General features: G+C 53.5%; 3 protein-coding genes and 1 long non-coding RNA gene across 4 annotated transcripts; 1 reads left to right on the forward strand and 3 right to left on the reverse strand.

The window, feature by feature from the left end:
- Nucleotides 1–8,729: 8,729 nt before the first annotated feature.
- Nucleotides 8,730–12,016, forward strand: LOC135288096 (Fc receptor-like protein 5). Its single transcript, XM_064401376.1, has 9 exons — nt 8,730–8,816; nt 9,326–9,346; nt 9,453–9,683; nt 9,945–10,199; nt 10,808–11,095; nt 11,179–11,262; nt 11,631–11,652; nt 11,741–11,820; nt 11,907–12,016. The coding sequence occupies exons 1-9, from the start codon at nt 8,768–8,770 to the stop codon at nt 12,014–12,016; spliced, it is 1,140 nt and encodes a 379-aa protein (XP_064257446.1). The 5' UTR covers nt 8,730–8,767.
- A 9,916-nt stretch (nt 12,017–21,932) lies between these two features.
- Nucleotides 21,933–25,135, reverse strand: LOC135288365 (uncharacterized). Its single transcript, XR_010351515.1, has 4 exons — nt 25,049–25,135; nt 24,882–24,968; nt 24,296–24,317; nt 21,933–22,716 (listed from the first exon to the last, which is right to left on the reverse strand). It is a non-coding gene; the product is annotated as an uncharacterized LOC135288365 (long non-coding RNA).
- A 13,687-nt stretch (nt 25,136–38,822) lies between these two features.
- On the reverse strand, nt 38,823–43,365 carry LOC135288038 (cilia- and flagella-associated protein 45-like). Its single transcript, XM_064401324.1, has 10 exons — nt 42,740–43,365; nt 42,447–42,574; nt 41,998–42,139; nt 41,469–41,639; nt 41,164–41,342; nt 40,902–41,031; nt 40,521–40,667; nt 40,300–40,413; nt 39,891–40,084; nt 38,823–39,737 (listed from the first exon to the last, which is right to left on the reverse strand). Exons 1-10 carry the CDS (start codon nt 43,007–43,009, stop codon nt 39,362–39,364), a joined length of 1,851 nt encoding a protein of 616 aa, XP_064257394.1. The 5' UTR covers nt 43,010–43,365; the 3' UTR covers nt 38,823–39,361.
- Nucleotides 43,366–49,452: 6,087 nt separating this feature from the next.
- LOC135288039 (translocon-associated protein subunit beta) lies at nt 49,453–54,181 on the reverse strand. Its single transcript, XM_064401325.1, has 6 exons — nt 54,107–54,181; nt 52,183–52,337; nt 51,172–51,270; nt 50,693–50,801; nt 50,459–50,536; nt 49,453–49,785 (listed from the first exon to the last, which is right to left on the reverse strand). Exons 2-6 carry the CDS (start codon nt 52,335–52,337, stop codon nt 49,675–49,677), a joined length of 552 nt encoding a protein of 183 aa, XP_064257395.1. The 5' UTR covers nt 54,107–54,181; the 3' UTR covers nt 49,453–49,674.
- Nucleotides 54,182–68,989: the final 14,808 nt, after the last annotated feature.

Consider the following 68,989-nt stretch of genomic DNA (forward strand, 5'->3'; position numbering starts at 1 on the left):
GGCCAGTCTGAGGCACACTCCACCGTTCCCCGGGCTGACATTGTCTTTTATACTGTAAACTACGTATTTGATATTTACAGTTATATTCCAATACCTATTACCTATGTTAGAGAGTGACTTTCTATGCTACACTAATCCCAAAGTGCCACCATCACCAAGAAGATGGAGGCTAGGAAGAAGAAGGAAGAAGGACAGGACAATTCCCAAATCCCTCCATCTTGTCCCTAGACCCCCATAGTAAAATTCTTCAAAATTCCACCTTTCAACCTGTTACAACTACTATTCTGCTACTTAAACTTTTGTGACTTGTAATTCTTCATATAGAATTGGTAATTTGCTCCATAAGTTGAGATCAAATTCCCAGGTGTCTTTGGCTTCCTGCCATTGTGTGAGAGTCCCTGCCAGGATTTTGAGCCATCCAGGGCATCCAGAAGGATGTCCTGGTTTCTGACACCATCAGTGCCCCCAGACCTCCTGGTGTCCTCGACCCTCTGAGCCACAGAACCCCAAGCCTGTGAGGGAGGGCCAGGCACCCAAATGCTCCCAGGTCCCCAGAAAGATCCCCAAACATCTCTGCATGGAACCTCCAAGAGCTCCCCAAAGCTCCAAGAGCTCCCCAAACCCTCCAGGAGCTCCCAGTGCCACCACAATGTTCCTCAAAACCCACCTGGATATGGCCCTGGAGCCCAACCAAGACCCTCCAAATTCCCCCCACGTCCCCCAGCACCCCCACACAAGGCCACTTTGGGCTCAATTTCCCCCATCTCAGGGGCCCTGGATGCTGCCGATCTCTGACCCCACTCTGGGGCTTCTCCTCACTCCAGGACCCCCATCCCCCATATTGTCACCCACCCCAGGGTGCCACCAGTTGCAGCTCCCCATGACAGCCAGGAGCAGGAGCAGGAACAGGAAGGTCATCCTGACATTCACAGCCACTGCTGGAAACAGAGGGGGACACACCAGGGTCACCCTGTGTAGCAGGCCTAGGGCCTGCGAGGCCTTGGCGGTCAGAGGCCTAAAAGCTAGGAAATGCCAAGTCAGCATGACTGGACCCTAGCAGCCCCTCTCTTCCTCCTTCGGACCCTGCTTATCTCTCTGTAAGCCCATAGGTCACTTTCCCCTGGCCCTTACTATTGGACAGTTTTCAAAACCCCTGTAGGGTATAAAAACCCCTGATTCTGCCTGGTTCGGCAGAAGAGCTGTTACTGGGAACACCCGAAGAATAAAGAATCCTGCGGAACCTCACATGGCCTTCTCCTCTCTCTCCCTGCGTCTGCTGCTGCGGCACCTAGCAAGCTAGAGAGCTGAAATCACTGAGCTGATAATCACTAAGAGCTGAAAATCACTATAGCTTGCTTAGGTGGCCTGAGCTCCCGCTGAGTTATCCTGGCTCTGGCTGGGCATCAGCCCGGTAGGGACACTGCCGTGACAGCCCGGTAGGGACACTGCCATGACAACCCTGAACCCCGGGGGTCCTGACCATCCCAGTGACCCCATGTGACCCCACCTGTGACCCAGGTGTCACCTCCAGGGCCAGCTCTGGCTGAGTGCCCAGAAAACATGGTGCCCGTCCAGCTGGTTGGTGGCCACACACTGGTAAGTGCCTGAAAGTCCCACATCAATATCCCCAAGCTCCAAGAGGGGACCCTGGGACACCTCCCAGCCATCACGCAGCCAGGTGAAGGTGATAGGTGCTGAGCCCACCTGCACTGAGTAGCACAGGGTCATGGGGTCACCTGCAAGCACCTGGTGTGACAGGGGACCGGGGGTGAAGGTGGCATTGGCCACAGGCACTGCGGGGACACAGATGGGATGGTACCTAACGAGGTGGGATGGGGGATGCCATGGGTGAGGTCACCCCTAGCCCAAGGGTTCTGCTGTCTCAGCACATTGACATTCAGGGGGACACTCTCAGCCACACTCTCCCTGTTGCTGAGCCAGCACCGGTAGTGGCCTCTGCCCTTGTCCCCAATGTGGTGCAGCTCCAGGCGGGGGCTGGTGCCTAGCAGTGCCCCTGAGCCCTCCAGTGCCAGAAGAAGTACAGAGGACCTGTCCCTGCTACCACCGTGCATCTCAGCACCAGGCGGTCCCCGAGTGCCACCTGTCCCCTGGGGGGCTGTGCCCACAGGGACACCCCCAAGGGTGGGACCTTTTCAAGAAGGGGGGAACACCAGGTGAATGTTTGGGACATGGGGTGGTTGGACAGGAGCAGAAGGACTCCAGTGAGGGAGAGGGCACGCAGACACTTGGGAGGGGGAGTTGGAAAGGAACCCCAAGGAATGATGTGGGTTTAGAGAGGGGATGTGAAGATATGGAGATGGGGGACCACAGGTAGGGTATGGGGACCCAGGGAGGGGATGGTGAGACTTGGGGACCATGGGGGCACCTCACAGAGGGATGAGGGGACTCAGGGAGAGGTTACAGTACCCAGTGAGGGATAAGGGGACCCTGGCAGTAACGAAAGTACCCAGGCAGGGGACCCAAGGAGGCTGTGGGGATCCCTGCGTCCATCCCCGCACTCACTGCACACAGTGACATGGAGCCGCTGCTCTTCCACACAGACCCCCCATCAGACCGCACCTCACAGCTGTAATTCACCAAGTGGGAGACCTCCACAGCAGGCAACAGCAGATGCGGGGCCCCCCACCAACTGCCTGTCCCGGTAGAACACGTGCAGGAGGGGGGCTCGGGGCCGCAGGGGGCTGGGGGTGCTGAGGCAGCTGAGATTCAAAGGGGACCCCTCAGTGGGCTCAGGGGGACCCTCCAGCACCAGCACCATAAAGAGCTCAGGGAAGGAGAGTGGAGGAGGATTTGTGACTCTGTGTCCCTGGGGAGGGGCTGTGGTGGTGTTGGGGTGGTGGCTGTAGGGTGCTCACCATGCACTGTAACTGTCACAAACTCTGCCCATCCTCAGTATTCCACCCGGCCCTTGCAGCGGTAATGGCCGCTGTGGTGTATTGTAAAAGCAGGCAACCCCTCAACAAAGGGAAGAATGATGTGCATCTGACTCCATGGTATCAGAAGGCGAATTAATTACTTTATTATACTATAAAATATTAAAGAGATACATACTATGCTATATCATACTTACTTTTAATTTCTAACTAACTGCTTCTTGCTACATGTGACTATCAGCTGACAGTCCTGACACACACATGTGGATGCAATTGGTCACCTGGGATAAACAATCTCCAGAATACACTCTCCATGCACACAAACACAGGAGCAGCAAATGAGATAAGAATTGTTTTTTCTTTCTCTGAGGTTCCTCTCTGCAATTCCCAGAAAATATCCTTGGGAAATTGTGCCTTGCTTTTCTCTGTGAAGAGAAATGCAGCCACAGTGTTGCAGCTGCAGATGGGACAAGAACAACTCAGTCCTATCACAGAGCCACCCCAGTGTCTTCTCCTAACGGTAGAAGGACACTGAGGTGACCATGTTATTCCGCCAGCCCTGTCAGCACAGTGTCACTGTGTCTCCCTCCAGCAGCACCTGTGCTGGCACCTGCAGCACCAGCCCGTCTTGGGGGGACAGGGGGGTGCCGTCACATCACGCAGGGGAGGGGGGGTCTGGAGGGTCCCAATGGCACTGGGACCCCCCCACTGGGTCACACCTAGGGCACCAGGGTTCCCCATTCCAGCACGGGGGTCTCCCCCCCCCACTCTGGGATGTCTCAGAGCTGGGGACGAGCTCTGCTCACATCAGGAGGTAACCCATGGAGTGGAGCCCACCTAGAGCCCTCAGGGTCCCCACAGGTGCCAGGCTGGGGACACACAAAACTCCAGCACCATTTAAGATGATCATGGGGGAGCTGAGCCCACTGCTGGGACTGTCACACTCGTAGGTGCCACTCCTGGTGACAGTGAAGTGGTTGTGTACCTGCTGCCACCAGAGCTGCCCACCCCTGTACCAGGTGGTGGCACCAGTGGTCCCCGAGCCCTGGCGGGTCAGTGTCACCCGGTCCCACAACACTGCTGACATCCAGGGGGGCTTCATGAGGAGCTGGGTGGTCTGGGCACCTGCAGGTGACAGGGGACACAACCTTGGCAATGCCATCGGGTGGCTGGGGACATCAAGATAGGGACATGGCATCCCCCGAGGACTCGCCAGCAAGGCCGAGGGTCTGGGCTGAAAGGGAGGAGGGACAGGGCTGAGTGGGGGTGGCCCTGCAGGGGCAGCACCACCTGGGGGATGAGGTGTAGCGGCTGTCCCCAAACTGCCCCCATGGGAACACTGGTGGAGCAAAGAGGTCTTGACACTTTGGTCACACTGGGTTGAGACAGGACATGGGGACACTGTGGACACCCCATGTTTACACAGCTTACCTCCACCAGCCCTATAGCACCTGTGTCCACAGCCTCATCCCCATGGCCCTTTGCCCATGATCCCATTCCAATGGCACCTGTCCCCATGGCTCATCCCCATGGTACGTGACCCTTGCCCCTGTCCCTGCATCCCTGATCCCCTGTCCCTGTCCCCACAGCTACCCAAGCCCCAAGGTTCCTTCTGCCACATCCTTGTCCCCACATCCCTATTCCCCTGTTCCTGTCCCCACAGCTACCCAAGTCCCAAGGTTCCTTCTGCCACATCCTTGTCCCCACATCCCTATTCCCCTGTTCCTGTCCCCACAGCTACTCAAGCCCCAAGGTTCCTTCTGCCACATCCTTGTCCCCACATCTCTGTCACCCTGTTCCTGTCCCCATATCCCAGTTCCCCTGTTCCTGTCTCCCTCTTCCTGCCCCCAAAGCCACCCCACAACTCTGTCACACTGGGCTCCATGCTCATGCACTGGTTCCTCTGGCACTGAGGACCTGAGGGGACCCCACAGCCCCCCTGTGCCCCCTCCACACCGGTGTCTGCCCCACTGGGGCCCATTCCCGGGGTGCCAGGCCCGTGTCCACAGGAGCAGCACCACCTTCCCAGCCATCCTAGTGTCCCCAGCCATGTGGACTGGCTGTCACTGTGGCCACTTGTGCCCAGAGTGGCAGCTCATCAGATGAAGGAGAAGGAAGAGAGGTCACGTCTAACCCTCATGCGTACGTGGCCCTTGGTGGAGGTAGGGTGGGGGAAGGAGACACAGTAGGGGACAGGCTGGCGACATGATGGGATAGTCTGGGGACATGGTGGGGGATGCTGTTGCCAGGAGTGAGGGGCTCAGGGGATTTGGGGAACCAAGGATGGGTGTCCAGGAGAATGGGGTTCCAGAGGAATTCGGGGCTTCATGCCTGGGGGGATTCAGGGATGGGTGTCCTGTAGGAACATGGTCCCCAGAGATTTGGAGTCATGGCATGTGGGTGCCATGCCTCGGGGTGCAGGGGGGAAAAAGGGAACCCTTGGGAATAGGGATTGCGGGGGAAGAAGCAGCCCATGGGATGGGATCAAGGCAATGGTGGTCCTGGGCAATGGCCATCCTAGGATGGGGGTCCCTATGGAGGAGAGACCAAGGCAATGGGGGTCCCATGGTTGGGTTCCCAGCAGAGTGGGGGTGCCAGGGATGGGCAGTGGCTGTGTGGGCATGGGGGTTACAGCTCCTTCCCTGGTGCCTCAGATTTTGGGTTGCTTCAGAGCCCAGCACTGCCCCACCCTGGGGCACCCCAGGGGTGACGTGGGAGTCTCTGGGTCTCTGCCCCACACACCTCTGGGCTTTTTCCAGTCCCTCCCAGTTTCCTGGCTCAGCCATCTCAGGGAAGACCTGAGCAGGTGACAGCTGGGGAGATCCCAGGAAAGGGAAGAAGGGACGTGGGGAATGCAGGCACTCGTTGGGGGCCTGTGGGGGATGAGTCTTTCTGACTGTGACCCCCCCAACACTTTCTCTTTTCTGCAGCAGAAGGCAGAGGCCATTTGTGCTGAAATATGGATGTGGATTCTGTCCTGGGAAAGCACATCCAGAGGGGTCCTGCACTGTGGGAAAAGGGCTCCTCTGCTGTGGTGACACCTGGGTCTTGTAAGAGGCTCTTGTACCAGAGGGTCCTCCTCATTCTGGGGATGCCATGTCCTTGGGGATTCCTGTCCCTAAGAAGGACGTCTGTCCTGGGGGCCCCTGAGCATTCCCTCTGTCCCCAGTGGGGCCCTGTGACCTCTGGGGTGCCCAAATATAAGGGGTGCCTGTTACGACCTTGCCCTGATGATGGTAAATCCCAGGATCAAATTGGTTGAATTCCCTGATGCCCAATTGTTTGCGACAATTTTTAGGTCAGATTTTGGCCTCAGATTCTGGAGTGGCTCAGAACCCAGCACAGCCCCCACCCTGGGACACTGCAGGGCTGTCCTGGGAGTCTCTGGGTCCCTGCCCCACACACCCCAGGCTTTTTCCTGTCACCCCCCTTTCCTGGCTCAGCCATGCCAGGGAATACCTGGTGCCCAGTTGGCTGAGACAAAATGATAAATCTGTAGAATAAAGGCAAAAATATTTTCCCATTATTTTCCCAATAAAAAACAAACTCATCAAAAATCAAACTGACAATGTATAAAATGCTCTGGTTTATAGAATCATTTAAATCATTGCTTCCCCCACAAGTCGCTCACAATAAAACCACAAACACATCACTAAGCAATCAGACTTTTTGCTTCCCTTTAGGATCCATTGGTGCATCCCACAGCAGCATTTGCTGGTGGATAACACACAGTGTGGAATCTCCCTGAGTGTCCAACAGCTCTATGAGATTCTTGCCTGCCTGCTAGGCAGCAACCCAGCCCATAAGGAAGACTTTTCTTGGGCCGTGTTTAGGAACTCTCTCCATTTTTCTCATTCCCACCCTGAAACTAGATTGACTTGCCATGGATTCTCCTCCCAAAAGGGGAGAAGCTCTTTCCATCATTGGAACAGTGCACAGGAATCTGTGGAAATGCCCGTGTGTGCCTCAGGGTCTGATTCCTGGGTAAATCCACCCCAGTCTGCCCTGAATTCCCCTGCCTGGGCACTCTCTGCTACTGCTGTGACACCCCTGTTCCCCAGACCCATGCATGCAGCCCCTGCTCAATATTTCCACACTTTTCCCTCTCTTCTGGTGCACACATCCAGAGCCCAAACATTCTTTCTGGGACATTCCAAAAGGCTGCAGGTTTTGTTCAAGAAGGAGGATCCAGGCAGGTGGCTGAGCACATTGTTGTGGGATTTGCAGTATTTTGTGGTTTCTCCGTCCCTTGGTGAGATGGACAAAATGATCAATTGCTGCATTTCCGGACTGGTTCCCTCACAGCTGCCTCTGCAGAGGGGGTTTCCAGCCAGGTCTGCTCTGAAAACCATCAAAGGCCCTCATAGAGCTACTGCTTCAGCTCACTTTGGGTTTTGTGCTTTGTGCAGGTCTAAGGAAACCACAGGCAGGCCTTTTTCCCCCACAGAATTCTCACCTCTGCAGCAGCTCTATAACTGCCAGAATCAAAGTCAAGGGGGCAGAGGGACCCTCAGGTCGTGGCTGCCACCTGGAGCTGGCCAGTGCAAGGTTGGCCAATGGCCATCCCTGTGCAGTGGGGCTGGGCCATGGTTGGGCCCACCCTTGGATTGACAGGGGTCCCCATGATGTGCCACCCTGGGACAGGAACCCGGCCAGGACTGTACAAGGACATTTCTGGAACTGCCACCACCTGGGACTGGATCCCCCATGCCAGGATGTGTCACACCCTGGACTGGTTTGCTCCAGGTGAACTCCAGAACAGGGACCTCAGAGTGCAGAACCCCCATAGATGTGCTCCCGCCCCACGACAGAGACTGTCCCCCTTTCCCATCTGACTGTCAGCACAAACAGCCTCTTCCTTCTTGTCCAGGAAAAGGAAAGCGAAAGTGTTCAGAGTACACAGCCCAACACCCCAATCCCCAAAAGCCTCACCACACTTCCCTGCACTCCTCTCTCTATTTTCCCACTCCCTAGGGTCCCCCAATCTGTTCCCTACTCAGGTGCACCCCAGAATTGCTGATCTGGGAACCAGAGGTGAGGGAATATGGCAAAAAGTCAGGAAAATAAGGAAAAAAAGAGAAATAAAGAGAGAAAAAAGTCAAGGGCAGGGGAGGGCACAGTGGCAGAGCTACCCAGGACCCCCATGTGATGCCTGCTCAGGAAACGAGCACCTCAGGGAGGCTGCGCTAGGCCCTGGGTCACTCCCAAATCTGAGGCAACCAGGGAAGGAACTGTGACCCATGGGCCCACCCAGCCAGTGCCCATCCCTGGCACCCCCATTCCTCTGGGACTCCAACCATGGGACCCCATTTCCTTCTGTCTCCCCTTCCCTGGGATCCCCATCCCTGGGCTGCAATTCCCCTAGAACCCCATTCCCAAGGAACCCCATCCTGGTAATTCCAGTCCCTGGGGCTCCCCTTCCCTTGGGGACCTTGATTCCCCCAGGACCCCCATTCTCACAGGGCCCCCCTTTCCCCTGGAACTCCTATGCCTTGGCCCCCATCCCATGATCCCAAATTCCTGGAGGCCACGTTGTTCTGGGACCCTCAACCCCAAGTCTGAGCCCATCCAATCCTTGGGACTCCCATTTCCATGGGACTCCATCCCTGGGCATCCCCTTCCCCTGGACACCCATCCCTGGTGACTACACCGCCTTAGCCTTAAAATTCTGGTAGCACCATGTCCCCACCATGTCCCACCATCACCACCATGTCCCACCAGGTCCCCACCCTGCCCCCATCCTGTCCCCACCCTCCCCCAGCAAGGGCCACCTACACGTGGGGACGAGATGTGACCTCGCTTCCTTCCCCTTCATCCGAAGAGCCGCCAGCCAGGGGAACGGTGGACATAGCAGCGAGTGACAGCCACTCCACATGGCTGGGGACACCAGGATGGCCAGGAAGGTGGTGCTGCTCTTGTGGGGTGAGTGCACTGCGCACGGGCCTGACACCCCCAGGGATAGGCCCTGGTGAGGCAGAGACTGGTGGGGAGGGGTCACAGGGGAGCTGTGGGGTCCACTGGCTGCAATGGCTGCAGAGCCATTGCATGAGCACGGAGCCCAGTGTGACAGAGTTGTGGGGTGGCTTTGGAGGCAGGAAGAGGGAGACAGGAACAGGGGAGCTGGGATGTGGGGACAGGAACAGGGTGACAGAGATGTGGGGACAAGGATGTGGCAGAAGGAACCTTGGGGCTTGAGTAGCTGTGGGGACAGGGACAGGGGATCAGGGATGCAGGAACAGAGATAAGGGCCATGTACCATGCGGATGGGCCATGGGGACAAGTACCATTGGAATGGGATCATTGTTACCGGGCCATGGGGACTTGGCCATAGGGGCGGGTGCTGTAGGGCTGGTGGACGTGGCCGGCACAAACATGGGGTGTCCACAGTGTCCCTATGACCCTCAGCCAGCCCTGTCCCTTCTCTCTTCCAGCCCAGACCCTTGGCCTCGCTGGTGAGTCCTCAGGGGATGTCATGTCCCCATCCCGCTGGCTCCAGAGCCGTGGTGGCCCTGGCAGGCTGGTGTCCCCTGGCAGGCTGGTGTCCCCTGTCACCCGCAGGTGCCCAGACCACCCAGCTCCTGGTGGATCCTCCCTGGACACCAGCGGTGCTGTGGGACCAGGTGACACTGACCTGCCAGGGCTCTGGGACCACTGGTGCCACCACCTGGTATAAGGATGGGCAGTACTGGGGGCAGGAGGGACGCGACAACATCACTGTCATGGAAAGTGGCACCTACATGTGTGACAGACCGGGCAGTGGGTGTAGCCCTTCCGTGAACGTTTCAGAAGGTGAGGGTGTTTTGTGTCCCCAGCCTGGCACCCACAGGGACCCTGAGGACTCTGGGTGGGCTCCACTCCATGAATCACCTCCTGGTGTGACCAGAGCCGGTCCCCTACACACAGGGACATACCAGAGTATCCCAGTGTGGGGGCACTCCCGTGTTGAAACTGGGGAAGCCTGGTGCGCTGGCTGTGACCCAATATGGGGTTCCCAGTGACATCAGGACCCTCCAGACCCCTGTGATGTGACGGCACCCCTCTGCCCCACAGACAAGCTGGTGCTGCAGGTGCCGGCACGGGCACTGCTCCAGGGGGAAACGATGACACTGCGCTGCCGGTACAGGCAGGACATATCTGTCCATTCGGTGTTCTTCTACCGTGAGGAGACAGAACTGCGGGAGCTCCACAATGGGACCCAGTTTTCCCTGACCCCTCTGCAGCTAAACCACACCGGCCGCTACCACTGCAGGGCCTGGGTATCACAGGGATGGGAGAAGTCAGCACTGGTGACAGTGACAGTGAACGGTGAGCACCTCACAGCTGCCACCCCGACACCCCCACAGCCCTTCCCCAGGGACTCGGGGTCACGGTGCCCACAGTCCCCCATCTTTTGCCCTGAGCTCATCCAGGTGCCGGTGCTGGAGGGTCCCCCCAAGCCCACTGTGGGGTCCCTCCTGAATCTCAGATGCCTCAGCACTCCCAGCCCCCTGCAGCCCTGAGCCCCCCTCCTGCACATGTTCTACCAGGACGAGTAGGTGGTGGGAGGCCCACAGGGGTCCCCAGAGCTGCTATTGCCCGCCTTGAGGGTCTTCCACTCAGGGAATTACAGCTGTGAGGTGCACTCTGAGGGTGGGTCGTGCGGAAGAGCAGTGCCTGGCTCTGCGTCACGGTGTGCAGTGAGTGCAGGGATGGGTACGGGGAGCTCCCACAGCCTCCTCAGATCCCCTGCCTGGGTACCTCCGTGTCCTTCAGACACCTTTCTTGGGTGCCCCTGCCTCTGCCCTGTGTCCTCTCACCCCTCTGTCGTGTGACCGAATCTATGATATCCCCCATTACACCCATCCCCTCCGGTCCCTATCCCCATACCGGCTGCCAGCCTCTTCCTCCAGCCTCTGCCCTGTGTGTCTCCCCAGTGCCCGTGGCCAATGCCACCATCACCCTCAGTCCCCTGGCACACCAGCTGCGTCCAGGTGACCCCGTGACCCTGCACTGCTCGGTGCAGGTGGGCTCAGCACCTGTCACTTTCACTTGGCTGCACAACGGGCAGGAGGTGGCCCAGGGTCCCCTCCTGGAGCTTGGGGACGTCGATGTGGGACACTCAGGCACCTACCAGTGCGTGGCCACCAACCAGCTGGGTGGGCACCAGGCATTCAGCCCAGAGCTGGCACTGAAGGTGACACCGTGGGGACACAGAGACACAGGTGGGGTTACACAGGGTCACCTGGGGGTGCAGAACTCCTGGGGTGATGGATGATTCTGATGTGCCCCTCTCTGTTTCTTGCAGTGGCCACAGGTGTCGGTTGGGCCCTTTTCTTCCTGGTCCTGCTTGTGGATGTCATTGTGGTCTGGCACTGGTGGCACCGTGTGGGTGGGTGACAGGGAGCTGTACAGGCCCCCAGAGTTGGGGAGCGATAGGTTGGCACTCACATCCCCAGAACTGTGACTTTGGCTGGGGGTGCTCTTGGGTTTGGGGAGGTGCTGGAGGGTCCTGCAGGGATGCTGGGGGTTCTTTCAGGGACCCTGTGGGCTTTTGGGGGATCTCTGTCCCTGCTGGGCTTTGGGTTCTTGAAGCTGATTTGGTCTTGGCCACTTAGGAGGCTCATGAATTCTGGAAGGCTTCAGGGATGCTTGGGGGTCCTGAGGGAAATTGAGGGTCCCATGTGGGGGTTCAGGAATCCTGAGAGGGGTCAGGGCTCTGGGGACCCCACAGTCAACTGTCCCTTCTTTCCTTTGCAGCTGCCAGGAAGAACCAGGAAAGGTGAGTGTGGGTCTTCAACCATGATTCCCCTTTTTCCCCCATGCCACAACTCTCCATCCCCTCCCACACATCCTCTTTATCCCCATAGGGGCCCCCCGGAGTCCCTAGCCCCCCTAGAGGAGGGGGAGGTTCTGTACACCCACGTTGTGAGCACCAAACAGGCACAATGTGAGTACTGTGGATGGGGGGGACAGTGACACATCACCCACTCGTGTCACCCCCACCTTAGTCCCTGCAACTGGTGTCACTTGCAGGGCCTCCTCCTGTCAGCCTCCCTCAGGAACCTCGAGTGACCTACATGCAGCTGCCAGGACCCCACAGGCGACCACGGGAGCCCAGTGACATCAGTGAGGTTGTGCTGTGACACTGGGGGGAACTGGGGGTCCCCACCCATGGGCACCCACATGTGTGTGTGTTGCCACTAAAAGCTCCCCCTCCCCGTGGAGGCACAAAGATCCCAAAGGGCTGAGAGAAGAACAATTTCCTGAAATAGCAACAAGACAGAATAAAACCAACAGCAACAGCAACAAGCTTCAGAATCCAAAGGGTCACAGAAGGAACGATTTCCAGTGAAAGCCACAACAAGGAACAAACCCTAGACACTCTCCCCTGCATGTTTCCTCCACCAGAGGAACCTTTCAGGGCCCTGGACCTTCATTGCTCAGATGGCCAAAGTGGCCTTCAGGAGGCTTTGGATTCTCTTGTCCCTTGTCTCAAACCCCTCCTCTGCCGTGTTCCCCACACAACGATGTCACAAAGGCCCTGTAGGGGTGCCAGAGCCTCCCCCTTTTCCAGAGCAGTTGGGATCAGGCCATGGCACAGGGTGGGGTGTCAGAGACAGGAAAAGTTTGATGTCTCAAGAAATTTTGGAACACCTGTGTGCGGCAAGAGTGGGTCAGGCCTTGCTTTTGGTGAGACAGGGCCCCATCTGTCCATCAGTCTGTCAGCCATGGCACACTGGGGACAGTGTGACGCTCTGCCAAAGCCAGCTCCTGAGTGGCTGGGTGACCAGAAGTGCCACCTGGGGAGAGGGCCCTTGGTGGCCCAACTGGCTTAAAAGGCAGAGCATGAGGTGGCCAATTCCCTGACCCTGTCTTGTCTTGGGGTGTCTGTCCCCTCCACACTGGAACCCAGTTGTCAACTGTCTTGGTTTAGAAGAGAAATGTCTGCCAAGGAAAGCAGGAACCTTGCTGGAATGGAAAGAAGACCCACTTTTAAAACTTTTTTTAATTTCAAAAATTATGGGCTTGCAGGCAAAAGTGTAGGAAAAGGAATAACAGCTCTTCACTAGGAAATTTATAAAACAGAACAAAACAAACAACACAAAACCAGAACTTTCAGTCCCACTCAGGGCTCTTTGTTCATCTTTGGTGCAGTTATAACCGCAGCCAGCAGGGGGCGCTGCAGTGAGCGCTCCCGGCCAGCAGGGGGCGCCCCATTTGATCTCGATCCCCTCAGGGGCCATGGCGGGCTGGGACAGGAGGGAGGAGGGGAAATCGCTCCTTTTGCAAACTCATGGGCACCACCACCAGCAGCAGGCAGATGCTGCACAGGCAGCAGGTTGGGTCCTTGTGCCCACTGGCAGTGCAGCAGTATCCCAGGGCCAGGCACGCACCCTGCACAACGCCCAGGAACACTCTCCCTGATTCTAAATGAAAGGAAGGCAGAATGACCCCAGGCAGGTCTTAGGCCCAAAACAGAACCTCTGGTGGCTTTATGCCACAATTCCTGCTAACCCTCAGCCTTTCACTCCCTTTTCCTCCTTCAGCCCTGGCACAGCAGCTCTGGGAATGTTGAATTGCCCTGTGATATTAAGGAAAGCTGGTGCTTGATGATGACTCTGCCAGGGCTCCTCAGGGGGCTCCAGAGCATCTTTGGAGTTCCTGCTCTTCCTGGGCCACTTCTGGTCTTGACACAGAAGCTGCAGGGGGAGTAGAAGGAGAGCAGAGCCACAGCCCCGAGGGCTCTGCAGCTGCAGCTGGAGCACAGGAACAGCCCGGACACGGAGCAGTGCCTTGGGAGGGCAAAATGGGGTACAATTGCAGCTGGCTGGGCCAATGTCCCTGTTCTGCTCTGGGAGCTGCAGACTCTTAAGGAGATATTGTAATTAGGGCCAGGTTTCCTAAAGTTCCATCCCTGCACCATTCCTGTGCACAAACACATGGCTCTGCCACCTCTCCGCCGGTGATTTTGGGATCCTGGGGCTGAGGCGAGTGCGGCTGGAGCAAGTGGCCCACGGGAACAGCACCTGGCCATGCAGGTGGAGAAGCAGCACCGGGAATTTAACAGTGTGCTCAGAGGAGGCCCACGGGGCCAGGCCATGGTGGGGCACTACTTGCCATTCCTGCTTCTCCCAGATTTTGGGACACAGCAGTGACAGCCATCGGGCTCCCAAACCCCTCAGGGCCTGGGCTCAGCCTTGCAGGAGGTCCTGGCCCCAGCCTTGGGGATGATTCGGGTGCTCCTGGGCTTGCTCCAGACAAAGGGCAGTGCTCCAGGAGCAGTTGGCACATCCCGAAGGATCAGCCCAGGGCTGCTGGAGCCCAAGTGCCGCAGGCAAGGACGACATGAGGCAGCCGGGCCCCGCTCAGCCGACACTGCCCGAGGAACATCTGATCCTGCAGGACGTCAGCAGCCTCTGCCAGTGCCGGCCCCGGGGCTGTTGGGGGGTACGGCTGGAGGGGCTGGGATGGAGGGACCGGGACCCCACTGGGGAGCCCCAAGTGTGGAGGGAGCAAAATGGTGGAGGGGAGACCCTCTGGGATGGCAGGGGAGCAGAGACCCTGCAGTGGAGTCTGCGGAAAGGAGGGACCGCAATGGTGGTCCCATAGCACTGGGAAGGGGCCCGGCTGCCATCGCGCTGCAAGTGCCGGGATGGTCATGGGGTGTCTGAGCCGACTGCGGTAGCATGTCCGAAGTCACTGTCACGATGTGTTGAACTGAGCATTGCCAGGGTAAGGCCCTCACAGCTCCGGGAAGTGAAGGGGTACCATGGAAGGGGCGGGGCAGAGCCCTGTCTATCCCCTGTGCCCTGTGCAGGTGAGGAGGGCAGGGATAGGGCAGCTTTGGAGACACCTGGAATCCAGACAGGGTCACTCCCCATGGCCCCACCACAGCCGTGGGACACAGCCACTGCTCAATATTTCCACAGTTTTTCTCTTTTTTCACGACCACAGCCAGAAGTCAAACATTCTTTCCATGACGTTCCAGAAGGCTGCAGTTTTTGCTCAAGAAGGAGGAACCCAGCCAGGTGGCTGAGCACATTGTTGTGGGATTTGCAGTAGTACAGGGGCTCTCTAACTGCATTGGTGAGAGGGACAAAATGATCAATTGCTGCGTTTCCAGACTGGTTCCCTCACAGCTGCCCCTGCAGAGGGGGTTTCCAGCCAGGCCTGCTCTGAAAACCATCAAAGGCCCTCACAGAGCCACTGCTTGGGCTCCCTTTGGGTTTTGTGCTTCTTACAGAGATGAGCAAACCACAGGCAGGCCTTTTTCCCCCACAGAATTCTCACCTCTGCAGCAGCTCTATAACTGCCAGAATCAAAGTCAAGGGGGCGGGGAGGACCCTCAGGTCCTGGCTGCCAGCTGGGGCTGGCCAGAGCAGGGCTGGGCAATGGCCATTGCTGTGCAGTGGGGCTGGGCCATGGCTGGGCCCACACTTTGATGGCCACTGGCTTCAAGGAGGAGGATGTTGGGAGCTCCTTCCTGCCCGGGACTCCATTCCACAGCTGCTCTTGCCAGCTCAGATCCTACAGAGAATGAGCAAGAATGGAGAAGTGTGGAACAGGATTTCTCCCAAAACCCAATAAATCCAAAATGCCTCAACCCCTCAGGAAAGAAACCCCATGAAGAGGATTATGGGAAGCAGGAGAGGGAGGGGGCAGCCCCCAACAGTCACAAATGTTTCATATAGAGGGTCTCAACCATCTCCTGGTTCCCAGCACTGATGCCCTGCAGGGATTTGTGGTGTGGGGGTGGGCTTTGGGTGTTTTGGGGTGTCTGTGCCTTCCTTGACTGACACCAGCTCATGTTGCCCACCCCCCCCCCCAGCCCAGTCAGTCCCGTTGGGTTTTCTCACCCACAGAGTTATGTTGGTGGACTGGGGAATGAGGCTGAGACCCCCTGTGAGGGCTCCCAAATGGGGATTGAGGGCCCCCAAATGGGCGAGGGCAGTCAATGAGGGGGTGCAGAGCAGGCGGGTCAAACCCAAAATTCGGGCACCCAGAGCTCACAGTGCCCCAGAGAGGACAGAGGGAGTTGGCAGGGCCCCCCACCCTGGGACAGGGGTCACCGGGATGTGGTCCACCTTGGACAGGGACTTCCTCATTAAATGTGCCCAGGTGTCCTGCCCACAACCACCATCGCCCAGAAGAGGATTTCCCCCTCTGGGATGTGTCACCAGCAGCACGAAATCCCCACCGAAATATGTTACCCTCAGACGTGGGACCTCTCAGGACAGAACCAGCCCACTGTGAGACATTCAGCACAAACAGCTTCTTCCGTCTGCTGCTGGAGAGAAAAAGTGTTGAGGGGGCACAGGTCAACATCCCCATCCTCTGCAATCTCCCCACCCTTCCCTGCACACCCCACTCCCAATTTTCCTCTTTCCCTGGGTCTCCTTAAAACATTCCCTGCTCAGATGCTCTCTAGGATTGCTGAGCCAGGAACTGGGGCTGAGGGGACATGGCACGAAAGTGAGAAAAATAAGGAAAAAAGAGAAATAAAGGAAAAAGTCAAGGGCAGGGGAGGGCACAGTGGCAGAGCTACCCAGGACCCCCATGTGATGCCTGCTCAGGAAACGAGCACCTCAGGGAGGCTGCGCTAGGCCCTGGGTCACTCCCAAATCTGAGGCAACCAGGGAAGGAACTGTAACCCATGGGCCCACCCAGCCAGTGCCCATCCCTGGCACCCCCATTCCTCTGGGACTCCAACCATGGGACCCCATTTCCTTCTGTCTCCCCTTCCCTGGGATCCCCATCCCTGGGCTGCAATTCCTCAGGATCTCCAGTCCCAAGGAACCACATCCTGGTAATTCCAGTCCCTGGATCCCCCTTCCCTTGAGGACCTTGATTTCCCCAGGACCCCCATTCTCACAGCGCCCCCCTTTCTCCTGGCACCCCTATGCCTTGGCCCCCATCCCATGATCACAAATCCCTGGAGGCCACGTTGTTCTGGGACCCTCATCTTTGATTCTGAGTCCATCCAATCCTTGGGACTCCCATTCCCATGAGACCCCATCCCTGGGCACCCCATTCCCCTGGACACCCATCCCTGGCTCACTACACAACCTCAGCCTCCAAATTCTGGTAACACCATGTCACCACCATGTCCCACCATCACCCCCATGTCCCACCAGGTCCCCACCCTGCCCCCATCCTGTCCCCACCCTCCCCCAGCAAGGGCCACCTACACGTGGGGACGAGATGTGACCTCACTTCCTTCCCCTTCATCCGAAGTGCTGCCAGCCAGGGGAACGGTGGCCACAGCAGCGAGTGACAGCCAGTCCACATGGCTGGGGACACCGGGATGGCTGGGAAGGTGGTGATGCTGCTGTGGGGTGAATGCCTCAGGCACAGGCCTGACACCCCAAGGGATGGGCCCTAATGGGGCAGAGACCGGTGGGGAGATGGCACAGGGGGGCTGCGGGGTCCCCTGAGCTCCCCAACGAGAGCAGAGCCATTGCATTAGCATGGAGCCCAGTGTGACCAAACTTGTGGGGCGGCTGTGGGGATAGGAACAGGGGGACTAAGCAGGAGAAGTGGGATAGGGGGACAGGAACAGGGTGATAGAGATGTGGGGACAAGGATTTTGGAATCTTGGGGCTGGGGAAGCTGTGGGGACAGAGACAGGGGAACAGGGATGCAGGGACAGAGACAAGGGCCATGTACCATGTGGATGGGCCAGGGGGACAGGTACCATTGGAATGGGATCATTGGCACCAGGCCATGGGGATGTGGCCTTGGGGACAGGTGCTGTAGGGCTGGTGGAGGTGAGCTGTGCAAACATGGGTTGTCCACAGTGTCCCCTTTAACTGACAGTCCAAAGAACAGAGACTACGGCCCTGAAGACCCTCACTGGATTTCTTGGTCTGGTTTAGGTGGATACTCATCAAGTGATTGTTTGCAGCTGTGTTTGCTGTACTGCCATGGTACACTGATTCGAGCAGGGCTTGGCCAGAAGTGGCTTGCTCTATACCCTTACACCTGCTTCATAATACCCGTTCATCACAGCAGCCCATGAATTTTCCCACCTCTTGGCCAAATGAACTTTCTGGCATTATTTTGGTGATACCCCACAGAAAATCCCTCATCTGCCTCACGACCACCATGATGGAGGGAGATTGAAGCCCCCTCCCGAAGACTGAGACCCTTATAATTCTAACACAGGGGTGTTGGCCTGACTGAAGCGAGTTGTTTGCCAAGTGTTGCCTGCAGGTGTGGTTGCTGGACCAAGAAAAAAATGGGTCCCACTCACTGCTGAGAACATGGACTGTCTGTACCCCTTTTCAATACACTTATTCTTCATTGTATTTACCTGTTCCCCCCTCAGTGGAGGACTATAATAGACCCCTGAGTTAACCAAGGCTTTGAGATTCTCCCTGATGTGACAAGATGGATCTATTGGCTGGACCACAAGGATTTTATCTCTCTGTTGGTATCTATACTCCCGCTCCTCTTTTTTTTCCTCTCTATCCTTTCTCTCCTTTCTAATCCTTCTATCGCATTTGCTGTGGGCACTCAATAAAATATGCATTTGCTTTAATTAATACTGAAATTTTTTGTGGGTATGTTCTGATTTGCTCAGGGGGTTTTCTCTGGGGTTTGGGATGCACGGCTCCCCCCACACATACCAGCGGCATGGGGGAGGTTGTTTCCGGAGATGCTACCTCTGATCCTGAGGCCCCAGGGGATGGGGATGGTGTTGCTGAACACAGGGCTGGGCAACACACATTTGTATCTCGAGGGAGACAGGCGCAGCAGGGAGCAGACGGCACTTGCTTGTCCTGGGTGAGTGGGGACCTCAAATCTATCACAGGGATTCAAATTCCTGAGAAAGTTTCTCCTTCCCAGCTGACAACATGGGCCGCTGGTTCTGGGGAGAGGAGGAAGAAGCGTTTGGCCACTTCTGTGGCCGAGACCCTCGCAGCCTGGTGGGGCCGGACTGTGAGACCACAGACCCTGCCCCACGGGCCGTGTCTGGGCCGCTTGGCCCGCCCCCCACCAGGTTTGGAGGCTGTCACCCCCCCACCTGGGCCTGGCCCACCGCTCCATTGACCAGGTCTGGTTTCCTTGGCCTGACCACCAAGCCCAAGACTCCGCCCCGCACAGCAGCACTGGGTCCAAGTAGCCTCTGCTGCTGCTGGTTTTTAAAAATAAAAAAGAGGGGAAAGGGCTACTAGCTCAGTGGACTTCTGAATTTTCTAAATAGTTATTAGTGACTTTCTTTAGCAGTTCTCTGTTTCAGGATTCTGCAGGTCTGTTTCAGACCAGGAAGGACCTTCAGGCATGTCAAAGAACAACATCTCCAAAGAATGGACCTTCTCCTGAAACTCAGCTGTTTGGATTTGAAACAATGAACATTTCTTGCATGGTGTTTGGATTTCTGATATTGTAAACCTTGTGTCAATGATATAATACAAGTAGATATTCTACAGGTAAAGAATATCCTTGATCATTCTATGCCAGCACTTGATTGAGATTTTGATTGGCCACGGATGAACCTCTCGGATGTGTTTGTTCTCTCTTCTGCAAGGGTCTGGCAGAAGAATTACAAAGGCAATCTTCTTTTCTCTTTATTATAATAAGAGGGGTGAGATGTTGCCACATTTCTCTTCACAGAGAAAAGCAAGTCACGACTCTTCCCAAGAATATTTCTGGATTTCACATTCTCTGAACATCAGAGAAAGAGAAAACATAATTCTTACCAGTTTCTGTGCCTGTGTTGTGTCAAAGTAATTGCAATATGGAGATTGTTTACCCAAAGTGAGGATGTTTTGTTCCCTTGGCCTATCAGGGCCAAGAATTGTGTGTGTCGGACTGTCACGAGACAGTCACGAGAGAATCGGAGATGAGTACGGTTCTGTGCAGTTGTGAGCAAGGGTGAGTGCAAGGCAGATTCAGTTTAGATGCAATGTATATAGTATAATATAATAAAGTAATTATTTAGCCTTTTGATGATGGAGTCAGATGCATAATTTCCTCTCCCTCTCTCACGTCGGAGTCACCATTGATTAGTAATAGTCCCCTGCCTGGGTACCTCCATGTCCCCCAGACACCTTTCTTGGGTCCTCCTGGCTCTGCCCTGTGTCCCTTCACCCCTCTATGGAATGACCCCATCCATGACATCCCCCATCACACCCACCTCCCCCCCATCCCTATCCCCCCTCTCCAGGTGCCAGCCCCTCCCTGCGGCCTCAGCCCTGTCTGTGTCCCCGCAGTGCCCGTGGCCGATGCCACCATCACTCTCAGTCCCCTGGCACACCAGAATTGTGCAGGTGAGCCCATGACCCTGCACTGCTCGGTGCAGGTGGGCTCAGCCCCTGTCACCTTCACCTGGCTGCACAACGGGCAGGAGGTGGCCCGGGGTCCCCTCCTGGAGCTCGGGGACATCGATGTGGGACATTCGGGCACCTACCAGTGCGTGCCCACCAACCAGCTGGGACAGGACTGGCACTGCGTGTTCTGGGCACTCAGCCCAGAGCTGGCCCTGGAGGTGACACCTGGCTCACCCTGGGTCACAGGTAGGGTCACACGGGGTCACTGGGGTTTTCAGGACCCCCAGGGTTCAGAGTGACCCAGCTGTGTCGCCCTGTCTCCCCAGCAGTGGCTGTGAATGTCGGCAGCACCCTCCTGTTCCTCATCCTGCTCCTGGCTATCATCAGGGACTATCAATGGTGGCACTGTGTAGGTGGGTGACAATGGAGGGGATGGGGGTCCTGGAGTGAGGGGAAGCCCTCAGAGTGGGGTCAGAGATTGGCAGCACCCAGGGCCCCTAAGCTGGGGTAAAGTGATCCTGCAGTGACCTCAGCTGGGGGTCCTGGGGGATCTGGGGGGGGATTTGGAGGGTCTTAGTTGGTTTCCAGAGCGATCTCTGGGTGCACTTTGAGGAATATTGGAGTGACACCATGTCCTATGGTGATGTTATGAAGCTTGTATCCCCAGTTGGGTGTTCTGTTTATGCAGGATATTATAGTCTGTGCCTTCAAGACTGGCTGAGAGCGAAGGGAGAAGAAACAGAGTTTTTTTATCAAGAGCAAGACTCACTCCTCCACAGTCTGCTGAAACACTGTTGTCATCTTGGCACAGACATGTTGTTGTCTTGCCACAGAACACTGCGCTCCTTTTGCTTTTTAGTTAGTTAGGGAGTTTAGCTAGCTGAGGCAGTTCGAGCTTTTCCTGGACTGTTTTTCTCTCCCTTTTCTTGGAACCATTAGAACCTAATCCACACTGGAACTCTGGGAAACACCAAGGAAACATCGTACTTTGCAGCCTGCTGGGGCCTACTCTGCAGCCTTTCCAGTGCTGGAGGGGCTAATAACAGAGTGACCACCCACAGGAGAGACTTTATGACAATTTGCCATCTCTTCAGAGCAGCAAATTAGTTTTGTCATCCAGTATTGTTCATGTTGTGTGCTGGGCAGTGCTTGGCATGTTAAATAAACAGGTTCTTTACACCTCTCCGAGGACTCCTTCCTGAATTGGTTGGGGGGGGAGGGCCTTGTGGGTTTGATTTTTGGAGGGGCCCTTTTTGGAGGTTCTCTCCCAAATTTCCCCTAAACCAGGACACACTGGAAACTCCTTGAGGGTTTGGGGAGGTCCATGGGGGCCATACAGGGATGTTGGGGGATCTTTTGGGGGTCCTGGGGGAGTTTGGGAAATGGCCCTCCATGCCAGGCTTGGGGTTCTGGGGGCTCAGCGGGTCAGGCACACCAGGAGGATTTAGGGTACTGCAGTGGTGCAGAAGTTCTAGGTGGTTCAGTGATGCTCAGAGTGTCTGGGTGAATCAGGGGTCTGGTTGGAATCACAGCTGCAGTGGGGATTTGGGGGTCCCGTGGGTGGTTGGAGCTGTCAAGGTCCCAGGAAGGTCCCAGGAAGGTCCCTGTGACAGGGAACAGGGTCACCCCCTCTCCTTTCCCTTGCTGCCAGGAAGCCCCAGGACAGGTGAGTGGGGGGCTTCAGCTGCGACACCCCTTTCCCACTCCCCAGACACCACCCAGGACCCCCCTTATACTCACAGGACACCCCAGAGGAAAGGGTGGTGCTGGACCCCCACGTCATGGGAACTGAGTGGGCAGAGGGTGAGTACGAGGGGGGTAAGTACAGGGAAACATCACCCATGGGTGTCATCCCCTACTGTGGACCAGCGCAGAGCTGTCAGGACCCTACAAGGGACAGCAGGACCCCTGTGATACCCACAAGAGTGTGCTGCAACACTGGGGGGTACTGGGGACATTGAGGGGCATTGACTCCCCCAGGGTCCCTTCTTCTTCACAGCACCCCACGGGGCTCCTCATTTCCCCTTCCAGTGCTGGTGGGGGGGGGCACGCAATGTTTTTCCCTCTTACTGCACCCAAAATGCAGCTTTTTGGTTAAACTGTATGAGAAACAAGTCTCACTCTTTAAAATTTGTAAATGTTTAATAAGGGATAAAAGGGTCAGTAAACAGCATGCTGGGTGCTTGGCAACTGCCAGATGCACATGGTTACCTACAACAATTCTTACACACCTTTTCATTGTATTGGTTAAATACATACTCATGAGGATTATACATATGCAAACATTGTTTTTGAGTTTACATGTTCTGGGAATCCTTTTGTTTGGTTTGACCCTGTCCTAGGGTGACATTATGATGCTTGTATCCCCAATCAGGTGTTCCATTTATGCTGGATATTATATTCTGTGCCTTCAAGACTGGCTGAGAGCAAAGGCAGGGAGAAGAAGAAGCACAGAATTTGTTATCAGGGACTGGATTCACTCCTCCACAGTCTGCTGGAACACTGTTGTTGTCTGGGCACGGACGGGGGAGAACACTGCTGATAAACGATCTCAAGCCAAGTCTAATGAGCTGTAGGAAAAATATATCACACCCAAGATAGCTCAGCCACCTCAGATGGCATAAAATCAGCAGGATGGCTTCTGCGGTAGTGTTGGAAATGAAAAACTTTTAATAAAAGGCAAAATAACAAATCTCTTTACAGAAAAAACCTGAGCCAGGGGCAAGAGGCTCTTGCTCCTGATAAAACACCCCATAAAAGCGATTAGTTCCTGTGTTCTCTTTTTTTCCTAGTGAATTGCTTAAGTGGGACTTTTTGGCTTCTGTCCAATTGGCTATCCTTAAGTTTGAGGTGAAGTCCCCAAGGTCCTATGAGGTGTCTTTTTACCCAATTGAGGAGAGAAACTTCTGGGCTTTTATCCTTTTTAAGGAGACAAAGGATACTTTGGTCACTCCATCAACAGGGGGCACATTCCTACATACATCTTGGCATGGGGGGGTCTTGTTCCAGGGTTTGGCAGTTCCAGAAATGTCCCTGCACATTCCTGGTCAGGTGCCTGTCCCAGAGGTGGCACATCCTGAGGACCCCTGTCGATCCAAGTGTGGGGCCCAGCCATGGCCCAGCCCCACTGCACAGGGATGGCCATTGGCCAGCCCGGCTCTGCTCAGCCCCAGGTGGCAACCAGGACCTGAGGGTCCCCCCCACCTCCTTGGCTTTGATTCTGGCAGCTTTAGAGCTGCTGCAGAGGTGAGAATTCTGTGGGCAGAAACAGGCCTGCCTGTGGTTTGCTCATCTCTGCAAGAAGCACAAAACCCAAAGGGAGCCCAAGCAGTGGTTCTGGAAGGGCCTTTGATGGTTTTCAGAAACACCCCCTGCAAGGGCAGCTTTGAGGGAATCAGTCTGGAAATGCAGCAATTGATCATTTTTTCCCTATCCCCAAGGGACTGAGAGAGGCCCTGATATACTGGAAATCCCAGAATTATCTGTTCAGCAATCTGACCGGGACTCATTCCTGAGCTAACCAGGCAGAGCTGAACAAAGACCATTTCTCCCGGTTTCAAAAAAAGCTGTGTTTTGGGTCCAATAAGAGGGACAAGTATCCTATGCCCCCTGGCACTGGGGGAGGGAATGGGGAGGCCCTGTGGGTACTGGGAGCCCTGGAACTGAGAACTCTGGGCAGCCCCGCATGGGAACTCCACTCATGTTCACACCCTGGGCATGGTGAGCACCCACAGGAGCTGGTGGCAGGGGGAAACAAGGGTGGTGCCATTGGGCAGGGAGCCCTAGTGTCCCCAGTGCTTCACAGTGTCACAGCACATTCCCATAGATGCTACGGGGGTCATGCTGTCCCTCATAGGGTCCCAACAGCTCCACATTGGTCACTTGTGGATCCCAAGGTGGGGCAGGGCCAGGGGACACCCATGGGGGCCCTGAGAGTGACACCGGTTGTGGGGACCACAGTGGGAGGTGACGACCATGGGTGACGTGTCCCTGTGTCCCCCCTGAACTCATCCCCTGCCCGCTCAGTGCCCATGACGTGGGGGTCCAGCACAGCCCCCTCCTTTGGAGGGGTCCTGTGGGGATAAGGTGGAGTCTCCGTGGTGTCTGGGGAGGGGGAAAGGGAAGTCCTGACCTCAGCCCCCCACTCACCTGTCCTGGGGCTTCCTGGCAGCTGCAAGGAAAAGGGGAGGGCATGACCAGGGGAACCTGGGATCCCTGAACCTTCCTGAGACCTCGGCAGCTCCAACCACCCATGGGAACCTCAAATTGCCCACTGCAGCACCGATTCAAACAGGACCCCTTCTTCCCCCCTGGACACTCCAAGTACCCCTGAACCACCTAGAACTTCTGCACCACTGCAAGGCCCCCAGCCCACCTGGTGCCCCCAACCCTCTGAGAGCTCAGAACCCCAAGCATGGCAGGGACGGGCACCCCCCAAACTCCTCCAGGACCCCAGAAAGATCCCCCAACATCCCTGTATGGCCCCACAGAGCTCCCCAAACCCTCAAGGAGCTCCCAATGACACCACAATGTTCCTCAAAGCCCACCCAGGGATGCCCCTGGAGCCCAACCAAGGCCCTCCAAATTTCCCCCAAATCCTCCAGAACCCCCAGCTGAGGTCACTGTGAGCTAAGTTTCCCCTTGCTCATTGGCTGTGGGTCCTGTCAATCTCTGCCCCCACTCTGGGGTCTTCCCCTCACTACAGGACCCCCATCCCCTCTCCATTGTCACCCACCTACACAGATCCACCAGTGACAGCCGCTGATGACAGCCAGGAGCAGGAGGAGGAACAGGAGGGTCCTGCTGACATTCACAGCCACTGCTGGGGAGAGAGGGCGACACAGCTGGGTCACTCTGAACCCTGGGGGTCCTGAAAACCCCAGCGACCCCGTGTGACCCCACCTGTGACCCAGGGTGAGCCAGGTGTCACCTCCAGGGCCAGCTCTGGGCTGAGTGCCCAGAACACACGGTGCCAGTCCAGCTGGTTGGTGGCCACACACTGGTAGGTTCCTGAATGTCCCACACTGACGTGCCTAAACTCCAGAAGGGGACACTGCGCCATCTCCTGCCCATTGTGCAGCCAGATGAAGGTGACGGCAGGTGCTGAGCCCGCCTGCACCAAGCAGTGTAGGGTCACGGGATCATCTGCATGCACCTGGTGTGAAAGGGGACCAGTGGTGATGATGGCATTGGCCACAGGCACTGCAGGGACAGAAACAGGGCTGAGGCCACAGGGAGAGGCTGGCAGCCGGTGTTGGTGGGATAGGGATGGGGGGACGCGTGTGTATTGGATTTTACCAATATTGCTGATTGGGATGTGCCTTGGCTTCTCTGGCTTGCTGCTGAGCCCAATAGCAGCAGCTGTGGTGTTCCACCCCAGAAACACTTTGGCTAGCTGTGAGTCGCAGGTGAGCATGTTGGGGCAAGCCCAGGCATGCTGGAGCTCCGGTGCTTCCTCCATGGAAGGTCCGCCCTTCAGATTCTCTGACAGAGAAGCTTTAAGGCGATGGTGAAGGAAGGAGTTGGTCCTGATAGAGAGTTTTAATCCAGAGTTTTTTTTCTGGGCTGCATTCTGGCCCCTGAATCTAGCAACAACTCCACCAGAACTCCCTGACTGTGCAGTGTGCTTGTCCTTCTGCCCGGGGGAGAGGGGGAGGGGAGGGAATACAAGGACCACCAATCAGGTACGGGGTGGGCAGGGGTGAAAAGGACACCCGGATGGGCCAATGGCCCGCAGGGGTGGATAGCATCTTTTGAATCTGCCCAATCACTCAACGGTCCTCTGGAATTCCTAGGTTGATAGACAGTACCCAGCAGGAGTCAGGTGGGGGAAAGGAGAGGTGATTGACACACTTGGGGAAGGGATCTTCAGGAGAGGGACCTGGGAAACTGAGGCAAACCATGACAACACACCGCAACAGGTGTGATAGGGGATGTAGTGGCTGAAGTCACACACCAGAGGGGTAAGGTGACACAGGGCAGAGGCGGGGAGTCACAAGAAAGGTGTCTGGGGGACATGGATGTACCCAGGCAGAGGACCCAAGGCCTACAGTGTGAACAGGTGAACGAACTCCTTTCACTGGTAGCCGAGCTTGAGGAGGAAGTTGAAAGATTAAGGAGTATCAGGGATAGTGAAAGGGAAATAGACTGGTGGAGTTCAGCCTTTACATCTTTAAGAGAGGCCCACCAAGAGTCAGAGGACTCATATGCCTCTCACTCTCAGGCAATAGAAGGGCACCTGGTAGATGAAGAGGAGTGGAAATGCATCCCTGCTCAGGGAGGTAATAATAAAAATTCCTCCCACCCCCATCCCCTAACCAGGTGCCACTTCAGAATAGGTATGAGGCCCTGGATCTAGAGAGCCAGCCAGATGATTTAGAAGAAAATTATCTGCCCAGTGAGCCTCCCAATTATGACTCATCTAAAAGATGGATTACCACCTCTAACATCAAGAAGAAAATAAGGGCAATTGTAGTGGGTAATTCCCTTCTGAGGGGAACAGAGGGTCCCATATCTCAACCAGGCCCACCCCACAGAGCGGTCTGCTGCCTCCCTGGGACCTGGGTGTGAAATATTACTGAGAGACTTCCTAGGCTGATTCAGCCCTCTGATTATTACCCACTGCTGATACTCCAGGCTGGCAGTGATGGGATTGAAAAGAAGAGTGTCAAGGCGATTAAAAGGGACTTTAGGGCACTGGGTCAAGTGGTTGATGGGACAGGAGCACAGGTAGTGTTCTGCTCAGTTGCTTTGGTGGCAGAGAAAAATGATGAAAGAAATAGGAGAACTCATATCATTAACAAGTGGCTAAAGGGTTGGTGTTATTGGCAAAATTTTGGATTCTTTGATCATGGGGCAACTTTACAGCACCTGCTCTACTGGAACCAGATGGGATACATCTCTCTGTCAAGGGCAGAAGGTTTTTAGCTCATGAACTGGCAGACCTTGTTGAGAGGGCTTTAAGCTAGGTCTGAAGGGAGAAGGGGATGCATCTGGGCTGTCTGGAAGCAGGGTGGTAGGCCTGAGATAGGAGTGAAACCAGTAGCCCAGCTGAGGTGCATGTATACCAATGCACGCAGCATGGGTAACAAACAGGAAGAGCTGGAGGCCATGGTGCAACAGCAGAGCTGTGATGGAATTGCCATCAGGGAAACGTGGTGGGATGACTCACATGGCTGGAGCGCTGCACTGGATGGCTACAAGCTCTTCAGAAAAGACAGGAAAGTGAGAAGAGGCGGAGGGATGGCCCTTTATATTAAGGAGGCTTTTGACGCCATAGATATTAAAACTAATGAAGATGGAGTTGAATGCCTATGGGTAAGTATTAAGGGGAAAGCCAACAAGGCTGACATCCTTCTGGGAGTCTGTTATTGACCACCCAACCAGGTAGAAGAGGTGGAAAACTTATTCTATAAACAGCTAGGTACTGTTTCAGGATCATCAGCCCTTGTTCTTGTAGGTGACTTCAACCTACCAGACATCTGCTGGGAAATTATTATAGCAGAAAAGAGGCAGTCCAGGAAATTTTTAGAGTGTATGGAGGACAACTTTCTGTCACAGCTGGTGGATGGGCCCACCAGGCGAGGTACTATGTTAGACCTGCTGTTTTGAAATAGAGATGGGCTGGTGGGAGATGTGGTAGTTGGAGGCCGCTTGGGGCAGAGTGATCATGAAATTATTGAGTTCTTGATATTTGGTGAAATGAGCAGAAACAGCAATAAGACTCTTACATTGGACTTCTGGAGGGCAGGCTTTGGCCTACTTAGGAAACTTATTCAGAGTTCCTTGGGAAGCAGCCCTTAAAAACAAAGAAGTCCAGGATAGGTGGGCATACTTCAAAACAGAGATCTTGAGGGCACAGGAACAGATTGTCCCTATGTGCCAAAAGACAAGTCAATGAGGTAAACTTCCAGCTTGGATGGGCAAGCAGGTCTTGAAGGAACTTAGGAATAAAAGGAGGATGTATCCTCTTTGGGAGGAGGGTCAGGTCTCTTAGGAAGTATTTAAGGGGGCTGCTAGAGCATGTAGGAAAAATACTAGGGAGGCCAAAGTTTGGTTTGAACTTAAAATGGTGACTTCAATAAAGGATAATAAAAAATGTTTTTACAAATATATTAATAGTAAAAGGAAGGGTAAGACCAACCTTTGTTCTTTACTGGATGAGAGAGGGAACTTAAGAGACTGCAGATGAGGAGAAGGCAGAAGTGCTTAACACCTTCTTTACCTCAGTCTTTAGTGGGAAGACAGCTTGTCCCCAGGACAACTGTCCTCTTGGGTTGGTTGATGGTGCCAGGGAACAGGATGGTCTCCCCATTATCCAAGAGGAGGCAGTCAGAGAACTTCTGAGATGCATGGATATTCATAAACCTATGGGACCAGATGGGATCCACTCCAGGGTGATAAGGGAGCTGGCAGATGAGCTTGCCAAGGCACTCTCCATCATTTACCAACAATCCTGACTCACTGGGGAGGTTCCAGGTGACTGGAAGCTGGCCAAACTGACAACCATTTACAAAAAGTTTGGGAAGGAGGATCCTAGTAATTATAGACCAGTCAGCCTGACCTCAGTACCTGGCAAGATAATGGAGCAATTTATACTGAGTGTCATCATGCAGCATCTACAGGATGGCCAGGGTATCAGACCCAGCCAGCAGGGGTTTAGGAGGGGTAGGTCGTGTTTGACCAACCAGATCTGCTTATATGACCAGGTGACCCGCCTGGTGGATGCAGGAAAGGCTGTGGATGTGTCTATTTGGACTCCAGCAAGGCCTTTGGCACTGTATCCCACAGCACATTCCTGGAGAGGCTGGCAGTCCACAGCTTGGACAGGAGCACTCTGTGCTGGGTTAGGAACTGACTGGATGGCTGGCCCAGAGAGTGCTGGTGAGCGGTGCTGCATGCAGCTGGCAGCCAGGCACCAGTGGTGTCCCGCAGGAGTCTGTGCTGGGACCAACTCTGTTCAATATTTTTACTGATGACATGGATGAGGGGATTGAGTCGTTCATTAGTAGGTTTGTGGACGACATTAAGCTAGGATCATGTGTCTCTCTGTTGGAAGGTAGGATGGCTCTGCAGAGAGACCTGGAACAGTTGGATAGATGGGCAGAGTATAACAAGATGAAGTTTAGTAAGTCCAAGTGCCGAGTCCTGTACTTTGGCCACAATAATCCCCTGCAGTGTTATAGTCTGGGGACAGTGTGGCTAGACAGTGCCCAGGCAGAAAGGGACCTGGGAGTACTGATAGACAGCTGGTTGAACATGAGCCAGCAGTGTGCCCTGGTGGCCAAGAAGGCCAACAGCCTCCTGGCCTGCATTAGGAGTTGTGTGGCCAGCAGGATCAAAGAGGTAATTCTCCCCCTCTACTCGGCACTGGTGAGGCCGCATCTTGAGTTCTCTGTCCAGTTCCCCAGTTTAGGAAAGATATTGAGACGCTTGAGCATGTCCAGAGGAGGGTAACAAGGCTGGTAAGGGGCTTGGAACACAAGCCCTATGAGGAATGGCTGAGGGGGCTGGGGTTGTTTAGCCTGGAGAAAATGAGGCTCAGAGGTGACCTTATCACTCTCTACAACTTCCTGAAAGGTAGTTGTAGTCAGGTGGGGGTTGGTCTCTTTGTCCAGGCAGCAACTGGCAGAATGAGAGGTCACAGTCTCAAGCTGTGTCAAGGGAAGTATAGGTTGGATATTAGGAAAAAGTTTCTCACGGAAGAGTGATAAAGTACTGGAATGGTCTGCCAGGGGAGGTGGTGGAGTCACCATCCCTGGATGTGTTTAAAAAAAGACTGGATGTGGCACTTGGTGCCATGGTTTAGTTGAGATGTCAGGGAACAGGCTGGACTCTAATGATTCTGTGATTCTGTGAAATACACCTTTTATTGAATGACCACAATAAATGCGATAGAGGGATTAGAAAAGATAAAAGAGAGAGAGAGAGAGAGAGAGAGATAGAAAGGGGGTTGTCCTGGCTTGTAAAATAAGCATGTATTCTATTTTTGCCATCTGTTGGGGGTTAGGCAGTTTTTCTTATCTCTTTCAAGAACAATGACACTGCCAGGAAGATAATCTCCTGCTAATGGGCTATTGAATTACTCACTGTGGCTGGTAAGATTAGTTACATCATCCCATTGGGAGATGCTCCGCCCAGAGGGAGGAGCCAAGCATCCCTGCCACCATAAAACAAGCACTTCTGAGACCACAGACAGCCTTCTTCGCTGGATTTCCCAGAGGAATCAGGAACCAAGGCCCAGCTGCTCCTTCGCCGCATTTTCAGAAAGGATCTACACCCTTCTGCAGATCACCGCTCCAGGAGGAGCAGCCACCATCTGGCTGGACTACTATCAGCACCCTGACTTCTCAGGGTGTCAGGTTTTTCTCACTCTGCCAGTGGTTTTTTTGCTTGTGCTAAATTACATTGTTATTTAGTTTTTTTCCTTCCTAGTAAAGAACTGTTATTCCCATTCCCATGTCTTTGCCTGAGAGCCCTTTTAATTCTGATATTGTGATAATTTGGAAGGAGGGGTTTACCTTTTCCATTTCACAGGAGGCTTTTTGCCTTCCTTCACAGACTCCTGTCTTTTCAAACCAAGACAGGGGTATAGCTATCAAATGTAGAGATGAAATCCTCATGGTCCAGTCAATGGGAAATTCGCCTAGTCACGTTGCAGAGAATCTCAAAGTCCTGGTTAACTGAGGGGTCTATTATAGTCTTTTGCTGAGGGGGGGAACAGGTAAAAGACAATAAAGAATAAGTCTCTTGAAATCACTGAGGGACAACAGGTATTGAAAACAGGTATGGACAGTCCATATTTTCAGCAGTGAGCGAGACCCATTGTTCTCTTGGTCCAGGGAACACACATGGGCAAACATCTCACTTCGATCATGCCAGCTTCCCTCCCCCATGTTCAGATTACAGGGGTCTCTGTATCAGTCCTTGGGAGGGGGCTTCCATCTCCGTTCATCATGGTGATTGTGAGGCAGATGAAGGATTTTCTGTGGGGGACTACCAAAGTTACCCCAGAAAGTTCATTTGGCCAAGAGGTGGGGAAAATCGTGGGCCATTGTCGTGAAGCAGGTGTAAGCATATAGGGCGAATTGCTCCTTCACAGCCCTGCTAGAAGCAGTAAACCATGGCAGCACTGTAGACACAGCTGCGAACAATCACTTGGTGAACTTCCACCTCAACCAGGCCAGAACTGTCAGGGTCCTCAGTGGTCCCAGTCTTTGTTCTTGTGACAGTTGTGAAGCAAAAATGAGGGGAAACTTCGGGCCATCTCTCACAGCCACCCATGGAGTGGAGCCCAGCCAGATCTCTCAGGGGCCACCCTGAACATTTAAGATCCCTGCTCACCATTTAGGACCCACACGGCAGGGCTGAGCACACTGCCGGGTCTGTCACACATGTAGGTGCCACTCACGGTGACAGTGAAGTTATTGGGTCCCTTCTGCCCCCAGGACTGTCCTTCCCTATACCAGGTGGTGGCACCGGCAGTCCCTGAGCCATGGCAGCTCAGTGCCACCTGGTCCCATGGCACCGCCAGCCTCCAGGAGGGCTCCATGAGGAGCTGGGTGGTCTGGGTGCAGCCGGTGACAGGGGGACACCAGTGTGCCAGGGCCACCATGCGGTGAGGACAGTGGGGTGGGGACATGGCATCCCCCTAGGACTCACCAGTGAGGTCAAGGGTCTGGGCTGGAAGGGAGAAGGGACAGGACTGGGTGGGGGTGGCCCTGTGGTGACAGCACCAGCTGGGGGATGAGGTATGGGGGCTGTCCAAACTGTCCCCATGGGAACACTGGTGTAGGACAGAGGTCCTGACAACAGGGACTCATCAGTCAACCTGGGCTGAGGAAGAACTTGGGGACACTGTGGACACCCCATGTTTGCACAGGTCACCTCCACCAGCTTCACAGCACCTGTACCCACAGCCACATCCCCATGGCACTGTGGCTGTGATGCCACTCAGCTGGCACCTGTCCTCATGGCCCATCCCCATGGTACACGACCCTTGTCCCTATCCCTGTTCCCTGTCCCTATCCCCACAGCTGCCCCAGTCCCAAGGTTCCTTTTACCACATCATTTCCCCCACATCTCTGTCACCCTGTTCCTGTCCCCACATCCCAGTTCCCACATTCCTGTCCCCTGTTCCTGTCCCCACAGCCACCCCACAACTCTGTCACACTGGGGTCCATGCCCATGCACTGGCTCTGCTAGCACTGGGGACCTCAGGGGGACCCTGCAGTTGCCCTGTGTCCACTCTGCACCGGTGTCTGCCCTACTGGGGCCCATCCCTGAGGTGGCAGGCCCATGCCCACGGCACTCACCCTATAGGAACAGCACCACCTTCCCAGCCATCCTGGTGTCCCTGGGCATCCAGGCTGGCTGTGACTCACTCCTGGTGGTGGCTCTTTGGCCAAAGGGGAAGGAAGCAAGGTCAGGTCTCATCCTCATGCATAGGTGGTCCTTGGTGGGGGCAGGGTGGCCACAATCTGGGGCCAGGCTGGGGACAAGGCTGGGTGGGACAAGAGCTTTCCAGGACTGGGGGGCTCAGGGGGTTTGGAGAACCAGGGATGGTGTCCCTGGGGAATGGGGGCCGTGAGGAGAGGGAAGCCTGGGGATGGGGGTGCCACAGAAATGGAGGTCCCCAGGGCTGGGACGACATAGGGATGGGAGTCCCAGGGGAATGTGGGCTCCAGAGGTTTGGGGTCATGATATGGGTTTCCTAGGGATGAGGGTGCTGGGGGAATGGGGGGCCTTGGAAGAACCAAGGTCCTCAGGAAGGGGGATTTCAGGGGATGCAATGAACAGGAGGGTTCCTTGGGAATGGGGTCCTGGGCTATGGAGATCCTGGGGAATGTGAGTACTGGGATGAGGGTCCTAGAAAGGGGGGGATATAAGGAATGAAGAGTCCCATGATTCGGTTCCCTGGGGAAGAGGGGTCCAGGGATAGGCAGTGGCTGGGGGGGGCATGGGTTGCAGCTCCTTCTCTGGATGCTTCAGATTTTGGTGTGACTCAGAGCACAGCACAGCCCCCACAAGGTGCTGGTGGCCTGGGGATCACACCAGACAGATCCTGTAGTGCCCTGGGTCTGTGTCCCCACATCCCCCGTGACTTTTTCCTCTCTTCATTTCCATTTCAATAATTCCATCCCTCCATTTCACCACCCCCCAGTTCATGCCTTGATGATCCTGGGGAGCACCTGAGCAGGGAACAGGCTGGGGGAACCCCAGGGTGGGGGAAGCAGGGGTGAGGGATCTGCAGGGAGGGCTGGGGAGTCTGTGGGGGATGGGGGTGTCCAGCTGTGCCCCCCAACACTTTCACTTTCTTTTTCCTGGACAAGAAGGAAGATGCTGTTTGTGGTGAGAGTCAGATGGGAAAGAGGAGTGAGTTCTATCCTGGAGGGGCACATCCAGGGGGCTCCTATCCTGAGGAGATCTTGTCCCAGGGGGGACATATCCTGGAAAAGGGGATTCTGTCCTGGGGGATGGCAGCTCGGGGGGGGGTCCAGACTTCTCCTTTATTGCTCGTCCCCTGCAGGATCTGAGCTGGCAAGAGCACCTGGGGAATGGAGTCCTGGGCAGGAAGGAGCTCCCAAACTCCTCCTTGAAACCAGTGGCCACCCAAGTGTGGGGCCCAGCCATGGCCCAGCCCCACTGCACAGGGATGGCCATTGGCCAGCCCTGCTCTGGCCAGCCCCAGGTGGCAGCCAGGACCTGAGGGTTCCTACTCCCATCGCCCCCACCCCCCACTCCCTTGGATTTGATTCTGGCAGCTTTAGAGCAGCTGTAGAGGTGAGAATTCTTGGGGGGCAAAAAGGCCTGCCTGTGGTTTGCTCAGCCCTACTAGAAGCCCAAACACAAAGTGAGCCCAAGCAATGGCTCTGTGAGGGCCTTTGATGGTTTTCAGAGCAGGGCTGTTTGGGAACCACCCCCATGCAAGGGCCGCTGTGAGGGAACCAGTCTGGAAATGCAGCAACTGATCATTTTGTCCCTATCCCCAAGGGACTGAGAGAGCACCAGAACTATTGCACACCAATCTGCTCAACAACCTGACCATGACCCTCCTCCTTCCTGTCTCAAACCTGCATACCTCTGAACCTCATGGAAAGAATGTTTGGGTTCTGGCTGTGGCTGCCAGATAAGAGAGAAAAGCGTGGAAATATTGAGCAGGGGCTCTGCCCTGGGGCCGTGGTGGGGCTGTGGGGAGTGACCCTGTCTGGATTCCAGATGTCCCCAAAGCTGCTCCATTCCTGCCATCCTCACCTGCCCAGGGAAGAGAACAAAGGGGTCCTGGGTCGGGAGAAGGGAAGGAGGGATCTGTGCCTGAGCACCATTTGGGGCAAAAGGGACTTAACTTGGGGAAATTAATTGAATTTATTCTCCATGAAAATCTGAAAAATGAGAAGTGAAACACGGCTTAAAAACACCTTCCCCTCTCCCAAACTGCTCAAGCGGGGGCTTCCTATGGGCTCATAGCCCTCTTTGGGCATCTCCTGATTGGCCGGGGGCTCCTGCAGGGCTGCAGGAGGGTGTCTGCTCCCCGGGGTCCCCCATGGGCTCCGGGGGAATCTCCGGAGCCCCTCATGCCCCTCCTTCCTCCCTGCAGGGCTGTTCTACTCCCAGCTCCCTTTTGCTGCAGTAATTCCATCTCTGCCATTCCCTCAATTTTCCCTTCTCTGTCAGCAGCCCCATTCCTTCCTGGCCCATTCCAGGATAGCCCTTGAGCCCTGGGAGTGGTTGGTGGCATTGCCATGGCAATGGTCGGTCCCGACACAAGTGACAGTGGCTTCGGACAAGCTGTCACACTCGGCTCAGACACATCCCAACCATCGGTTTCATCACAATGTGACAGTCCCAGTTCTTGCACTTGCAGCACGATGGCAGCCACGACTTGTGCTAGGGTTCTGAGCCCAGGATTCCGCTCCCTCCATTTCGGCTCCTCCCCAGTGTCCCTAGTCTGCCGCCATGCCGTCACCTCGCCCCTGGCATCCTGGTCCCTCTGTCCCAGGTCCACCCTCCCGGTGTGCCTGCTCCAGCTGTTTCCCTGATCCACCCCAGGGCCGGGACTGGCAGAGGCTCCAGAGCAGCTCTGGGGATCAGACGCTGCTCAGGGAGCACCGGGTGTGGGGCTTTGGGCACCAGGGGGCACGAGGCAGGGCTGGAACTGGGGAGTGGGATGAGGGAGCTCTGGGGAATGGGGGTGTCCGGCTGTGCCCCCTCAACAGTTTCTTGCCCCGGCAGTTGGTCCTGGCAGTTTTCATCTGGGAGCAATCCTCGGCTATTTGCAATTTTTGGAGGTGGAATCCAAATTTCTGTCCCAGGCACTTGGCCTCTAAAGATGACTCTTTTCCACAGGAAGGAACGCTTCTAGCCCAGTGTCTAGGGGATGGCTAAGACATGGCCCCAGGGTAATGCAGCTTCCACTCGGGTATTCCTGGTGGGCTGCAACGGAGTCTGGATAGCACAGTCCTGTTCAGCACAGCCTGTCTGAGTTCCCAAGCAGCTGCTAGCCGCAGGCAACCTTAGCAAGCTCAGCTCTCAGTGATTTCAGCTCTTCAGCGATTATCAGATCTTTGTGAATTCAGCTCTTTTAGCTTGCTAAGTGCCGGGCAGACACAGAGAAAGAGAGGAGAAGGCTGTGTGAGTTTCCGCAGGGAAATCTTTATTGGGGTCTTCTGCAAAGGCTGTCAGTGACAGCTCTTCTGCTGAACTAGGCAGAAGTAGGGGTTTATATAGGATACAGGGGTTTTGGAAATTGCCCAATAGTAAGGGTCAAGGAAAAGTGACCTATAGTCTTACAGAGAGATAAGCAAGGGTCCAAAGGTGGAGGAGAGGGGCTTCTAAGGTTCAGTCATCACGACTCGGCATTTCCTATCTTAGGCTTCTGACTGCCAGGGTGGCCTTGCAGGCACTGGGCCTGCTACACCGGGGAGTCCAAGGCAAGCCTGAGCTGTCGGTCTTGGCAGCTTTTGTCTAGGAGCAATATGCAGACATTCAGATTTTTAGGTGAGGGAATCCCACTTCTGGTCCCTGATAACTGTCCATGGATGATGGCTCTTTTCCAGAGAAATGAAAGCCTTCAAGCTCAGTGTCTCAAGGTGTCTTGGTTTAAAAGACAAATGTCTTCCAAGGAGGACAGGAACCCTCCTGGAATCAAAAAAAGACCACTCCTTCTAAGTAATACCTTTGAAATTATGGGGCTTTCAGGCAAAAATGTAGAAAAAGGAATTGCCATTCTCGGCTTCTTTTTTCTTACCTCTGTCAAGGTTGGAATTGAAGATTTTGACACGATATTTCACATTCAGGCTTAGATATTTATTATTTCTTATCTGTATTACAAGTCATGAGTTCTACAGCATTCTACTAACAAGCTACAAAAGGGCTATCTATCTTTCTGTTCAAGGTCTTCTAAGGCTAAACAATCAAATTAAGAAATGACACCTAAATTATTTTCACTTTTAATCCAATAACTAATCACTCAAAGTCTGCAATGCAGACAGAAAATTCTCAGCAACAAATCCAACAAGGAATAACTGTTCCTTACTAGCAAATAAATAAAACAGAGCAGAACAAACAATAACAGAAGAACAGAATCCTTTAACCTGCTCAGTGCTATTTGTTCCCCTTGGGTGCAGTTATAACCACAGCTGGCAAAGGGCGCTGGCAGCTCCAGTGGGGCAGAGGCTGCAAGGACTCACTTGCAGTGGGCAGGGGGGTCTACTGCCAGCTCAGAACTACCCAGGATGATCTGGGCTGCTGCCAGCACAGGAGGTTCTCACCCTGCAAATCCATGCAGGCGGTGTCTGGTCTCAGCACTGGAAGTTGCCCAGGTCTGAGTCAAGGGGGTCCACTGGGATCCTTTGGCCAGCGGCAGGCACAGGCAGAAGGGATAAGCAGAAATCGCTCGCAGTGCTGAGCTATGGCACAGAAAGGCCAGGGCGAGACCACTGGCAGCACCTCGACAGCTCCCGGTTCCAGAGCGGGAGAAAGCTCCCAAGGCAAAGCTGCTAAAACCTTTTATTCCCTTCCCCTCAAAGTGATTCTCTTGGAATGTCAGGGCTATCAGCCACTCTTTCCGTGTGACTTGACCACTGGCTGTCCATCTCAGAGTTCCCCCCCTCGCCCTCCCAGCACCTTCAGGATGGCAATGGGAAAAAATTCACTAAGAACCCTAAACCCATAACATTACCCATCCTGAATTTTTTTCCCATACCAACACTGAACTTAAGACTTTTCAACTATATACATACATGCATTATTCAAATGATATATATATATACATCAAGATACAGACAGATTACCCAAAGAGAAGATCGCCTTGAGGAATACATCGTGTTTCTCCTCCTTTTGTGTCACCAACCAGGCGCAACCTGGTCCTTGAGCAAAAACAATCCCACAAGTGGGTTTGCCATTTCCTGAGACATGGTTAATCCAAACGATTTTCCCTAACAGGCCTCTCAGCTGTACCACAGGGATCTTATCTCCATCTACAGTGTGAAGGGACTCTGGTGTTGACTAGCCATGTAGCCTTTGCTGAATGCTGATCCCAGTGCTTGAAGGTCCCCCCTATGCAAGCTCTTAGAGTGGTTTTCAACAGTCCATGACACTGTTCAACCTTCCCAGCAGCTGGTGCATGGTAGGGCATGTGATACACCCACTCAACGTTGTGCTTTGTGCCCAGGTGGTAGCTAAGCTATTCCTGTAATGAGTTAACAATCTGACTCAATTAGCTCTGGGGTGCCATGTTGCCACAGGACTCGTTTTTCCAAGCCCAGGATGGTGTGCTGTGCAGTAGTGTGAGGCACTGGGTTGTGTCCACCATGGTGAGCACACAGCACTTACCTTGGTGGGTTTGTGGCAGTGTGACGTAATCAAACTCCCAGGCCTTTCCATACCTTATTCCAATGCCCACCATTCCTCAGAGCTTTTACTGTCTCAGCCTGCTTAACGGCAGCACTTGTCTCACAATCATGGGTAACCTGGGAGATAGCGTCCATGGTTAAATCCACCTCTCGGCCTTGTGCCAACTTAGAAGTGAAATCTCTGCCCTGATGACCTGAGGCATCATGAGCCCATGGAGCAAGAAACAACTCTCCCTTTTGCTGCCAGTCCAGATCTACCTGTTATACTTCGACTGGGGGAACCTGGTCTGCATGTTCATTATTCTGATGTTCCTTCTTGGCTTGACTCTTAGGCACTTGTGCATCTCCATGGTGGACTCTCACAATCTGCTTCTGCAGCTGCATGGTGATGTCTTGCCACATTTCAGAAGCCCAGATGGGTTTCTCTTTACATTGTCAGTTGGCCTCTTTCCATCTGTCCAGCCTCCCCCACAGAGCATTGGCTGTCATCCATGAGTCAGTGCAGAGGGAGAGCTTTGGCCAATTCTCTCATTTGGTGATGTCCAGGAACAACTGGACAGTCCAGGCAAGGTGTTCAGTTGTTCAATTCCTTCTGTTTTCACAACAGTGATTCCAAAAGCCTGTCAACCTCTCTTTGGGTCTTTTAAGTACCTGTTCCTGAGGTGGTCAATGCCCAGGATCCATAGGGCATCTGGGCCACTTACAATGGGATGTTTCTGCCAGTCCTTCCCAGTCAGGGAATATGGATAAATGTGCATAAAGCAGATGCAATATCAAGGGTATAAAAGTCAGACCCACCATTTTTGTGCACAAGCCTCTGGCACTCACGCTCCCAAGCGCTGTCCCTTTTTCTTTGCTGATTTTTTTTTTTTTGGTCTCAGTAAAACTTCTATGATTAATTCCCACTTGGGGTCTGGGTTGTTTATAACAAATGGTCAGCCAGAACTATCACCCACTTTTTTTGTTAACCCACTCACCTGTCATCCATCCCTGGGGCATCACCCCCTCCTTCTTCCAGCAACTTTCAGATGACAAATGGGAAAAATTCACTAATAAGCCTAAACACAACGCCAGAGTGGGACAAGTGGGAAAAGGAACCTCAAGGCTCCTCCAGCCCTGTGACAGCTCCTCTCAAACAGCCCTGAGGCCAGGAAAGGACAGAAAACACCATCTTCTCAGAAACATAGTTTATCGGAAAATGTATTCAATGCAAATGGAACCCCAAATCCGTGGGGAATTGGAGCTGGTTCCTGGTGGGGCTGGGCCTAGGAGGGGGCTCTTCTGGCTTGGCTCTGGGCTTTGCGCTCCACCTGGGCACAGTACTTTTCGGGCATTCCAGTGACTCTGCAGAGGAAGGAATCCATTAGGCTCCCAATAGATCTGGGACCATGGCCCCACAGCAGGTTCTGTTTGCTGAGGATGCAGAGTGAGCTGGGAGGTGGCCCAGGCTGGGACACCAGGAAGGACTGGAGGAGCCCAGGGAGCCCATGGAAGCAGCACTGGCAGCCCCTGACCTGAACTCCTGCAGCTTCTGCTGCCTGAACTGGGCGAGGCGCTGGCTGCGCTGCTGGACCTCCTGCTGCTGCTGCCGGCCCTCCTCAATGAAGGCCGCCCGCTGCCGCTGCCGCTGCTGCTGCAGCTCCTGGATCTGCCGCCGGAGATCTTCGGCATGGGCACGCTGCCGCAGCTCCCTCTGCTCCTGCTCCAGCTTCTCCCGCTGCAGCTGCTCCTGATGGGCCCTGCGGGAGAGCGGGCTGGCTCAGGGACCCTGCCACAGCCCCCCCACACCTGGTACAGCACCTGGGCTGGCACTGGAGTCCCCAGAGCCACCAGCTGGAACTGGGAGCTGCTTGGCCATGGCCTCAGCCATCCCTTGGTCCCGTGTGCCTCACCTGAGCACCCTCTGGAATTCCTGGCGGTCTTGCTGCACCTGCATGGCCAGGTACTGCTCCTTCTGGGCCACCTGCTCCAGCCGGTCCTGCTTCAGCTGCTGCTCCAGCTCAGCCTTCTTCCGTGCCTTCTCCAGCTCCCGCCGCCGCCATTCCCGGTCTGCGACCTCTTGGTTCCTCTTGGCCCTCAGAGCATCCTGCCCAAATAGAGGAAAATGCTGGGCTTCCCTCAGGGGCAGCTATGGAATCCCTTGGCCATGGCTTTGGCTCTGCCGGCACCACTCCAGGACATCCCCTGGCTCCACAGGGTCTGGTCCTACAGATTCCCCACATCCAGGGGCGCTGCCCCTTGGCCGGCATGGTGACAGGGATGGTGGAAGGGGAGCACGTCACCTGTTCCTGGGCCACTCACCCGTTCTGCCTGCCAGTCCTGGGCCCGCTCCTGTGTGGCTCTGAGCCGGGCCAGCTCCTTCTCCTTCTCCAGGCGCAGTTGTTGCTGCTCCGCCTGCAAGGTGGCCTCCCACTCCTGCGCAGGACGGAGCCCCAGGGTGGGACAGAGCCCCAGGGTGGGACAGAGCCCCAGGACAGCTCCTGCTGACCCTGCCCACCCAATCAGGAGCCCGCTGCTCTTACAGCCTTCTGCCGTTGCTGCTCCAGCACCCGCTCGTCCTCCAGCCTCTCCTGCTCCCTCTGTTGATCCTTCAGCCTCTGGCTCTCCATATTGAAACGTTTAATATCGGCATGGATTTGCTTTAGTCGCTCCTGTTTCTGCTCCCAGGCCTGGAAATGCCATGCAGGGTTGGAGACCACCAAGCCAAGTGCTCCTTCCTCCTCCTCACTCAGGGCAGGGAGGCTTTGGGCCATCTCCCTGGGATGTCACAATGTCCCCAAGGGACCAGAGCTCTGACCCTGGTGGCTACTGTCCCTACTCCTTGAGTGTGGCTGATCCAACTCTGCCAATCCTTTTCCAGCCAGGTGGAAACCACCCTGAACCCCCCTGTTCCCTGCTCGCACCTTCCGATCCTCCCTCTTCATCTGCTCCAGTCGCTCCAGCTGCCTCTGGCCCTCCTGGTACAGCTCCTCAGCCCTCAGTGCCCGCTCCTCTGCATTCTGCTCCATCTGTTTCACAATGTCCTGCCGGGCTCTGGGAATACAAGAGCAGAAGGGTTTCCTGTGGCTCCATCCTGCTCCCCATCATGGGAATGCTGCCATGGACAGGGCTGGTGTGGTTGCACTGGGCTGGATGCCTCCATGGGGAAGAGGGAGAGATGCCCACCTCATCAGCTCCTGCTTCCTCTGGCGCTCCAGCTCCTCCTGGACTTCCATGCCTTTTTCCCGCTCCATTTCCATCATCTTGTCCAGGCGCTTCTCCTCCTCCTCCAGTTCCTTGTTGATCATCCGCTTCTCCAGGACTTGCTTGTCCCGGATCATGTTGCACTTGGCATTGAGGAACAGCTGAGGGGACAAGAGGTGTCTGTGGCTCACACTGGGACACAGGGAGCAGGGAGAGGAAGAGCCTGGGAGCATGAGGAGCAGGGGAGACTCAGCAGTGCCAGTGACAGAGGCGAGCACTGGCCCTACCGCGTTCAGTTCCCGCACGTCTTCCTCCTGCTCCAGCCTCATCCTCATCGCCCGCTGCAGCAGCTTTTGCTCCTCCTGCTGCAGCTCCTCCTCCACATCTATCTGACAGTCCCTTTTGTCCTCCAATTCTGCCTTTCTCTGCTCCTCAATCTGGGCCTTTTTCAGGGCCTCCTGCGGGGACAGAGAGCGCTGCCCAATCCTGGGCACCTTCCCCAGGGCTCGCAGGGATCACACTTCAGGTGCCGCATTCCTGGCACTGAGTGGGGACATGTCAAGCACCTGGGGCCCTGGCACGGCCCTGAGCACCCCTCCCCACACCTCTGGGGAGACACCTTGTGCCTTTGGAAGGCTGGGAGTGCTGGGCACAATTTCAGGGATGATGCTCAGCTCTCAGTAGAGCCCTGAGCCCTGCAGCTTCCCCTGTGCCCCAAAAGGTGGTGGACAGAGGGAGGACCCCCTGTGGGAGGCACCAACCCTCAAATCCAGCTGTGGATCAGGAAAAGGGGGAAGCAGGAAGGGAAATGCCTACGAAAGCAGCGTCCTGTTTGGCTCTCAGGGTCTTCAGCCTGTCCCAGTGCTCCACCTCAGTCGGGGCTCGAGCAGATTCCTTGAGTTTCTCATATTCCTTTTCTCCAATGATGAGACACGGCTGGGGCTTCTCCTGGGGAATGCTGGGGAGCACAGGGAGAGAGCTCAGTGGCACAGAGGTCCCTGTGTTACCTGAGCTGCCCACTCAGCCACCAAGCAAGTCCAGATCAATGTGGGAAGTGCTGGGGAAGCTGTGGGGACCCACCTCTCTTGTTTTGGGGTGAGGCAAGAAGGGAAAATGTGCTGCAAGTGGCACCAGGCTGGGATGCAGGGAGTAGGATCTCCGGGGGTAGCCAGGGCACACTGCCAATCCCTGCTCCCCAGAGATTTTGGGATGCTGCACTGACACCCATTCCCCCAAAACCCCTCAGGCCTTGGGCACAGCCTTACATGAGGTCCCGGATCAGGTCCCTGGTGATGATTCTGGTGGTCTTTGGTTTGTATCTGATGGAGGGCTGCGATTCAGGCTGTTTGGGCACATCCTGAAGGATCACAATGGGGCTGCTGGAGCCCATGACCTGTGGGAAAGGACGATGTGAGTGATCTGAAACCCCCACACTCAGTGCTCCATGGACACCAACTGATCCTGGGAGGAGCTCTGGACCCTCAGTCGGGATGTGCCCTTGGGGGCATGACCGAAGGGGCTGGAGGGAGTGGGGGTCAGGGGCAGACCAGAGGCAGACCTTGGGAGGGAGGGACTGAAATCCCAGTGAGTGAAGCTGCTGACGGCGCAGAAGGCGAGACCCCCGGGAAGAGTCTTCGGGACGGAGGGACTGAGATCCTGAGCCAGTAGTTGCAGCTGCCATGGCACTGTCATAGACTGTGGGAGGTGTGACAATGTCCTGGAGCTGACAGCCCAATGCGATGGGACCAATGGTTGGGACGTGTCTGAACCAATTGTGACAGCGTGTCCAAAGCCACTGTTGCGACATATTGGGACTGACTGTTGCCATGGCAGTGTCCCCAACAGCTCCCAGGACTCATGGCATGTCCTGGAGCAGATGGGGGATGAAAGATGTTGGTGTGGACGCTCCAAGAGCTGGGAAGGGCAAATCCAAGGGAAGGCAGAGATGGAATTGCAGCAGCCAAGAGGAGCCCAAGTATTATAAATACATATTACAATATTGGCTTTTGCAAATATTAAGATGGATTTTATATGTGGGATGTGAAAATAACTGTGTTATAAAGATATTGTTTTTATTTCCGGTATTAATTAAGCTTAGACATAGTAGTGAGATAGCTAATATAAGCATGCTTGTGTTAAAATGCCTGCTTGGATGGGATAACATCCAATGAACATAGGATGAGGACACCTGCTACAGATATGCCAACTATCAGCGCTCACCATCTGAAGACAGCGTGGACCAAGGCCCAAAACTGAAGAAGATGATAAAAAAGGACTAAAAGCACAACTCAGGAATATGCATGCTCTAAAAAGGTGGATCCAAGGAGGAGATATGCTGAACAGTTCTTGGAACATGTAAAGTAGTTTGGGGGAAAAGTTTACCATGCATAAGGGTCTATGGATATGCAACAGGCTGATATAAAAGAAAAGGTATTTAAGGAGTATCCCCGAAGACAACAGTGTGCTCTTGGCTGAGTGCCAACCTTTGCTTTATGGTTCTTGTCTGCTATTGTCCTTTATTAAACTTTTTTAATTTTCACAGGACAGTGAACATGGTTTTCACACCGAGGCTGTGAGAGGAACAGCCCTGCAGGAAGGAAGGAGGGGCACAAAGGTCTCCAGAGATTCCCCCGGAGTCCGTAGGGGTCCCCAGGGAGCAGACCTCCCCCTCCCCCCTACAGGAGCCCCTGGCCGAGCAGAGGATGCCCAAAGGGGGCTGTGAGCCCATGGGAAGCCCCCGCTTGAGCACTTCCCAAGGCACTGAGCCTGGGCAAGGAAGGGCCCCAGCCTGGAGCAGCTGGGGCAGAGCTGCAGCCCATGGAAAGGACTCCTGCTGGAGAAATCCCTGGAGAAGAGACTCCCATGGAAGACAGTGTGGACCGAGGCTCAAAACTGAAGATGATGATAAAAAAGGCAGAGGAGGGCAAGGACTGTGACTGCTCTGGATGAGCAGTGGCAGAAACAACCTGTGCTGAACTGCCCGGGGCCCCCGTTCCCAACTCCCTGCGCTGATGGAGGGAGGAGGAAGAGCCCAGGAAGGAGTCTGGGGTGGGGGGAAAGTGTTTTGAAGGGTTTATTAGACCTCCTTATCCTGCTCTGATTTTGTCAGCAAAATATTCATATTGCTAATTCTGAGGCTGCGTTTCCCATGACAGGATTTGATGAGTGATCCTCTCCTGGTCCGTGTCTCAAACCAGGAACCCTTTGCTCAATTTTCTCTCCCCATCCAGGTGCGGAGGATAGTGAGAGAGTGGCTGAGGTGGGTGCAGGGCATCCGGCCACTGTCCATCCACGGCATAGGAGGAAGGAGGAGGAGGGTCCAGTTCAGGCTGTTGAAAAGAGTGTTGTGGGATTTCAGTAGTTTTGTGGTTTTCTCAGTCCCTTGGCGAGAGGGGACAAATGATCAATTGCTGCATTTTCGGACTGGTTCCCACACAGCTGCCCTTGCATGGGGGTTTTCCAGCCAGTCCTGCTCTGAAAACCATCAAAGGCCCTCACAGAGCCACTGCTTGGGCTCCCATTGGGTTTTGTGCTTCTTGCAGGGCTGAGCAAACCACAGGCAGGCCTTTTTCTGCCCACAGAATTCTCACCTCTGCAGCAGCTCTAAAGCTGCCAGAATCAAAGCCAAGGGGGCAGGGAGGACCCTCAGATCCTGGCTGCCAGCTGGGGCTGGCCAGAGCAGGGCTGGGCAATGGCCATCCCTGTGCACTGGGGCTGGGCCATGGCTGGGCCCCATCCTAGGATTGACAGGGGTCCCCATGACGTGCCACCCCTTGAACAGGCACCCAACCAGGAACGTGCAGTGACACTTCTGGAACCACCACCCCACGGGAGAGGACACCCCATGCTAGGATGTGTCACCCCCTGGACTGGTTTTACCCAGGTCCCCCACAGAACTGGGACCTCCCAAGACAGGACCCTCATGGATGTGACCCCCCAGGACAGAGTCCACACCCCTTTCCAATCTGACTCCCAGCACAAACGGCCTCTTCCTTCTCGTCCAGGAAAAAGAAAGTGTTGAGGGGGCACAGTCCAACACCTTCATCCCTCAAAGCCTCTCCACCCTTCCCTGCACCCCCCACACCCCATTTTCCCCCTCCCCTAAGTCTCCCCAACCTGTTCCCTCCTCAGGTGCTCCCCAGGATTGATGAGCCAGGAAGCAGGGGTGAGGGGACATGGCACAAAAATGAGTAAAATAAGGAAAAAAAGGAATAAAGAGAAGAAAAGGACAAAGGCAGGGGAGGGCACAGAAGCAGAGCTACCCAGGACCCCCATGTGATGCCTGCTCAGGAAACGAGCACCTCAGGGAGGCAGCGCTGGGCCCTGGGTCACTCCCAAATCTGAGGCAACCAGGGAAGGAACTGTGACCCATGGGCCCACCCAGCCAGTGCCCATCCCTGGCACCCCCATTCCTCTGGGACTCCAACCATGGGACCCCATTTCCTTCTGTCTCCCCTTCCCTGGGATCCCCATCCCTAGGCTGCAATTCCTCAGGATCTCCAGTCCCAAGGAACCACATCCTGGTAATTCTAGACCTTGGGACACCCCTTCCCTTGATTCCCCCAGGACCCCCATTCTCACAGGGGTCCCTCCTTGGCCCTGGTATCCCCATCCCTCGGTCCCCATCCCATGATCCCAAATCCCTGGAGGCCATGTTGTTCTGGGACCCTCCTCTTTGATTCTGAGTCCACCCAATCCTTGGGACCCCCATTCCCATGGGACCCCATCCCTGGGCACCCCATTCCCCTGGACACCCATTGCTGGCTTCCTACACTGCCTCAATCTCCAAATTCAGGCAACACCATGTCCCCACCGTCACCCCCATGTCCCACAAGGTGTCCATCCTGCCCCCACCAAGGGCCACCTACAGGTGGGGACAAGATGTGACCTCACTTCCTTCCCCTTCATTTGAACAGCTGCCACCAAGGGAAGCGGTGGCCACAGCAGCAACAGCCAGTCCACATGGCTGGGGACACTGGGATGGCCAGGAGGGTGGCGCTGCTCCTGTGGGGTGAGCACCCCAGGCACGGGCCTCGTGTCCCTGGGATAGGGAGGGAAGTTGGCACAGGGGAACTGCAGGGTTCTCTTAAGTCCCCAGTGCCAGTAGAGCCTGTGTGTGAAGTGACCGGGGTCGTGGGGACAGGAAGGTGGGGATATTACTGGTGGGACAGGGATTTGGGGAGGCATCAGGTGGCTTGTGGGGGTGACCTGTGACAGTGTGGGGTGGCCGTGATGTCCCCATTTTGGGGGTGTCCACAGTTTCCCTGTGCCTAGCCTCACTGTGGGGTGGCCACAATGTCCCTGTCTCTGAGGGGTCCATGCCACACATGGACAGTTTGTGGACACCCCCACACCCCGTGCACTCATGCTTCTGTCCCTGTTGTGCCACCCCCACCTAGCCCTGTCCCTTCTTCCTTCCAGCCCAGACCTGCAGCCTTGCTGGTGAGTCTTCAGGGCATGCCATGTCCCCATCCCCATGCTGGCTCTGGCAGGCTGGTCTTCCCTGTCACCTGCAGGTACCCAGACCACCCAGCTCCTTGTGGAGCCCCCCTGCAGGCCGGTGCTGTGGGACAGAGTCACACTGAGCTGCCAGGGCTCGGGGACTGCCAGTGCCACCACCTGGTACAAGCACGGGTGGTACTGGAGGCAGGAGGGACATGACAACTTCACTGTCACCAAGTGGCACCTGCATATATGACATACCTGGCAGCAGTCAGCCCCCCCATGAGTCTCAGACAGTGGGGCATTTGTGTCTCCAACCTGGCACCCGTGGGGACCCCAAGGGTTCTGGGTGGGCCCCACTCCATGGGTCACTCCCCTGGTGTGACCAGAGAGCCTGACCCCTGCTCTGGGGACATCCCAGAGCATCCCAGTGTGCTGGATGTTACCCAGTGGGTGGTCACTGGTGACAGCAGGTGTGACAGGTCCCACGTCCCCGTCGTGGTTTGACCAGGAAGTGAATTTCTGAAAAAGTTGTGGTCAAACCAATCAGTGGCCAGATTTAAAATTGTCACCTAGTGTGGCCACTGGGCACCTGGATACGCCTCTGAGAACACACAGGGGTTAAAAGCAGAAGATTCACAGAGGGAACTCTCTCTTTTGGAGTCCGGTCAGTAAGTGATCTGACCTCCTCCCCTGTCCAGCTGCATCTGTGTGGGGGAGGCCATGCAGCCTGTGGAAAGGGAAGCGGAGCCCTGCAAGGTGCAGGGGTGGGATGTTTTGGGCAGCACCCCCCCCCCCCCCCCCGCTCCGGGAGAGTGATAGAGAGTCTGTGCTGGCTTGAAGTTTGATATCTTGTGCTGGCACCATGGCCAGGAGAAGAAGGGGGGGGGGGGCAAGGTGCCCAGCCACCGGCAGACCACAGTGCTGAAACAATGGCAGCTGTAAAAAACACTGATCCTCCCCAGCTGAGAATTGAGAGGAGACAGAAGATAGGCAAATGAGAAGAAGGCTTGAGTGAGTGAAGAAATGCCAGCAGATGAGAAACACCCTAGATAAGAGGCGAGGATTGCAGTTACCTTTTGACTAGACTTTCCTCTTACATAGCCACAAGACAGAACCAATTTCTCCTGTAATGTAGAGAATGCACCTTAGGGGAGGTGGTTGGCCAAAAGCCAAGAGTGACAAAGCTGTTGTGAGAAGAAGTAGAGAACAGAGACTCATAGGGAGTGTGGTGAAGCCCTCTGCCTTCAGCAGAGAAAGATCTCTGTTCATGAGACCCCTTGGCCCCAAGAGGTGAAATATAGGGGGGACAGGTGTCCCAAATGGTGAGAGGCTGCCACTTCTTAGAACTAAGCAAGGCATTCTTAAAAAGACCTAAGAAACAGTCTGAATCCATGGACAGTGGTGAGAACACTAGACATGGAAAAAAGATGGTCACCACGGCAAATTCTCTCCAGGCAGCTGACACGTGTGACATAGAAACACAAGAAGTTCAAACTGTGTTTCCTGGGGAAGCCCATAGTGCAAGCGGGAGACTCCTCTCTCCTAATAAACTGAAGAGTTGTGTGGAGGATAGGACTGAGAATTGAGTGTTAGAAGGGTGGGGGGAAGAGGAGTATTTTAAAGGTTTTCCATTGTAGATTGTATGTAGTTTTTTTTCCTTTTTTCCCCTTTCGTCCTTATGTTATAGATTAATAAAGTGTTGTGTTTTCCCTCCATTCCCAAGTTAGAGCCTGCTTTGTTCTATTTCCAGATCCCATCTCACAGTAACCATTTTAGAAATATACCTTTCACAGAAACACTAGCATTGTGCCAATCCATGACAGTTCCCCAGACTGGCTTGGTGCTGCAGATGCTGGTACAGGTGCTGCTGGAGGGGCACATGGTTGACACTGTGCTGCCAGGGCTGGCAAACAATTCTACAAGGGTTCCCCACAAACAAGAGGACTTCAGTCTTGCAGTGGGAAGACCCCTGACACAGCCACAAGCATTTGAGGGACAATACTGCACGTCCACCAGGTCTGGGAACTATGGAAAACAAGAAGGGTGAAGCCCCCAAGGCCTTGTAGTGGCTCAAGACACAGGGAGGCTTGGTGAAGCTGCTGTGGTTCAGCTCCCCATCCTTGGCTCTGTGCCTCAGCAAAGTCCCCTCCTGCAGACTGGAATGCTGGATCCAGCTGCTGCTGGAACCAACTGAGCCTGTGCCCCTGGCTCCAGTGTCCCCTCTTAGCAGGGCCCTTAGCCCTCCTCAGCCACCAGCGGCCATTTTGTGTCCTGGGTGGCTCCATCCAAAGGGACAGAGGGTCAGAGAACGGCACAGGAAAAGAGCTAATGGCAGAGAACATGTCCTGATTCACTGCCAGGAGAAAGCTGAAAGCCTGTCTAGTGGAGTGTGGCTGTAGTTAAACAGAGCATCCCCAGTGCAGCAAGTTTCCCAGCCTGTGCATCTGATTCTTGATGAATTTAACCCTGATCCTCCTCCCTGCATCCCACCCTCATGGCTTTACAAGCCCACCATGGACCTGGGCAAGCTGGTGGGTCAGAGAACAGCATCAACACGACAAAGCAGCAGCTGTGACATCCTCTATCAAACAAGGTCTGTGGTGTCACCAGAGCAATCTCTGTCCCACAGGGCAGGCAGCACCTGGAGGGAACCCTGAAATATGATACCCTGCAGAAAACTGCAGCAGGCAAATGAGAGCTGGAGGCAGCACAGGGGGCAGAGCCCTACAGACAGACCCCTCTGGGCAGTAACAAGCTGCGCTGCTCAGATTGCTGCAGCTGCAGAGGAGAGAGGGGTTCTGCCTCCAAAGGGGCTGGACAAGGCAGTTTGGGACTTGTGGTTGTTCTTTTTTCTGTTTGTTTCTCCGTTAGAACACAGAGGACACCTCACAGCTGCTGCTGCAGCCCCAGAATCCTTTGCCCAGGGGCTGCAGCATGGCACAAGCAGCACCTCGCAGGGCACGGTGCCATCCCGACCCTGCTGCTGTTCTTGGGGCTCCAGAGGTGTCCTTTCCCGAGCTCTGGGCTGCCGCTGGCATCGGACTCTGCTCAGTTCTTTTTGCTCTTGGGGGTGTCATACTTTCTCTTGCTCGAGTACCAGAGCAGCAGGGGGATCCCGATGGAGGGCAAGGTCATCACACCAAATGCTGCCCAGTCCAGCTAGAGGGAGAAATTGTTAAGAGAAAAGTCAAAACAGTCCAGGCCAGGGGAGTCTTAGAGCAATGAGGTCAGAGGAGGAGAGGGAGGGGAGACCTCACACTGTCTGCAGCTTCCTCACATGGGGAAGCAGAGGGGAAGGTGCTGACCTCTGCCCTCAATGACCAGTGACAGGACCCGAGGGAGCACCTGCAGCTGTGTCAGGACAGCCAACATTCAGGCTGGATATTGAGAAAAGGCTCTTTCTCACAGAGGATGGTCTCCCAGGCACTGCAAGAGGCTCCTCAGGAAAGTGGTTACAGCACCAAGCTCAACAAGAGCCCCAGGAGTTTGGATAGGGATGACAGGGGCATGGTTGGGATTCCTGGGGGTGTCCTCTGCAGGGCCAGGAGCTGGACTCCACAATCCTTGAGGGTCCCTTCCAGCCTAGGAGGTTCTAAGATTCTACTCTCAGATTTTCTGCCTCAAATGTCACAGTGCAGCTTCTTCACACAGGGAGCTGTGATGGAAACTCAGCTGCTTCTGTGATAGTCCTCTGGACAACTGACAGGTTTCCTCTGGAGCTCTCCAGGTGACTGCAGGGCAAGCCACACACACCATGTGCCAGCAGGAAGCCACCACACAGGGCTGCAGCTCCCGTGGTGCACTTTGCCATTGTCAATGGAAAGGTACTCACAAAGTGAGGGGAGAACCTCCTGTCGAAGTCACGCTGAGCCAGGATTCCTCCCTGCCCAGGAGCACTGGTGAAGCCAACCTGGAAAAGGCAGGGAAAAGACAGGCTTTGCCACCTTGCCTCCTCACTCCAGAACTGGGCAGGGTGAGAGCAACACGGACATGCATCACCTGGACCATGCAGCTCTGGGAGCACGGTCAGGTGTGTCTGCAGGGATCCCATAAATCAGCCACTTACCACCACCTGGGCACCCTCCTGTGCCAGGTACGTGATGGTGGCAGAGGTGAAGTTGAAGTAGCCAGCCTTGAGAGGCCGTAGAACCACAGTGTGGGACACATTGCTGGCTCTGGGAGCTGGACGTTAAGGAACACTTGTATTTCATCCCAGGAAGAAAAGTGAGGAGATGGGAAAGAGCAACAAGGAGCCAGGTGCAAAAGTCAGTGCTGCTGACAGATCTGAGTGCTCATGGTCACAGACAGCCACACCCACCCAAGGCTGACCCAGCTGCTCCTCCACAGGCAGAGGAACTACCCCGGGACCTGGTCCTGTCAGCAAGGAACTTTGTTTTTACACTGCACCATCCAGAAGAGCAGCGGTTTGGATCTGCCACCCTGTCCAGGTTCTGGAAGGAATTTTAGGGACAGCAGATGAAGATGGGACAAAGCTGCAGGAGCAAGAAAAAGAGTTGGGAGAAATTTCAAGACATGAAAAGATACGGAGCAATTCTGTCCCACTTGACGTTGAGCATGCCAGAGACGATGCCAAAATCTTCTGGGGGGAAGGAATCATCCGACAGCTCCACATCTAGGGCAGCACTGAACACAACAAAGACAGGGATGAGACAGGAATCTTAAGCTTTGCCATCGGCTCACAGGCTCTGCAGCAAAGTGCACTGACAGGTCCATCTTGACCAAATGGAATAACTGATTTTTCAGAGATGAAATGTCACCAGTAGAAGATGGGGAGGAGAGTTGAGGTATCTTACAGAAAGACTGCAGAGGAGGAAGGCAAAGCTGAGAGAAAAAACCACAAGGACAGGAAAACCACCATTTTTTCCACAGCACAATTTGGCAATTTGCTGAACTTCAGATACCATCCCATGGATACACATGTTGGCCTAAATAATAACGAAATCCCACATATAAAATTACAGGATCTCATAATTGTTGTATCAATTCACCATTACAGCACCATATATTCTTCTGTTGGCAGTACTGTGCTCAGTATGCATTATTCTGCCTTTAAAAAAAATCTAAAAAACAAAATCTCAAAGCCCTTTAACGGTGTCCTGCATTTTGTTCAGTCAGCTTTTCATTCTGGAATGAAGCTTTTTAGCAGCGTGCTGAAAGTTCTGTTTTATCTTTGACAGGTCCTTAGTTAAGTCCTGATAGCAAAATGGAATTTTCACTAAAAAGAATAAACGTGAAAAAGAGCTCAGAAAGCAAGAAAGGGAGTTGCATGCGCAGGGAACAGAGTGTCACAGGACACCACAAGAACCACACCACGCTGGACTGACAGCTTGAGCAGCCATGAGGTGAAAGCAGGGACAGGGGAAGAGGAAGGAATAGGCAAATTTCAGGGTAAATCCTTCAGGCATTGCTGGAAAGCTCAGAGTTAGAGGGAGCAAAAGCAACAGCACACCACAGAGCTCAGAAATTGCCTTGTACCCTGAAGCCACACAGAGAACATTTGTTTGTGGCCAGTACTAAAGCCTGGACAGAACTTACCTGGAGCCAACATTGTAGATGTTGTACTGCAAAGTCAAGTCCTTGCCCTCCACTGCATATCTGTTTAACAGGGATTTGGAGGCCAGCAGCCTGGCACCGTCCTCGCAGTGAGCCACAGACACCAGGGCAAACACGGCGAGCAGCAGGAGCTTCATCTGCAAACACAAGGGAATGGAATGCCACTGATCATTTGAAATCTCTGAACACTGGCCTGTGGGGATGTAAGGATTGCCATGGCAGTGTCCCAGACCTGCAGCCATGGAAGAAAAGTTCATGGTCTTCTCCCCTTTCAAAGCCCTGGCCAGTATCACTCCCTTTCACAGAATCATGGAACATCCTGAGTTGAAAGGGACCCAAAAAGATCATAGAGTCCAAGCCCTGGCCCTGCACATCTCAATAATGGGCAAAGCTTTCAGATCACTAAGCCTCTTCTACTAACTTCCAGAGCAAAGGCCTTGGTAATAACAATTTCATCAGTTTTAGCAACTAATGGTTAATTGCCCTTGCAAAGCCTGGCAACTTTCCAGCACTGTCTTACACAACAGAATTAGTTCTTCTCAGAAAGCACAGCTTCTCACTTCCAACATTATTCTTCCCTATTTCCAGCCACTGAGGAATCACCAACTCCCTCCAGTGGCTTTTATGATCCCCTGCACAAGTCTCTGTATCAGGCCACGTGGTCTGACTTACCCAAACATAGTGCCTCTACAGCCACCCTGCTGAGAGAACAAGGAGACCACAGGAACACTACAGATGTGACAAGTGAGGACACTTGATGGGGCTTTCAAATACAAAAACCACTTCAATATCAGGGCTTCTGCCCTCCAGAGTCACAGGGTGGTTGGGGTTGGACAGGGCTGTAAAGACCATGCAATTGCCATGGGCAGGGACACCTTCCACTAGCCCATGTTGCTCTAAGCTCCATCCAACCTGGCCTTGGACACTTCCAGGGATGGGGCAGCCACAGCTTCTCTGGACAACCTGTGCCAGTGACTCACCTCCCTCACAGGGACCAATTTCTTCCCAATATCCCATCTAACTCTGCCCTCTGGCAGTGGGAAGCCTTGTTTTGTCACTCCAGGCCCTTGTCCAAAGTCCCTCTCCAACTCTCTTGGAATCCCTGTAGGCCCTCAAAAGCGCTCTAGAGTCTCCCTGGAATCCTCTGCTCCCCAGGTGAACATCCCCAGCTCTCCCAGCCTGTCTCCAGTGCAGAGGGGCTGCAGCCCCACAGATCATCTCTGTGGCCTCCCCTGGACTTACTCCAGCAGCTCCTTGTCCTCCCTGGGCTGGGGACCCCAGAACTGGAGGCAGCTCTGCAGGGGAGGGTCTCAGCAGAGCAGAGGGGCAGAATCCCCCCCTCACACGCTGCCCACGCTGCCGGGGATGAGCCCAAGGGTGCGTTGGCTTTCTGGGCTCCCAGTGCACGTTGCCACGGCATGCTGAGCTTCTTGTCAACCCATGTCCCCATAGCCTTCTCAGGGCTGCTCTCCATCCATTCTCCCCCAGCCTGTTTGTGTTTCGGGTTGCCCCAATGCAGGTGCAGCCCCTGCCCTTGGCCTCGCTGAACCTCCTGCGCTTGGCATGACCCGCCTGCCCAGCCCGTGCCAGCGCGGTTACCAGAAGCCCCTTCCTTCCCCCCAGTCCTGCCCTGCTGCAGCCGCACAGCAGCGCATGCAGCCCAGGCTGCTCCTGCCCATTCACGAAGCCCAGAGGGACTCCAGGACACCTCTGAATAGAGAACCGCCCGGTTCCACCCACGCTGCCCGAGGAAGACCCGAGTGTGACGCGCCAGAAACCGGCCGGTCGTTCCTGGCCCCTCAGAGCCCACGACCGATCCTCTCTACAGACCCTCCCCAGCACCCCCCGCTCCGTCCCGAGGCCCAAGAACACGGCCTCCAGCTGCCCCGGGCCTCCCGCCCCTCACCGTCTCTCCCGCCGCGAACGCCGCAAAGACGAGTCAGCGCTACCGCGGCGGAAGTGACGCACACGAACCGCGCCTTAGGTAGGCCCTGTGCGCCCTGGGAAATGGAGTCTAGGCCCGTGCACACGCAGGGACTCCGCGCTTGCGCAGAAAACTCTGCCTGCGCTGCCCCACTGCCCAGCGCGGGTGGGAGTAGCGGCCGGCAGCGCGCCGGGCTGCGCCGGGCTCTCGTAAGGAAGTCTTTGGAGAAGAGCAGCAGGTGTCTCTCGACATGACAAGTAACTCTGGCCATGCGAGCAGCCTGCCCAGGTCCGTGCTGGATATGCCAAGCAGTGAAGAAGGAGTGAAGGAGAAGGAGCAGGGCTAAATTCCTCAAGAATCAGGTGCGCAGAACCCCAGGGTCTCCCTTCCTGCGCTCAGGACTCCCTGCTTGACTCACTCCCTGAAGACAGGCTGCAGCCTTCTGCTGCCGTGGAACAGGATATGTCCCGACCTCCCTAGTGCAAAACCAGCAGCATAAGAAACCTTTTGGTGTTTCCAGCACTGCAGGAAGACCCGAGAGCTCCCCTGTGCCTGTATCTCTCAGGCAGATACCTCTGGTGGGAGAAAGGCCTCAGGACCCTCCTATGTACAGATTTTGCCCCTCACATGTGGAACTGGGGGTATATGACTTTATTACCTGAAGTGATATTTGGAGGATTAACCATTGATATATAAACAGACCAAACTTATATCTGTCCGAAAAGCATTTGGCTAGCCTCCATTGTAGGGACAGCCCCTTGGGGAGGTTTCATCTGTCCTTAATTTATATAAAGACCCTTCATTAGATATATCTATTTGTATTTCCTTAATTCTGTCTGGCCTGTGTTTATAGGTAAGGGTTTTTTATTTTGGAGAAGTCCAGCAAAGTTTGCAAAATTTTTTGCTTTGCAGCCCAGTGTTGGCCAGTGTGACTGGTGGCAAACGGAGGTCATTTTCCATGGGAAAAAAAAGTCATTTCCTCAGGTCTGGATATCAGCTTAGGGGTGGCGTTTGGGGCTCTTAGGGATAGTAGGGCCTTAGTTGTAGGCATCTTTTGATTTTGAGAATACCAGCAAAGTTTGCAAATTATTTGGTTGGCACCCTATTATTTGCTAGTGCAAGTGGCCACAAACAGATGCCATTTTCCATGGGAGAGAGAAGTCATTTCCCCAGGATCTGGGTATGAGTTGAGAGGGGGGATTTGAAACTCTAAGGGAATGCTTGATCCTCCTTGCTAGGAACATTAGTTTTAGAGAAATCCAGCGAAGTTCATAAATTTCTAGCTTGGCACCACACTGTCTGCGAGGCCACAAAAGGATACCATTTTTCAAGGGAAAAATATATCATTTCTCCAGGGTCTGGGTATGAGCTCAGAGGTGGTGTTTGGGGCTCTAAGGACTTGCTTAGTCCTAGTTGCTGGCAGCTTTAGTTTTGGAGAAATCCAGCAAGGTTTGTGCTGTTTTAGATTGGCAACCCTGTGCTGGGCTTTGCAAGCGGTTTCAAACAGAGGCCATTTTCCAGGGGAAAGAGAAGTCATTTCCCCAGTGTCTGGCTATCAGATGAAAGCTGGCGTTTGGGGCTCTAAGGGCATGCATAGTCCGTCTTCCTGGCAACATTAGTTTTTGAGAAATCTAGCAAAGTTTGCAAATTTTTAGCTTGGCACCCTATTTTTGGCCAGTGCAAGTTGCCACAAACAGAGGCCATTTTCCAAAGGAAAGAGAAGTAATTTCTCCAGGGTCTAGGTGTCAGCTCAGAGGTGGCGTTTGGGGATCTAAGGGCCTGCATGGGCCTAGTTCCTGGCAGCTTAATTTAGGATTAATCCAGCAAAGTTTGCAAATTTTTAGGTTGGCACCCTATTATTGTCCAGGGTGAGTGGCCACAAACAGAGGCTATATTCCGTTGGAAAATGAAGTAATTTCCCCAGGGTCTGGGTGTGAGCTCAGAGAGGACAGCTGGGGCTCTTAGGGCATCTACAGGCCTAGTTCCGAGCATTTTAATTTAGGATTAATCCAGCAAAGTTTTCAAGTTTTTAGGTTGGCACCCCATTGTCAGCCTGTGTGAGTGGCTGCAAACGGAGGCCACTTTCCAAGGGAAAACGAAGTCATTTGGCCAGGCTCTGGGCATCAGATGAAAGGTGGCGTTTGGGGCTCTAAGGGAATGCTTGTTCCTAGTTTCTGTCACCTTTGGTGTAGCAGCGTATGGCTACAGTGACGAGATCATGTCCAGGGAGGCCACAACTCAATGGCCGGGAAAACAGATGAGACAAGTTTTGCATGACAGTCCATTTTATTCCCCCCCGCCGCACCCCGTGCTAGGGATAGGGGCAGGAGGCGGAGGCCCGGGAGCCTGAGCAAAGCCCAGAGAGCAGAGAGAGGAGACCCAGGGCCATGGGATTTTATCAGGTGTCCCATGGGAGGAGTCTTAAAATCAGATTACAGCCTCCTCAAAACAGAAAGAATCCACAATTCCTCTGTTTATAAATTGGTTAAAACAAGGGTATTCTTGGAAATATGTCTTTGTGAAAAATGCCAATCACTTGCTTTTGAAATTTTTAAAATTTTAATTGTAATAAAATGGTTATAACAATAGTAATATAATTAGAGTAATAAAATTTGAACAATTGAGATTAGGACAATATGAGACAGTAAAAACAAAGAGATACGGATGTCCGGGTACCTTTTCCTGGGCAACACAAGCCCGAAAAAGGATACCTGTTAACAGAGGATTAACCCTTAAAAGCAAGCACCTGTTGCATATTCATACACCTCATACGTGATGCATATATTCCATTCAAACACAGGACTTTGTCTGGTAATCATCAACTTCTCCTCTTAATCCTAATGGGATCTTTTTGACTGAACAAGGCAGGAAGAAGATAGTTTATTATTGGATTTTTCCAATATTACCGAACGGGATGTACCTTGGCTTGTCTGGTCCATGCTGCTAAACCAAATAGCGGCACCTGTGATGTTTTGCACCCCAGAGATGCTCTGGCTAGCTGTGTGCACATGGGGACAAGTCCAGGCATGTCCTGAGCTCCAGTGCTTATGCACTGGAGCTTGTTGGTAAAAGAGGGTCACTCCTCAGGCCTCTCTGTGCTGGAGAAACCTTTTAAGGTGATGGTGAAGAAGGAGTCAGTCCTCATGGAGGGTTTAATCGAGAGATTTTATTCTGGGCCACATGGCCTCTGAATCCAGTAACAGCTCCACAAGAACTTCCTGGCACATGGTGTGCTCACCCTTTTTACCTGGGGGAGAGAGCGAGGGGAGGAAACACAAGGACCACCAACCAGGTATGGGGGGAGGGGGTCTCAGGTGAGAGGGACACCTGGATGGGCCAATGGCCCCCCATAGGGTGGAGAGTGAAATAAATGGGCAGGAGATCTTTCTCCTTTTTTAATGCCTTTATTAAGAAGAATCAGCTCAGGTGGGGAGAAATCAACGGGTCGCGCCCACGCCGCCGGTGCTCCCAGGCGTGTCATGGAGAAGGAGGATGATGCAGCTTTGTCCGCTGGTCTGCAGACAGAGGTGGGGATTCCGTCCTCACGGGAGAGTCGCAGATTCCTGGCTTGTTTGTTTAACACCCCGGGGCGTCTCCTTAATCAGTATCTTTTCAGGTTAGGGTGAGAAACAAAAAGGGTCTAAGCAGGTACGGGACTATGTTCCCATCCTTAGACGTCACTTAAGTCACTTGTTGGCTCGTGATTTTAGGGGTTTTTCTTGTACAAACTGTAAAACTGTAAAAATTCGGGGCGCAATGCATTTCTCATCTGCATACTGGCTCTGATGTCACTGCCATTCTCTTTACCTTGGAGGTCTGTCCTGGTGTCTTCTTGGCAAGCGGCCAGCATCAGGGAAACAATAGTTAATCACCGGCCATTAACGGGTAATTGAAGAGTTTTTCTTCGGCAGTGAAACCAAAGAGGTCTGACTTGTTTTTTAACTCTGAAACTCAAAAAAAATATACAACTTTCTATTCATAACAGAGAGCATCCTTTGAACCTGCCAATCACTCGATGCTTCCCTGGAATTTCTGAGTTGATAGACAGTGCCTGGCAGGGGTCAAGGTGGGGTGAAAAGAGAGGTGATTGACACACCACCTGGGGAAGGAAACTTCAGGGAGAAACCAGGGAAACTGAGGCACACCATGACAACACATCGCAACAGTTTGTCCTGATAAAAGAACAATAAATTCTCTTTCGCTGGAAGATTTAGGTGTCCTCCAGCTGCCATCCAGTGGGAGCACCTCATTCCATTCTAAAAAGAAAACATTCCACATACATAGTTCCTATTTTAGCTACAAAAGTTACCTTTATCTATGAAACTACATTTACCATACTGTTAAAATCTTTATACAGCATAACTTTCTAACATGACACATATAATATTTATTGTAATATTTGTGAAAAGCCAATAATAAAATACGCATTTTTCAGTCTTAATGGTTTACAAAACTAAAATGAACATTGTTAAGCTGAATTAACAGTAATAGAAACGCATTTGAGACTTAATTACAGAGGATAAAGTAACAGAAATTATGATTTCCATATCCCCCGTTCCCCAGGCAGGGAATGGGGGATATGGAAAGAGGTGGGGGTGAAAGAGGACACAGGGCAGTGAGAGGACGGTAGCATTCCTGCGTCAGCTCTGGATGGTTTCCAACTATGTCCTACTTCAGGGGAAGGGGGAATGGGGTGGCAGACGGGCAGAAAGTGACAGAGGAGACGGTAGCAACTCCGAGCCATCCTGGCAGTTTTCACTACTTGCCATGCTCTTAAGGAACAAAGGGTAAGGAAAGATACAGGCAGCTTCACAGAAACTGAAAAATATGGGGGTTCACAGGAAGGAGGACCACTGATTTAGGGCACCGACACTCTGCATGCAAATCATCCATAGCCGTCCATAAATAGCCACTTGGGCTTTACTGGCTATAACTGCAGCAGACGTGTCAGTAGAGTTGGTAAGGGTCCCAAGCATGGTCCTATTTGTAGGCAGACTAGTTGCTTGTAGCTCTTAAAACTTCCATCCCATGAAGAAGGAAAGGACTTAGGCTCTGATGTCATTTTCATCTCTCAGTCCCAGTAAGCTTCTCCCCATACTGGATGTTTCCCTCCCCATAAGCATTTTATGTTGAGGATTTTTTGCAGGTTGAGGAGTTTTTGAAAAACAATGGCCATATTCAGCCAATGCACAATCCAGCCTGCTGGCAACAATTGGATAATGGACAATGAATAATGGACATATTCAGAAACAGGTATATCCTTGAGAAAGATACAAGAAGAAGAGCCATCAAGACTCAGCAAGTTTGTCAGCAAGTTTGAGAAAGTGAGAAAAAAGAAGCAAAGGGTGTGGCCAGACAACCACAGTAAAGTGCGTAAAAAATCAGAAAATCCAATCAGCCTTCTAATTTAGCTAGGATTAACCAATCATGTATTAGCTAGAGACACGTGAACAGTAGAAACTTATTATAAATATAGCCTTTTTGGAGTAATAAATTGGGCTTCACTTGATCACATTGATGATGGCGTGATGTCCCATTCCTGATCCTCTGCACCACAGTTTTACCTACATGGAAGATGCGGGTGTTATAGGTAAAAATTGATAAATCAATTTAATAATTAATAAAAATAGATTTTTATTTTGTGACCGATATACATTTTCAATAGCCACAATCAAAAGGGTCAGCGCCGAGCCTGGGATTGGCACTGGGTGAACACTGATCCAACCTCTATCGCATTGGACCCCTTCTGTTCAAGCAGGCTTTCTGGTCTGGGCAGTTCTTATACAGTTTATTCAGCCTGAGGCAGAGCCTCTTTTCTTCTTTTCATGGCTTCACATATTCATATAGTTTCTTTTCTTTGTGCTGAGCTGAACAAAAGCATGTCCGGAAAGTGATGTATGTCAATCATCAAGTTACTGCAACTGGTGCTCCTGATGGCTCTGGCTATCTGATCAGAGATGCTTATCAAGTATTCACTGCTTGGGTGTTTCCTGGACTATCCTGGAGAAGGGCCCATCTCTGTGCAGAGCTACATCAATTTGTTTGCTAATTAGATCTTTCTCCCTGCTGCCAGCTAGCTACGGTGTCGCCATTTTGTGAAGCAATCTCCCTGGCTTGTGAGTTTGAAACCTTTAAGAATATTTCTAACAAGCATGTCCTATGCCCCTATATTTCACATCAGCACATATTATTCCAAATCACAGAATCACAGAATCTCTAGGTTGGAAGAGACCTTTAGGATTATCAAGTCCAACCCATGTTCTAACACCTCAACTAGATCGTGGCACCACATCCATGCTTTTTTTAAACACATCCAGGGATGGTGACTCCACCACCTCCCTGGGCAGATGATTCCAGTATTTGACCACTCTTTCTGTGAAAAACTTCCTCCTTAAGTCTAGCCTGTATCTCCCTGGAGATACAGCTTGAGACTGTGTCCTCTTGTTCTATCTGATGTTGCCCGGAGAAAGAGACCAACCCCCAGCTCACCACAGGCACCCTTCAGGAAGTTGAAGAGAGTGATAAGGTCACCTCTGAGTCTCCTTTTCTCCAGGCTAAACAATCCCAGCTCCCTCAGTCCTTCCTCATATGGCTTGTGCTCCAAGCCCCTCACCAGTCTCGTTGCTCTTCTTTGGACACGCTCAAGCATCTCAACGTCCCTCCTAAACTGAGGGGCCCAGAACTAGACACGGTACTCAAGGTGTGGCCTCACCAGTGCTGAGTACAGGGGAAGAATGACCTCCCTGCTCCTGCTGGCCACACTATTCCTGATAGTGGCCAGGATGCCATTGGCCTTCTTGGCCACCTGGGCACACTGGTGGCTCATGTTCAGCCAACTGTCAACCAGCACCCCCAGGTCCCTTTCCACCTGAGCATTGTTCAGCCACACCGTCCAAAGGCTATAAAGTTGCAGGGGGATATTGTGGCCAAAGTGCAGGACTCGGCACTTGGACTTATTGAACTTCAACCCATTAGATTCTGCTCATCCATCCAACCGTTGCAAGCCCCTCTGCAAAGCCCTCCGTCCCTCTAACAGATTGACACATGCTCCCAGCTTAGTGTCATCTGCAAATTTACTAATAAAAGACCCTAAACCCCCATCCATATCATCAATAAAAATATTAAACAGAACTGGCTGAAAATTAAGGCAATTTTCAATAGGAAAAAGTAGTCATTTCCCAGGGTCTGGGCGTCAGTATAAAGGTGGTGTCTGGGGCTCTGAGGACTTACAGTGTCCTCGTTCCTGGCAGTTTGGTTTCAGAGAAATCCAAAAAAGTTTGCAAATGTTGAGCTCAGAAGGCCAAGGTCAGACACAGCGAGTGGCTGCAAGTTGCGGCTATTTTCTGCGAGAGTAAGAAGTCATTTCCCAATATTTGGATATCAGCCAAAGGTGGCTCTTGGGGATCTAAGGACTAGCAGGGTCCTAGCTGCTGACAGCTTTAATTTTGGAGAAATCCAGCCACCTTTCCAAATGTCATACTTGGCAAGCCATGGGCCGCTGGCGGAAAAGGCTGCAAACAGAGGCATTTCCCAGGAGAAAAAGAAGTCATTTGCCCAGGCTCTGAGCATCAGATGAAACCTGGCATTTGGGGCTCTGAGCACTTGCTGACACCTAGATTCTGACCACTGTAGTTTTGGAGAAATTCAACAAAATTTGGAAATTTCTAGCTTGGGTGGTCAGGGTGGGCCAGGGTGAGTGGCCGCAAAGAGAGGCCATTTTGCAGGAGAATGAGAAGTGATTTCCCAAGGCTCTGGGCATCAGATGAAAGCTGGCACTTGGGGCTATAAGTACTTGCATGGGCCTAGCTTCTGACCACTGTGATTTTGGAGAAATCCAGCAAAATTTGGAAATTTATAGCTTGGGAGGGCAGGGTGGGCCAGGGCGAGTGTCTGCAGAGAGAGGCAATTTTGCAGAGGAAAACGAAGTCATTTGGCCAGGCTCTGGGCATCAGATGAAAGCTAACGTATGGGGCTCTGAGCACTTGCTGGGTCCTAGATTCTGACCACTTTAGTTTCCTAGAAATCCAGCAAAATTTGGAAATTTCTCTCTTGGGTGGCAAGGGTGGGCCAGGGCCGCAAAGAGAGGCCATTTTGCAGGGGAAAAAGAAGTCATTTGGCCAGGCTCTGGGCATCAGATGAAAGCTGGCGTTTGGGGCTATAAGGCCGAACTGGGATCGAGCTTCTGACCACTGTAATTTTGGAGAAATCCAGAAAAATTTGGAAATTTTTGCTTGGATGGTCAGGGTGGGCCAGGGCGAGTGGCCGCAAAGAGAGGCCATTTTGCAGGGGAAAAAGAAGTCATTTGCCCAACCTCTGGGCATCAGATGAAAGCTGGCGATTGGGGCTACAAGGCCGAGCTGGGATCTAGCTTCTGACCACTGTAGTTTTGGAGAAATCCAACAAAATTTGGAAATTTTTAGGTTGGGTGGTCAGGTTGGGCCAGGGCGAGTGGCCACAAAGAGAGGCCATTTTGCAGGGGAAAAAGAAGTCATTTGGCCAGGCTCTGGGCATCAGATGAAAGCTGGCGTTTGGGGCCATAAGGCCGAGCTGGGATCTAGCTTCTGACCACTGTAGTTTTGGAGAAATCCAGCAAAATTTGGCAATTTTTAGCTTGGGAGCCCATTGTTGGTCGGGGCGAGTGTCTGCAAAGAGAGGCCATTTTGCAGGGGAAGAAGAAGTCATTTGGCCAGGCTCTGGGCATCAGATGAAAGCTGGCGTTTGGAGCTATAAGGCCGAGCTGGGATCTAGCTTCTGACCACTGTAGTTTTGGAGAAATCCAACAAAATTTGGAAATTTTAGGTTGGGTGGTCAGGGTGGGCCAGGGCGAGTGGCCGCAAAGGGAGGCCATTTTGCAGGGGAAAACGAAGTCATTTGGCCAGGCTCTGGGCATCCGGTTAAAGCTGATATGTGGGGCTCTGACCACTTGCTGGGACGTACTTTCTGACCATTTTGGTTTTGGAGAAATCCAGGAAAATTTGGAAATTTTTAGGTTGGGTGGTCAGGGTGGGCCAGGGTGAGTGGCCGCAAAGAGAGGCCATTTTGCAGGGGAAAAAGAAGTCATTTGGCCCGGCTCTGGGCATCAGATGAAAGCTGGCATTTGGGGCTATAAGGCTGAGCTGGGATCTAGCTTCGCACCACTGTAGTTTTGGAGAAATCCAACAAAATTTGGAAAATTTTCGGTTGGGTGGTCAGGGTTGGCCAGGGCGAGTGGCCGCAAAGAGAGGCCATTTTTCAGGGGAAAAAGAAGTCATTTGGCCAACCTCTGGGCATCAGATGAAAGCTGGCGTTTGGGGCTATAAGGCCGAGCTGGGATCTAGCTTCTGACCACTGTAGTTTTGGAGAAATCCAACAAAATTTGGAAATTTGTAGCTTGGGAGCCCCTTTGTTGGTCGGGGCAAGTGTCTGCAAAGAGAGGCCATTTTGCAGGGGAAGAAGAAGTCATTTGGCCAGGCTCTGGGCATCAGATGAAAGCTGGCGTTTGGAGCTATAAGGCCGAGCTGGGATCTAGCTTCTGACCACTGTAGTTTTGGAGAAATCCAACAATATTTGGAAATTTTAGGTTGGGTGGTCAGGGTGGGACAGGGCGAATGGCCGCAACGGGAGGCCATCTTGCAGGGGAAAACAAAGTCATTTGGCCAGGCTCTGGGCATCCGGTTAAAGCTGATATTTGGGGCTCTGACCACTTGCTGGGACGTACTTTCTAATCATTTTGGTTTTGGAGAAATCCAGGAAAATATGGAAATTTTTAGGTTGGGTGGTCAGGGTGGGCCAGCGTGAATGGCCGCAAAGAGAGGCCATTTTGCAGGGGAAAAAGAAGTCATTTGGCCAACCTTTGGGCATCAGATGAAAGCTGGCATTTGAGGCTATAAGGCCGAGCTGGGATCTAGCTTCTGACCACTTTGGTTTTGGAGAAATCCAACAAAATTTGGAAATTTTTGCTTGGGTGTTCAGGGTGGGCCAGGGCGAGTGGCCGCAAAGAGAGGCCATCTTGCAGGGGAAAACGAAGTCATTTGGCCAGGCTCTGGGCATCAGATGAATGCTGGCGTTTGGCGCTATAAGGCCGAGCTGGGATCTGGCTTCTTACCACTGTAGTTTTGGAGAAATCCAACAAAATTTGGAAATTTTTAGGTTGGGTGGTCAGGGTGGGCCAGGGCGAGTGGCCGCAAAGAGAGGCCGTTTGCAGGGGAAAAAGAAGTCCTTTGGCCAGGCTCTGGGCATCCTGTTAAAGGTGATATTTGTGTCTCTGACCGCTTGCTGGGACGTAGTTTCTGACCATTGTGGTTTTGGTGAAATCCAGGAAAATTTGGAAATTCGTAGCTTGGGTGGTCAGAGTGGGCCAGGGCGAGTGGCCGCAAAGAGAGGCCATTTTGCAGGGGAAAAAGAAGTCATTTGGCCAGGCTCTGGGCATCAGATGAAAGCTGGCGTTTGGGGCTATAAGGCCGAGCTGGGATCTGGCTTCTGACCACTGTAGTTTTGGAGAAATCCAACAAAATTTGGAAATTTTTAGGTTGGGTGGTCAGGGTGGGCCAGGGCGAGTGGCCGCAAACAGAGGCCGTTTGCAGGGGAAAAAGAAGTCATTTGGCCAGGCTCTGGGCATCAGATGAAAGCTGGCGTTTGGGGCTATAAGACCAATCTGGGATCTAGCTTCGCACCACTGTAGTTTTCTAGACATCCAACAAAATTTGGAAAATTTTGCTTGGATGGTCAGGTTGGGCCAGGGCGAGTGGCCGCAAAGAGAGGCCATTTTGCAGGGGAAAAAGAAGTCATTTGGCCAACCTCTGGGCATCAGATGAAAGCTGGCGTTTGGGGCTATAAGGCCGAGATGGGATCTAGCTTCTGACCACTGCAGCTTTCCAGAAATCCAACAAAATTTGGAAATTTTTTGGTTGGGTGGTCAGGGTTGGCCAGGGTGAGTGGCCGCAAAGAGAGGCCATTTTGCAGGGGAAAAAGAAGTCATTTGGCCAGGCTCTGGGCATCAGATGAAAGCTGGCGTTTGGGGCTATAAGGCCGAACTGGGATCTAGCTTCTGACCACTGTAATTTTGGAGAAATCCAGCAAAATTTGGAAATTTTAGGTTGGATGGTCAGGGTGGGCCAGGGCGAGTGGCCGCAAAGAGAGGCTGTTTTGCAGGGGAAAATGAAGTCATTTGGAAAGGCTCTGGGCATCAGATGAAAGCTGGCGTTTGGGGCTATAAGGCCGAGCTGGGATCTAGCTTCTGACCACTGTAGTTTTGGAGAAATCCAACAAAATTTGGAAATTTGTAGCTTGGGAGCCCATTGTTGGTCGGGGCGAGTGTCTGCAAAGAGAGGCCATTTTGCAGGGGAAAAAGAAGTCATTTGGCCAGGCTCTGGGCATCCTGTTAAAGGTGATATTTGTGTCTCTGACCGCTTGCTGGGACGTAGTTTCTGACCATTGTGGTTTTGGTGAAATCCAGGAATATTTGGAAATTCGTAGCTTGGGTGGTCAGAGTGGGCCAGGGCGAGTGGCCGCAAAGAGAGGCCATTTTGCAGGGGAAAAAGAAGTCATTTGGCCAGGCTCTGGGCATCAGATGAAAGCTGGCATTTGGGGCTATAAGGCCGAGCTGGGATCTGGCTTCTGACCACTGTAGTTTTGGAGAAATCCAACAAAATTTGGAAATTTTTAGGTTGGGTGGTCAGGGTGGGCCAGGGCGAGTGGCCGCAAAGAGAGGCCATTTTGCAGGGGAAAAAGAAGTCATTTGGCCAGGCTCTGGGCATCAGATGAAAGCTGGCGTTTGGGGCTATAAGACCAATCTGGGATCTAGCTTCGCACCACTGTAGTTTTCTAGACGTCCAACAAAATTTGGAAAATTTTGCTTGGATGGTCAGGTTGGGCCAGGGCGAGTGGCCGCAAAGAGAGGCCATTTTTCAGGGGAAAAAGAAGTCATTTGGCCAACCTCTGGGCATCAGATGAAAGCTGGTGTTTGGGGCTATAAGGCCGAGCTGGGATCTAGCTTCTGACCACTGCAGCTTTCCAGAAATCCAACAAAATTTGGAAATTTTTTGGTTGGGTGGTCAGGGTTGGCCAGGGTGAGTGGCCGCAAAGAGAGGCCATTTTGCAGGGGAAAAAGAAGTCATTTGGCCAGGCTCTGGGCATCAGATGAAAGCTGGCGTTTGGGGCTATAAGGCCGAACTGGGATCTAGCTTCTGACCACTGTAGTTTTGGAGAAATCCAGCAAAATTTGGAAATTTTAGGTTGGATGGTCAGGGTGGGCCAGGGCGAGTGGCCGCAAAGAGAGGCCATTTTGCAGGGGAAAAAGAAGTCATTTGGCCAGGCTCTGGGCATCAGATGAAAGCTGGCGTTTGGGGCTATAAGGCCAATCTGGGATCTGGCTTCGCACCACTGTAGTTTTCTAGACATCCAACAAAATTTGGAAAATTTTGCTTGGATGGTCAGGTTGGGCCAGGGCGAGTGGCCGCAAAGAGAGGCCATTTTTCAGGGGAAAAAGAAGTCATTTGGCCAGGCTCTGGGCATCAGGTGAAAGCTGGCGTTTGGGGCTCTAAGGCCGAGCTGGGATCTAGCTTCTGACCACTGTAGTTTTGGAGAAATCCAGCAAAATTTGGAAATTTTTGCTTGGATGGTCAGGGTGGGCCAGGGCGAGTGGCCGCAAAGAGAGGCCATCTTGCAGGGGAAAAAGAACTCATTTGGCCAGGCTGTGGGCATCAGATGAAAGCTGGCGTTTGGGGCTATAAGGCCGAGGTGGGATCTAGCTTCTGACCACTGTAGTTTTGGAGAAATCCAACAAAATTTGGAAAATTTTCGGTTTGGTGGTTAGGGTGGGCCAGGGCGAGTGGCCGCAAAGAGAGGCTGTTTTGCAGGGGATAAAGAAGTCATTTGGCCAACCTCTGGGCATCAGATGAAAGCTGGCATTTGGGGCTACAAGGCCGAGCTGGGATCTAGCTTCTGACCACTTTAGTTTTGGAGAAATCCAACAAAATTTGGAAAATTTTCGGTTTGGTGGTTAGGGTGGGCCAGGGCGAGTGGCCGCAAAGAGAGGCTGTTTTGCAGGGGAAAATGAAGTCATTTGGAAAGGCTCTGGGCATCAGATGAAAGCTGGCGTTTGGGGCTATAAGGCCGAGCTGGGATCTAGCTTCTGACCACTGTAGTTTTGGAGAAATCCAACAAAATTTGGAAATTTGTAGCTTGGGAGCCCATTGTTGGTCGGGGCGAGTGTCTGCAAAGAGAGGCCATTTTGCAGGGGAAAAAGAAGTCATTTGGCCAGGCTCTGGGCATCCTGTTAAAGGTGATATTTGTGTCTCTGACCGCTTGCTGGGACGTAGTTTCTGACCATTGTGGTTTTGGTGAAATCCAGGAAAATTTGGAAATTCGTAGCTTGGGTGGTCAGAGTGGGCCAGGGCGAGTGGCCGCAAAGAGAGGCCATTTTGCAGGGGATAAAGAAGTCATTTGGCCAGGCTCTGGGCATCAGATGAAAGCTGGCGTTTGGGGCTATAAGGCCGAGCTGGGATCTGGCTTCTGACCACTGTAGTTTTGGAGAAATCCAACAAAATTTGGAAATTTTTAGGTTGGGTGGTCAGGGTGGGCCAGGGCGAGTGGCCGCAAAGAGAGGCCGTTTGCAGGGGAAAAAGAAGTCATTTGGCCAGGCTCTGGGCATCAGATGAAAGCTGGCGTTTGGGGCTATAAGACCAATCTGGGATCTAGCTTCGCACCACTGTAGTTTTCTAGACATCCAACAAAATTTGGAAAATTTTGCTTGGATGGTCAGGTTGGGCCAGGGCGAGTGGCCGCAAAGAGAGGCCATTTTGCAGGGGAAAAAGAAGTCATTTGGCCAACCTCTGGGCATCAGATGAAAGCTGGCGTTTGGGGCCATAAGGCCGAGCTGGGATCTAGCTTCTGACCACTGCAGCTTTCCAGAAATCCAACAAAATTTGGAAATTTTTTGGTTGGGTGGTCAGGGTTGGCCAGGGTGAGTGGCCGCAAAGAGAGGCCATTTTGCAGGGGAAAAAGAAGTCATTTGGCCAGGCTCTGGGCATCAGATGAAAGCTGGCGTTTGGGGCTATAAGGCCGAACTGGGATCTAGCTTCTGACCACTGTAGTTTTGGAGAAATCCAGCAAAATTTGGAAATTTTAGGTTGGATGGTCAGGGTGGGCCAGGGCGAGTGGCCGCAAAGAGAGGCTGTTTTGCAGGGGAAAATGAAGTCATTTGGAAAGGCTCTGGGCATCAGATGAAAGCTGGCGTTTGGGGCTATAAGGCCGAGCTGGGATCTAGCTTCTGACCACTGTAGTTTTGGAGAAATCCAACAAAATTTGGAAATTTGTAGCTTGGGAGCCCATTGTTGGTCGGGGCGAGTGTCTGCAAAGAGAGGCCATTTTGCAGGGGAAAAAGAAGTCATTTGGCCAGGCTCTGGGCATCCTGTTAAAGGTGATATTTGTGTCTCTGACCGCTTGCTGGGACGTAGTTTCTGACCATTGTGGTTTTGGTGAAATCCAGGAAAATTTGGAAATTCGTAGCTTGGGTGGTCAGAGTGGGCCAGGGCGAGTGGCCGCAAAGAGAGGCCATTTTGCAGGGGAAAAAGAAGTCATTTGGCCAGGCTCTGGGCATCAGATGAAAGCTGGCGTTTGGGGCTATAAGGCCGAGCTGGGATCTGGCTTCTGACCACTGTAGTTTTGGAGAAATCCAACAAAATTTGGAAATTTTTAGGTTGGGTGGTCAGGGTGGGCCAGGGCGAGTGGCCGCAAAGAGAGGCCGTTTGCAGGGGAAAAAGAAGTCATTTGGCCAGGCTCTGGGCATCAGATGAAAGCTGGCGTTTGGGGTATAAGACCAATCTGGGATCTAGCTTCGCACCACTGTAGTTTTCTAGACATCCAACAAAATTTGGAAAATTTTGC

This window comes from Passer domesticus, chromosome 32 (genome assembly GCF_036417665.1).
Source record: "Passer domesticus isolate bPasDom1 chromosome 32, bPasDom1.hap1, whole genome shotgun sequence".
Taxonomy (NCBI): Eukaryota; Metazoa; Chordata; class Aves; order Passeriformes; family Passeridae; genus Passer; species Passer domesticus.

Bases quoted from the DNA above. Each gene is read 5' to 3' on its own strand.
- LOC135288096 (XM_064401376.1), top strand. From the start codon at position 8,768: ATGGCTGGGGACACCAGGATGGCCAGGAAGGTGGTGCTGCTCTTGTGG. The intron at 9,684-9,944 runs GTGAGGGTGTTT...TCTGCCCCACAG, and splicing joins TTCCGTGAACGTTTCAGAAG to ACAAGCTGGTGCTGCAGGTG. The intron at 10,200-10,807 runs GTGAGCACCTCA...GTGTCTCCCCAG, and splicing joins GGTGACAGTGACAGTGAACG to TGCCCGTGGCCAATGCCACC.
- LOC135288038 (XM_064401324.1), bottom strand. From the start codon at position 43,009: ATGGCAACAGTCAGTCCCAATATGTCGCAACAGTGGCTTTGGACACGC. The intron at 40,668-40,901 runs GTGCGAGCAGGG...TGGCATTTCCAG, and splicing joins TGAAGAGGGAGGATCGGAAG to GCCTGGGAGCAGAAACAGGA. The intron at 40,414-40,520 runs GTAAGAGCAGCG...CGTCCTGCGCAG, and splicing joins AGCAGCAACGGCAGAAGGCT to GAGTGGGAGGCCACCTTGCA.
- LOC135288039 (XM_064401325.1), bottom strand. From the start codon at position 52,337: ATGAAGCTCCTGCTGCTCGCCGTGTTTGCCCTGGTGTCTGTGGCTCAC. The intron at 51,271-52,182 runs GTAAGTTCTGTC...TGTTGTGTTCAG, and splicing joins ATCTACAATGTTGGCTCCAG to TGCTGCCCTAGATGTGGAGC. The intron at 50,802-51,171 runs GTATCTTTTCAT...TCCAGCTCCCAG, and splicing joins AAGTGGGACAGAATTGCTCC to AGCCAGCAATGTGTCCCACA.